The sequence below is a fragment of the Apium graveolens genome, chromosome 1 (assembly GCF_009905375.1).
Source record: "Apium graveolens cultivar Ventura chromosome 1, ASM990537v1, whole genome shotgun sequence".
Taxonomy (NCBI): domain Eukaryota; kingdom Viridiplantae; phylum Streptophyta; class Magnoliopsida; order Apiales; family Apiaceae; genus Apium; species Apium graveolens.
Genome location: NC_133647.1, coordinates 3459402 through 3531490, shown reverse-complemented (window position 1 = coordinate 3531490; position 72089 = coordinate 3459402). Strand labels below are relative to the sequence as shown.

Genomic DNA, 72089 nt, shown 5'->3' with positions numbered 1-72089 from the left:
CTTTTCCATAATTAAATATCATTAATTATGGAATCGGTGTAATACTTGCAAGCTACTCTATTCCATAAATAATCTGAAACAGAATCAGATTAAATATATCAAGACATACACCATATCAATTAATATGAAACAAAATCAAATTAATTTATGCCATAATATTTGAGCCAAATTCTAATGGAAAATAATAATTTCCATTATTAAGAGAATATCATCATATCTCACACATCTTTTAGTCATAATGCTCAAAATATGACTTACCAATATGGGACTTATACCCATATTTTCCAACAACGATATTACTCACACGATACTTAAGTCAGACACTACTCAAGTATACATCAAAATATTAACATGTACTACTAGAAATAGTACATTCAATATCGATACTTAGACATTAGCACGTAATACACCTGAAACCTAATCCACCTACCCGCTCATCAATCACGGTGACCAAGGAGTGGAAAAAGCAATCCAAGAACACCCGAGCTATCTTAAAGTAAAGCTCTCTAGGTTAGCTGTTCATCGATAGACGAAGCTCTCTCTTTATCATCTATATATAATAAGCCGAATCGTCTGAAGCATATTAAAAGAGTTTTTAACATCGATTTTATGCAATTATTACCTAATCAATTGTTTACCCATACAATTATTACTCAATTCAATTGTGATGATAATTGTCTACCGATACAATTATTACCCAATCAAATTATTTCTTCTATTACCAAGCACACGCCACCTATTAGGTTGAAACCCAACAATCCCCCCAACCCAATACAGTTTCATGCACAACCAAATTAACGGTCACCATCAAGCCATCGACGTTGATCCATCAATGCCTCCCCTCGAACAATAACCTCTCCTTCTAGCACAAAAAGATTTCTCTTGTCTTTTCATCCTTTAAGTATCTCTAAATCCCGTTTAGCAACATCCAACATACTATTTTTTATCAAAATAATATATCCAAAATCAACTAATATAACCTATGAAATTAGATTTCAATTTAACTCTGGTTTGTACCTTACTTGAGTTAACTTCCAAACACGACCATTGTGAAGTTTCATTGTTACCTCACCAATGCCAGCAACCTTTACCCTTTTACCATTTGATTAAGTTATCATATTTCCCTTACACTTCTTGTAGGACAAGATCCATTCCCTCCAAGCACATGTATTGTAATATCCCATAATTTTTAAAATTAGATTAATAATAGAATAATAGAATAAAAGGATTATATTTAAATAAAGATTAGGATTTAAAATTGAATTAGACTAATAGGTCTAAAATTTGGATCAGATTCTAATATGGATAACTTTTAGGTTAAGATATAGGGTTTTGTATCGTTATAAATACACCGTATTCGTCTTCCTCATTTTTATTATCAAAATTCGTAGGGCTCTTTTACACAAAAATCAGCAATCTTGTGAAATTCGTAGAAAATTTATCGTAAGTTGGAATTCAGTGATCCTGGACTTTTCGGAAAGATATTTTCGTTCTCTACAACTTTCGTACTTTGCATTTTTCAAGATAACATCGTTTAGAAGGTCAAAAAGGCTATAGTCAGATCTAGTCAGGCTTTGAGGACGTTATCTTGAAAAACGCGAAGCACGAAAGTTGTAGAGAACGAAAATATCTTTCTGAAAAGTCCAGGATCACTGAATACCGACTTACAATGAATTTTCAATGAATTTTACAAGATTGCTAATTTTTGTGTAAAAGAGCCCTACGAATTTTGATAATAAAAATGAGGAAGACGAATACAATGTATGTATATTGATACAACACCCTATATCTTAACCTACAAGTTATCCATATTAGAATTTGATCCAAATTTTTGGCCCATTAGTCTAATTTAATTTTAAATCCTAATCATTATCTAATTATAATCCTTTTATTCTATTATTCTATTATTAATCTAATTTTAAAAATTACGGGATATTACATGTATGATAAGAACATCCCAAGTCAAGTATCGATTCTTCTTTTGATCTCTTCTCTTCTTGAACCAAAAGAACATCTTTATTAGCTTCCACAAGAAAAAAACTACCCCTCCTCGATTTTTCCTCAACTCTCTCAAGTCTTCTATTTCCTTTGGACATATAAATTGTATATGATGTAATTTCTCACAATGAAGACATATGATATTAGGGTTATATTTCTGTTAGGAATCATATGTATTTTTGATGATGAACAAAATATATAGTATAATCATTCATTAAGTAAGTGTAGTGTCAACACCTAACTATAATTGTCAGATGGCCGTTGATTGATGAGTTTATCAACTGATAATTTTTTGCTATATTTTTCATGCAGATCTCAATAGATAGCCATTGTTGAAATTATTCATTCCATGGTCATCACCGACTCAATCGATAAATAGAATATGATGTGGTTAATTGTAAATATGAAATTCCATGTAATTCTGTCTAATTGAATGAGTCATCAATGACTAAGGAGAATAAACTTTCAATGGCTAATGGAATCAACTCATCGACTACTAAGAAGATTACACTATCATGGCTAAAGTAGCAAAACGTAATTGACAGTGACTTGACAGAGCAAATATATCAAATCCGACAGAGCACATGGGTTGATAGAAGATCTCAGTTTGAAAAATTGGAGGTACGACAAGACGTGCATGTGATCTTGGATTCCGAAGAAGAAAAGACATTCCATTTCCATGGATGATAAATTGAAGGAACATTCAAAGAAATATATCAAGATACAATCTAGCCTCATTTGTCAAGTCTCATGGGAAAGAGAATGAAGAAGCAATCTTGTCGGATCTTGAAGAATGTGTTTTTTATTTTCTAGCAAGCATTCTAACTTAGTGATATATAAACCAAGTAGTAGAAGATGTTTCACTCAAGAAATAATTTTATAGAGTTTTCCATAGAGCTTAGTTGAGAGAACTATCTCTGAGAGAAACACTATAAAAAGAAGTTGTAATTCTTATAATTTGCACAGATTATTTCTTCAATATATAACTCAGGTGGCAAGTCAAAACAAACCACCTCAAATTTTTATGTCATGTATTTTTATTTAGTTTAACAATTGTTCAAGATTGAAATAGTTGAAATTTATAATTTGTATTCAATCCCCCCTTCTACAAAATTACCCAGTATTGATTGTTAATATATAAAAATTGGTATCAGAACAAGCCTTCAATGTACAGAGGTTTAAAGATCTTGACGCTATTCAATCAATCATGGGTAAAAAGGATGCTAATGTTAAGATTCCAATTCTAGACCAGAAATTCTATTTTCACTGAAAAGTAAAGATGAGGCTTCACTTGATGTATCAGGATGAGGGTTTTGTCAACTATATTGACAATGATCCTCATCTTCCTATGAAGAAAATCACAGAACTTACAGCAGGTGATGGAATCAGTGGTGCCGACATAATAATTGTGAAGAATCCAGATGACTACTCACCAAAGGATCCGGAAGAAGTCAACAAAGACAAGAGGACTATGAACATATTGTTTAATGGTATAGATTATGACATGGTTGAATGTGTCATGAACTGCTCTGTAGCCAAGGATGTGCGGGATACAATTTAAAATCTTTGTGAAGGATCTGAACAAGTACAATTTTTTCCTCATCTTTCAATTTTTCATCCAAATTATTCAGCTGGTTGCTTAAGCCATTAAAACGATTAAGATGATCTCTTAAATCTCCTTCTTTTTTCATCTTGATCATGAACAAATCTTTCTTGAGAAATAGCTTGTTGGCCATAAATTTTGAGTGATAAGTTTTCGGTAACTTCTCCCATAAATTCTTGGAATTATCATCTTCAAGAATATCATACTTAATTTTCGGTGCAAGGGCCAACCGGATCGTCGATGCTGCTCGTAACTTCATATTTTCCCACTTTGTATCATCAACTTCAGTAGGCTTCTATTCTTCGAGAGTCGTATATAACCCTCATTAAATTAACAGATCTTTCACCGTGCTTTATCACAAGGTAAAATTGTTTCTTCCATTAAACGATTTAATCTCGAATCCCCCAATCTTCACCATCATGAACCTTTGGCTCTGATACCACTTGTTAGGGGAATACACTCAAATATAGAATAAAAAAATACAAAAAACACACAAAATATATGATGCGGAAAACCCACGTCCTAACTTGTATTATTAATCCAAATAATTATCAATAATACAATCAATCTTATCAAACTATAGTCACTCTCATGATACTTAAGCCACAAAATACTTATTACCTAATTCAATTATGTTTTCTATCATTAAGCTCATACTAACTATTGGGTTGAAACCCAATAAAAAGTTTAACTCATATTCATAACTGAATAACCAATTTTGGTTTTTTAATCTTCCGATTTCGAATCGGTTGATATATTTTTATTTTTAACGGTTTTTGGTGGTTACAATTTCAGATTCTTATGTATTTAGTTTTTTGCTTAGCCCTAGTTGTATAGTATACTATAAATTATGTGAGAAATATAATTGATCTAAATATAATTTAACCTTTTATTTAGCGATGATATAAATGGTCTTAATTTAATGATGATATAAATTATCTCTTATTTGGGTGAGACTATGATAAACTTTTTCGTGCTCAAATTTTGATTTTGCTTACATAGCATAATCCTCAGTCAAGAAAATAAAGACTAAGTTATGAAGATGATGACACAAACTAATTCATATTTTTTGAATATTAAAACTAAACTTGTATTTCTTTAACATATAGATTAAATAAAATTGCATTACTTTATTATTTTCTCGTAGCCTTAGTAAATGTTTGACCCATTTGAGATACCCAAACTCATATTCATCTTATGTGACTTTGCGCTGGGAGGGGGATAATTTAGATTTTAGGTGGCTATTACTGCTCTTCTTTGCAATTTGATCGTGGAATGTTGAAAAGAGTTCATAATGGTACTTATAGAGATATAGATCATGTAAGAGGGATATGTGGTGATTCAGACCACTAGATCTCACCCTCTTATTAATTTTTAAAGTTTAATAATAGGGTATTACATCTACATAAGAATTAACTTTAGACTTTTGCATGAAACCTACATACAAATGTTGATTTTGTAACATCATTGCATTTTTATGCAATATTTGTTGTCCGACCCACTATTAAAGCAATATCGAATATCGAAAAAGAAGCAAAATATGGGGCTCATGTGTATATATTTGTCTTAGTGGACACATGAGTGGTTCTATAACGGGGATGCCGAAGTAATAATCACAACTTGTATTGTTTATAAAAAATGAAGAACATAAAAAAAAGTATAATAATTTCAAGGAAAGACAATGAGTTAATGTCTTCGTAATTAGAAACTATGAACGATTATCTTCTTCCTTCAAGAGAATGAGAGATAAAAGGGTTATTTCTCAAAACATTTACGGAACTAATGGTGCTTCTTTTGATCAATTGGTAGAACTTCTTGAACCAACTAACCTTTAAATTGCAACAGACTGCTCCGTGAAAGAACTCTCGTTAATCTCATTATGTTTAGAACTCTCATATTTCCAACTTACCAAGACATTGAGGGGTCATTTGTTAAATCTTAATAATAGTTTCTGGATTATTAAAATTCCTGGATGATAAAAATTTCTGGACGCTGGATGAACAAATATTGTTTGATAAAAAAAATCTGAATGATGATATGTATTTAATTTTTGTTATTTGTTATTTTGATTAAAAATTTGAAAAAAATAGTTTTGCGATATTACACTTAACACTTTTTTTTATAATTATTTTGTTGCAAGAAAGTTAAAAATTATTGAAAAATTTAGTTTTATAATAATATTGATAAGGTTATTTTGGTTGAAGTTACTCGTTGAGAAAAATGAAATATTAAAATATGTACTAATGTATTTTGTTTAAAATTTAATTCTAAACGGATTACTACAGATTACTTAATATTTTAGACAATAAAAATATTATAAATAATAAAAAGAATATAAAGTACCAAATTGATAAAGTAAAAATTAGCCAACGAGATAGGTACACGCAAGCCTGGTCATGTACCATCCAGCTTCCTTTATTCGGTCGAGTCATCCAAACAATTTTTTTTTGTCTAGAATAACTTTTGTGTTGTCCAGATAAAAGTTAATCAAACAAATGATCTTAATAATATGTATCATTCAGTTTGGTATCATTCCTCTATTAACAAATGAGACCTAGGTCCAAGTCTTTTCATTATATTCTTAAACACTTTGTGCCATTCTACATTTTAGGTGAAAAGTAAAACTTAAGATCTTTCCTTCATCATCTTCATCACAAGACCATCCATGTGTACTAAAAAAAAAGTTAAGCAGGTGACCCTATTTTTTGGTTCATCTTGAATACTTTGTGTTCATTAAGTTATGTCATAACCAATATAAAAACAAAGAATATTAACGCATCTTTCTATATTGTGGCTAATATGTTATTACGAAAATAATATTACAAAGGCATTTTTTGTGTATAACCTAAAAAGTTACGATACATCCGAGGGCAGTGGTGAGTGGTGAGAGCCGGATGATAAGATGAAGGGGCCAAAATTTTAAAATCGTTAAGGTTTAATCAAAAAATAAGTAATAATATGAAAGTTGATAGAGAATAAATAAATCCTGATTATGTAATTAAATATTGCATTAATTACACATAATTTGGGCTACAAGGCCCAATAAGAAGATGTATGACATTCAGACCAAAAAGGTTAACACATTGATCAGGCCTGATGGACCAGATCAGGCCTGATGAAACAAAGAAGGCTCAAAACCCTGAATATTAATTAATTTCTTAATTAAATAATATGGGAAAAATTAGCTGTTAAGAAGAGTCCCAATAAGGACATAAATCCTAGTAGATTAGCCTCCAAGGGACCTAAAAGGATAAGGAATCAGTTTCCTACCACTTAGGACTCCAAAGTCCATTCTAATTCTGAGACTTGCCCACCAAGTCTCCTAACCCAAGTCCAATTCAAGGACTCCTAACATCTATATAAGGGGTCTCACCCCCACCAATCAGAACTACGTTTTTTGACTTGATCCTTGGCAATCAGCAAGGTATGTAGGCATCTTGTTAAGGCAGATCGAGTCTCGAAACACAAGAGCAGTCAAATCGAGCCTCGAAGCTCACGTCCCCTAGTAATAAATACAGTAATTATTATACTTTAGTTTTTGATCCATAACATTTGGCGCCGTCTGTGGGAAAGCACAACAACAACCATGGTGAGAACACAGAGAACAATTAGAGCCCTTGAAGGAGGAACACCAGCGGGGACAACCCAAGTGATTTCGTCAACCGTGGAGGTACCTCCTCATTCAACTTATGCAGCCACCCAAGGAGAAGCCCAGATAGGGGAAACTGAACCTCAGCCACAAGGGACGATTCCCTCGGCTACTCAAGGTACGAATCCCCAATTTCAACAACTATATACACATGTGAATTCTCGACCCATTGTGTATGAGTATTCAACTGTTGTGACTACTAACCCCCCATATGGGATGCCCCTTTACCCCGAGATTGGAGGAAGTGGACATGCTGGACGGAGTGAAGCACGAGGGCGATCGCCCCTATATACAAGGTTTGGCTCCTATCCCTGAGGATCAGGAACTGAGAGAGACTCCAAATCTTCAGATGATGAAGTGGCCCCAAGAAGGAGGCGTGCTGGCAAAAAGCCGATGCCTGATGGTAACCAACGTCCCAGGATCACCCGAGGGACGAATCCCCACGAAGTGTAGGAGAGAATCAGGGCTCATGAGGCTGAGATTCAAAGACTGAAGCGCGACTTGGAAGCACACCAGGCTCCCAGGCCCCCATTACCACCTAGGGGAGAAATCCTCCTTCAATCATAGACCTGGATGATCCGACACAAAGAAGGGCTATAGCCCAAAGAGCTGATCCAAGCAATCTTCTTCCCCTTGGAGATCCTGATGATCCTACTCCACCATTCACTGTAGAGATAATGAATGCCCATATCTCAAGAAAGTTTAAGATGCCCACTATCAAAGCTTATGATGGCACGGGAGATCCCGCTAATCATGTTAGGACATTCTCTAATGCACTATTGCTGCAGCCTGTGAATGACGCTATTAAGTGTCAGGACTTTCCTCAAACCCTGTCGGGAATGGCTCAAAGATGGTATAGTCGTTTGCCCCCGAACTCTATTGGGTCCTTCAGAGAGTTAAGTCAGGCTTTTATTAAGCAGTTCATCAGCGGGAGAGTGCATGAGAAAAGTTCAGCATCCCTCATGAGCATTATACAGGGAGCGAAGGAAACCTTGAGAGACTACCTGAATCATTTCACGAAGGAAGCTTTAAAAGTCCCGAACCTTGATGACAAGGTAGCCATGATAGCACTGCAACAAGGAACTAGGGATGAGTTCTTCAAGATGTCCTTGGCCAAGCGCCCCCCTGAAAGCATGTTGCAACTCCAAGATAGAGCTGGGAAGTACATCAAGGTGGAAGAGAGCATGAGGAAGACCGTAGTAAGTAACGAGCCCGCTGGAGGCAAGAAGCGGAAAACCGATCTGGAATATATTGCAAAGGACAAGTATCCTAGAACTGAGCAAAATAATGACTCAATCCGGAAGAAGGGAGGACCTGGACAAAAGTTCATTGAGTATGCTAAGCTGAATGCTCCAAGAAGTCAGATTTTAATGGAAATCGAGAAAGATCGAGATATTCGTTGGCCTAAGCCCTTGAAGGCCGATCCTACCAAGATAGATAAGAGCAAGTATTATAGATTTCACAAGGATGTTGGTCACGACACCGATGAGTGTAGACAACTGAAAGATGAAATTAAATTCCTCATACAAAAAGGAAGATTGAACAAGTACACTGGGGAAAGAGGGGATAGGAATAATAATGAAAGAAAGAACTTTGAAGATCGTCGGAGGGACCAAGACGATCAGGGACGAAATCCCCAGCCTAGAGGACCGGTGATAAATACAATCTTTGGAGGACCACAACCCCGAGGGCCTGTGATAAACATGATTTTTGGAGGACCAACTGCTGCTGGATTATCCAAGAACTCCAGGAAAGCATGTGCTAGAGAAGTTATGCATATTGTTGGAGAAGCCCCGAAGAGGGCCAGGACAGGAGTAACAATGACTTTTGATGATTCTGACCTAGAGGGTGTGAAATTTCCTCATGACGACCCGTTGGTCATAACACCCATAATAGGAAACAGCCCGGTTAAGAGGGTTCTTGTGGATAATGGTGCTTCAGTGGATATCTTGCTCCACAACACCTTTTTAAGGATGGGTTATAATGACTCCCAATTGACCCCAACCGACATACCAATATATAGATTTGCGGGAGTGGAGTGCCCCGTGGAAGGGATAATCAAGTTGCCAACAACCATAGGACATGATCCAAGGCAAGCAACACAGATGTTAGCCTTTGTGGTGGTGAAGGCTAGTTCAACTTATAACGCTATCATGGGAAGAATCGGGATACATGCCTTCAAGGCAGTCCCTTCTTCCTACCATTCAATTATGAAGTTTCCCACCCAAAATGGGATTGGAGAAGAGATGATAGATCAAAAAATGGCTAGAAGTTGCTATGTGGCCTCACTAAAGGCAGATGGAGTTGGGGGGCAGGTTCTGCCTATCGAAGATCTAGATATTCGAGAGAATGATGAGAAAAGAGGGAATCTAGCAGAAGACTTGGTTTCGATTCCTTTAGCTCCTGAGGATCCTGAGAAAGTAACTTTCGTTGGAGCTACACTAAAGGAGCCCCTTAGAGGAAAGTTGGTGAAATTTTTGCAAGAAAATAGTGATGTGTTTGCATGGTCAGTAGCTGATATGCCAGGCATAGACCCGAAAATGATTACTCACAAGCTGAATGTGGATCCGAATCGGAAGACAGTGAAGCAAAGGAAAAGAAGCTTTTCCCCAGAGAGGCAAGAAGCTATAAAATAGGAAGTAGAGAAGCTCTTAGAGGATGGTTTCATTGAGGAGATACAATTTCCAGAATGGTTAGCAAACCCTGTAATGGTGAAGAAGGCAAATGGAAAATGGAGGATGTGTGTGGACTTCACTGATCTGAATGACACATGCTCTAAGGACTGTTTCCCATTTCCAAGGATATATACTTTGATAGATGCCACTGCTGGACATGAGATGCTGAGCTTCATGGATGGATTTAGTGGATACAATCAGATCAAGATGCATAAGGACGGCATACCTAAGGTATTATTCATCACTGACTTTGGTGTTTATTGTTATCTTGTAATGGCATTTGGTCTCAATAATGCAGGAGCCATCTATCAAAGGTTGGTAAATAAAATTTTTAAGAATCTTATCGGCAAGACCATGGAAGTTTATGTTGATGACATGTTAGTCAAGAGTCTAGTAAAAACAGATCATATAACCCATTTGAGGGAAGCCTTCAAGGTCCTGAGGTACCACAAGATGATGTTAAATCCTACGAAGTGTGCTTTCGGAGTAGGGTCTGGAAAGTTTTTGGGATTGATGGTCTCCAAGAGAGGAATCGAGGCCAATCCCGATAAAATAAAAGCAATCCTGGACATGGAGCCACCAAAAACTATCAAAGATGTTCAGAAGCTCACCGGAAGGGTTGCTGCGTTGGGACGATTCATCTCCAAGTATGGAGATAAGTGATTGTCATTCTTCAAGTCTTTAAAGAAGTTTAAGGATTTTGTATGGAGTGAGAAAAGCCATAAGGCATTTGAGGAATTAAATAAATATATGGCCCAGGCCCCGTTGTTGGCCAAGCCAGCTTTGAATGAAGTTTTATACTTGTACTTGGCCGTTTCAGAGAATGCCTTGAGTGCTGTATTGGTTAAGGAGGAACTGAAAATCCAGAAACCCGTATACTATGTCAGAAAAATTCTGCATGGAGCTGAGTTAAATTATTCAACTATTGAGAGGTTTGCTTTTGCTTTGGTAATGGCTTCAAGAAAGTTACATCCTTACTTTCAGGCTCATCAAATTGAGGTGCTAACAAATCAGCCCCTGAGAAATATCATTCATAGTCCCAAGGCTAGTGGAAGGTTGATCAAGTGGGCAATAGAGCTGAAAGAATTCGATATCAAGTATAAGCCACGATCGACAATAAAAGCCCAGCCATCGGCTGACTTCGTGGTGGAATGTACCATATCCAACCAAGAAGTCGGGGGGCAGGAGGATACTATACCTCAACACAAAGAAGTTGATAAGGGGGACAAAGAACATGATGATACAGAGAAAGAATATTGGGTTCTCTATTTTGATGTAGCATCAAAAACAAATTCAAGTGGAGCAGGGTTGGTTTTACAAAGCCCTGATGGGTTCTTGATTGAGTATGCCATGAAGTTAGAATTCCCGACCACAAACAATGAGGCAGAATATGAAGCTCTGATAGCTGGCCTCGGCCTAGCAGGGACACTGAGAGTCAAGAACTTGAAGGTCTGTGGAGACTCGAAGTTGGTCATATCCCAAGTGAAGGGAGAGTTTGAGGCAAGGGATGACACGATGGCTAAGTATGTCCGGCTAGTAAGGGCTGTGATGACCAAGTTCGATGAATGCCATGTTGAGCACATCCCAAGGGAGGAAAATGCTAAGGCAGATGCATTGTCTAAGTTTGCTTCATCTGAGATAGAGTAAAGTTTAGGAAGTGTATACTTTCGCGTTCTGAAGATACGGAGCATTGATGTTAAGCTTATAGCTCCTATAGGTCTGGGGACGTCATGGATAAATCCCATTAAAACTCATATTCAAATCGGTTGGTTGCCTAATGATGCTACTGAAGCACGGAAGTTGGCTGTTCGAGCATTAAGATACTCCCTGATAAATGGGATTTTGTATAAAAGATCTTATGTGGTTCCTTACTTAAGATGTCTCAGGCCCGATGAGGCACGCTTGGCTCTTGAAGAAGTACATGAAGTTATCTGTGGACAACACTTGGGGGGCAGAGCACTAGCTCATAAGATAACTCGTTTAGGCTTCTATTGGCCAGAAATGATGGCTGATGCCAAAGGGTATGTGAAGAAGTGTGACCGCTTTCAGAAGCATGCACCTGTCGTTAGACAACCCCCGAGATGCTGAACTCCATCAACTCACCTATCCCCTTTGCTATGTGGGGAATGGATATACTTGGGCCTTTCCCCACGGCCACGACACAAAGGAAGTTCCTAATTGTAGCCATTGATTATTTTACTAAGTGGATTGAAGCCAAACCCTTGGCCAAAATCACAGCTAAGCAGGTTGCACAATTCTTGTGGGAAAATATCATGTGCCGGTATGGAATTCCCCGCATCCTGGTCACTGACAATGGAACACAGTTCAACAATGAGGAATTCAAGAAGTATTGTGAGGAGAATGAAATTTAATTACGAATCACCTCTGTGGCTCACCCACAAGCCAATGGGCAAGCGGAAGTGGCGAGTCGGATAATCTTGGATGGACTAAAGAAGAGGATCGAGAAGTTGAGGAATAATTGGGTGGATGAAATACTCCCAATACTATGGGCCTATAGGACAACCTGTAGAGTCACGACTGGAGCAACTCCCTTCATGTTAGCATATGGGGCAGAAGCAGTTGTTCCTGTAGAGATATCACATTCCTCCCTCAGGATACAAGCTTTCAATGCCGAGGAAAATGAGGAAGGGTAAAGGTTAGCCCTGGATGTAATCGACGAAGTACGAGATGAGGCACATGTGAAGATAGTGGAATATCAGAAAAAGGCTTCATTCTATTATAACCTAAGGGTTAAGGAAAGGTTTTTTAAGCAAGGTGACTTAGTCCTGAGGAAGGTGGAAGCTTCTGGTGTAGGGAAAAAAGGGAAACTTGCCCCGATTGGGAAGGGCCATACAAGGTCAAAAGTGTTCAGGGTAGAGGAACCTACAAGCTTGAGACTATGGATGGTTTTAAAGTCCCGAGAACTTGGCATGCACAAAACCTGAAGGTATGTGTAAAACAGTTAAAGCGCGATTCTCACTTGTCAGAATGACAAGTAGGTTTAAAAGCACCTTGAAGCTTTGCTTGCTTATGATTTTTATATATTTAATAATAGAAGATATGTTTAGGTTTTATCAGGGTTGAACCCATCTCATGTAAAGTATTGAGCATACCAAGTTACAATAAAAAGTGTTCACCTTGATCTATCCTATTAGATTGATACATTGTGAAGGATAAAACCAAGTTATAAACTTGAGTTTGAAAACTCGGAAAAACTACGATAATGTTTGGACTATACAAGTGACAATAATCAAAGTCAATTACACAAATTCAAAAACGTCTGAAGAAAAGAAAAGTACATAAAGAGTTAGGCCTTAGAAGGCTCAGATTCTTCAGAGCTGCTATCTGTAGTCTCCTCGGACGTCTCCTGAGTTGGCCCCTCGGAAGTCTCTTCAGAAGTCTCCGCCCAGGTCTCCTCAGAACTACCCTCGAATGGCTTAGATGCCTTAGGGGACGCTGGTTTCGGAGGCTCCTCCACCCTTGCCTTCTTAATAAGGGGCTCAGCCTATTCCTCAGAAGAAGATTCCTCCTCTTCAAAGCTGGATTCGGGCTCCCTTCTTTTTTGGCCTTGACCCTGGCTTCCTGATGACGCTCTGATCGGGGACGCTGAAGTGCTCTCCTTAATAAGATCAGCGAGCTTATCTGCAACGCCTCCAAGTGCTAGGACTTGCACAGGGCAAGGGAAGGAAGATTGTTCAAAAACCTCAGGAAACTCGTCCTGGATAGCCTCCACAGCCGCATCCCAGTCATCCTTATAACTGACTGGATGGACGAGGGCATCGTGCTCTACAATTAAGTCCTTGAATTCTTGAGTATCCATCCAACCGTCAAAGGCCTTGTCTTTTGGGGCCTTGAGAATAACAATCTCAGCCCGGGCCATTTCAAGATCGGAAGTTGAGGAGGCAAGTTGGGCTTTAAGAGCCTCTATCTGCTGGTTAGCCTCCTCAAGCTTTTTGTTTGTGTCCTCTAGACCAACTTTCCAAGCCTTGGCTTGGTGAATTGCCCCTTGAAAGTGGACGTTCGCCTACAAGAGACAAAGGAAAAGCGAGAAATGAGAAAAATTACGACAGAAAACTATGGATACCAAAAGAAAAAGACATACCGTCGCCAAGGCCTGAGCTTCAAAAAGCTCGTTAGCTTCCAAGTCCTGTTGAAGGACAAGGTCATGATAGTCTACGGGGGTAATAGACTGAATCGACCACTCCTTGGCTAGTTTTATATTCCCAACGATCGAGTCCTTCCCCCGAATCCCCCAAGCAGGCTGGAAGAAAGCCCCCGGTTTTTGTTTTGTATGCAAGGGTTGGCTGGGGCCTTCCTCGTCTCCTTCCCTTGCCTGGAGAAGGAACTCTGAGAAGCGATCCCCAAGGCACGGGTTCTTGAAGACCTTCCCGGCTCTCTTCATCCTGGTCGTTTCCAGGTGTTTAGGCTTGGTAGCCTCTTCGATCTTCTTAGCAACTGTAACGAATAAGTAAAGTGAATTGCGAAAATAGTAAAGTAAAAAAGTATGAAAAACGAAGGCAACTAGAAAAAAGAAGAAAACGTACCTTTTTTAGGAACGGGAGAAAGCCCACGTTCCACAAGAATAGTCTCCCTGATTAGATCCCAAGAGTGGGATGTCCCATTATCCTGGGTAAGGAGGTTGAAGGCCCTGGTCTCCTCCTCAGATAAAACTATGTCATTCGGGCTCCCATCCACAGCTTGCCCAAATGACGAGCAAAAGAGGGTGCCCCAATCGCCGCCCTCCCAAAAGACGTACATAAACTCCTTCTTCCACCCTAAGTTATTGTCGGGGATGGACTTCCCATTTACTATGTGAGGAATTGTGGGGCGTTGGTTCAAAGAAACCCACCCCAGATTCTTGTCGGGGCTATTCTTGAACTGAAAGATTTTTCTGAACACAGCAACCGAGGTAGGGACGTTGTGCTTGGCGCATTATGACAAGTAGTAAAGAATCAACCTCCAAGAGTTTGGAGGGAGTTGGAAAGGGCTGATGCCCACATCAGCCAGCAAAATAGGGATAAATGGATGAAAGGGGAGTCTGATACCTGCCCTTAAAGTGTCCTTATAGACGCATAAAGTGTCTTTCTTTCATTGACAGGCCCTGTCGGCCGGACCCACAACACCAACTTTCCAAGCCTTGGCTTGGTGAATTGCCCCTTGAAAGTGGACTTCGCCTACAAGAGACAGAGGAAAAGTGAGAAATGAGAAAAATTACGACAGAAAACTATGGATACCAAAAAAAAGACATACCGTCGCCAAGACCTGAGCTCCGAAAAGCTCGTTAGCTTCCAAGTCCTGTTGAAGGACAAGGTCATGATAGTCTACGGGGGTAATAGACTGAATCGACCACTCCTTGGCTAGTTTTGTATTCCCAACGATCGAGTCCTTCCCCCGGATCCCCCAAGCAGGCTGGAAGAAAGCCCTTGGTTTTTGTTTTGTACGCAAGGGTTGGCTGGGGCCTTCCTCGTCTCCTTCCCTTGCCTGGAGAAGGAACTCTGAGAAGCGATCCCCAAGGCGCGGGTCCTTGAAGACCTTCTCGGCTCTCTTCATCCTGGTTGTTTCCAGGTCTTTAGGCTTGGTAGCCTCTTCGATCTTCTCAGCAACTGTAACGAATAAGTAAAGTGAATTGAGAAAATATTAAAGTAAAAAAGTAGGAAAAACGAAGGCAACTAGAAAAAAGAAGAAAACGTACCTTTTTTAGGAACGGGAGAAAGCCCACGTTCCACAAGAACAGTCTCCCTGATTAGATCCCAAGAGTGGGATGTCCCATTACTGGGTAAGGAGGTTAAAGGCCCTGGTCTCCTCCTCAGATAAAACTATGTCATTCGGGCTCCCATCCACAGCTGGCCCAAATGACGAGCGAAAGAGGGTGCCCCAATCGCCGCCCTCCTAAAACACGTACATAAACTCCTTCTTCCACCCCAAGTTATTATCGGGGATGGATTTCCCATTCACTATGTGGGGAACAGTTGGGCGTTGGTTCAAAGAAACCCACCCCGGATTCTTGTCGGGGCTGTTCTTGAACTAAAAGATTTTTCTGAACACAGCAACCGAGGTAGGGACGTTGTGCTTGGCGCATTGCGACAAGTAGCAAAGAATCAACCTCCAAGAGTTTTGAGGGAGTTGGCAAGGGCTGATGCCCATATCAGCTAGCAAAACAGGGATAAATGGATGAAAGGGGAGTCTGATACCTGCCCTTAAAGTGTCCCTATATATGCATAGAGCGTCTTTCTTCCATTGACAGGCCCTGTCGGCCGGACCCGCAAGAACCAGCTTGAAGGGTTCCTTGATCTTGAAACAAGTTTTCAACTTATCCAATTCCTTTGCATCCCTGAAGATACTGATGTGATCATGCGCGTCCAGATGCGTGCATACGGGTACTCATCCCCTCGAGTGTTGATCATGTCAATCAAGGAAGTGTACCTTGACCGAATGGGGAACTCATTAGACTTTTTGGCCACGCTCATCTTGGCCAAACGGGTCATTCTCTTATCAGCCATCTGAAAAAGGGCGTAAAAGAAGACAATTTTAAACACAAACTATGCAAAAACGAGCAAAAGAAAATAAGAGGGAAAGGTATTTACCTAAAGTAATTCTGTAAAAAGGGGCTGGCTTGCTAAAAGAAGGCTTTGGGGCTCAAAAACTCCGACCTACAGTTATTTCTCTGAGATATTTAAGAGAAGAAAAGAGAAAGAGAATTCAGAAATGAGAAAGTGAGAAATGAGTGACCCTAGTCACTCCTTTATATAGGAGGAAAAGGAAAGATGAAAGGGCATTAAAGCCCAAAGCTGAAGGCCCAAAGGAAAAGCCCAAATTCTGGAATGTTCCAGAATATCTTTGGAGTTATTAATATCTTTGGAGTTATTAAGTTCTGGAACCCTCCAGAGTATCTTCAATAATTCTTAAGGCCCATCTCAAATCCAAACATGACTTAGAGAAATAAAGGCCCAATACGAGGCCCAAATGAGGCCCAAATCCAAAAAGGATTTGGAAAAGTGAAGGCCCAAACGAGGCCCAAGTCCAAATAGGATTTGGAAAATAAGCCCAATTAAAGGCCCAATCCAAGTTGATTTAGGAAAAGCCCAATAAAGACTATATATCAGGATTGAGGTCGAATTTGAGGTCTTGAATCCTGTTCCCGAAAAATGCGCGTTAAAAAAACCAGGATGGAGGTCGAAGTTGAAGTCGTGGATCCAGTTCGAATTCTTTCGAACAAAAGCCATAAAATGACCTATCAAAAAGACCAGGATTCAGGTCGAAATCCTGGTCGTGGATCAAGCTCGAAACATTATGAACATTAGTCAAAAAGGGACTAAAACTTTGACCAAGATCCAGGTCGTGGGTTCGACTAGGATCCAGATCGAAACCCTGGTCGTGATTCCTAGTCGAAACATTACGAACAGGAGTCAAAAAGGGACCAAAACTTCGACTAAGATCCAAGTCGTGGGTTCGACTAGGATCCAGGTCAAAACCCTGGTCGTGATTCCTAGTCGAAACATCACGAACATGAATCAAACAAGGACCGAAATTTCGAACAAAATCCAGGTCGAAGGTTCGACTAGGATCATGGTCAAAACCCAGGTTGTGGAACCTAGTCGAATTTCTTCGACCAGGATTAAAAAGCTGGCCCAAAATTCGACTATGATCCAGGTCGAATTTTCGACTAGGATCCTAGTCGAAAAAGGGTTGAAAATTGGAAAACGTTTCTGAAAAATTGCACAAAATTCGGAAAGTTCCAGAAATTAAGAAAAATTCCTGGAAATTAAGGGAAGATTCCTAAAAAATACAAGAAAATTCCTAAAAAGAGGGAAAAATGTAAGAAAATAATAGGGAAGTTTTTAAAAAACCCTGAAGCCGCGTACAAGGCAAATTATTGTAAATGTATAGGTCGCTCCACACTTTACACCAAATGATACCCTGTAAGGGAACGTGTGAACTTAACTTTTGCGAAATCTTTTACGGTTTCCCAAAAGTTGAGGGGAAAATGATAGGGTATAAATAAATCCTGATTACGTAATTAAATATTGCATTAATTACACATGATTTGGGCTACAAGGCCCAATAAGAAGATGTATGTCATTCAGACCAAAAAGGTTAACACATTGATCAGGCCTGATGGACCAGATCAGGCCTGATGAAACAAAAAAGGCCCAAAACCCTGAATATTAATTAATAAGGGAAAAATTAGCTGTTAAGAAGAGTCCCAATAAGGACATAAATCCTAGTAGATTAGCCTCCAAGGGACCTAAAAGGATAAGGAATCAGTTTCCTATCACTTAGGACTCCAAAGTCCATTCTAATTCTAAGACTTTCCCACCAAGTCTCCTAACCCAAGTCCAATTCAAGGACTCCCAACATCTATATAAGGGGTCTCACCCCCACCAATCGGAACTACGGTTTTTGACTTGATCCTTGGCAATCAGCAAGGTACGTAGGCATCTTGTTAAAGCAGATCGAGTCACGAAACACAAGAGCAGTCAAATCGAGCCTCGAAGCTCACGTTCCCTAGTAATAAATACAACAATTATTATACTTTAGTTTTTGATCCATAACAAAAGTTATAATGTAGAGACTCTGAATTTTGAAATTAAAAATTAACACATAAAAGAAAATTAAAAATAAAGTAGAATATAGTACTTACATGAGCATAAATACATAGTTAAGCTGTGGGGACAAAGGCCACAAATGGCCACATATGGGATTTGTCACTTCTCCATAGTATTTTCTAAGGTTGAAATAGATATATAGAAAAAGAATTAAGGACTGTATTCAAAATAAATTTTCTTGGATACGTTTGGACTTATAATTTAAAATCATAGAATATTTATTAGTAATTCTTATAACATTTTAAAAATTGAATTAAGTATTCTCCCTTGAAACACATAAAATAAAACTGCAAAGTAAGTAAAAAAATAGTACTTACATAGGCATAAATGCACACTAAAGATCTTAGGGGGACAAAGGCCACCGATGGCCATAACTGGGATCCGTCATTTCTCTGGAGTATTTTCTTAAGGTCGAACCAGTGATATAGAAAAAACTATTAAGGATTGTATTCAATATGTATTTTATTGAATTTTTTTGGATTCAAATATTAAAATCATCAGATATTTAATTAGTAATTTAAATAACATTATTAAAAATGAACTAAGTATTCAGCTCTCGAAACTTCTCGAACCCTCTGCCGAGCTCTACACTTCCTGCATGAAAAAAATGTCACTGCATGCTGTCTGTAGCTTTCTTCGTAATTCAAACTAAGAGGGTCGATCCCCCCTTTTTTTAAGCAAAATTTTCTAAGGTCCCCCTGTTAGGGATTCAAGCAATAAAACACAACGAAAAATAAAAAAAATTTGAATCCCTACCGCAGGATCTATGTATAATGATTGGATAATTATGGAGAGTAGGATCATGTACCTTGATAAAGCTTTCCGTATGATTGTAATGCAAGTTCTGATCTTGATGAATCACAGCCGACCTCCTTGTGAAGATCTGCTCTCCAAGGTATCCACACGAACGTACAATCGTCCAATGATCACCGGAGCCGGTATTAGCCGATTTGGTCACCTCTTCCTCCCTCTCTTTCTCTCTAGCTTCTCTAAGATGTAGAGCTGCTAGGATTTTTCTCAAAAACGTAATATGACTAGTAACCCTAAAAATATACATCTTAATATATATATAGGGGAGAGAGGATTAAGGCCTAACCCTAAACCTAATGGGCTTATGAAAACAACCCATTCTGATTTCAGGTTTTATTACTATTAAATTCCAATTCTAATATATATATATAATTAATTAAGTCTCACTTAATTTATTTAATAATTAAACTCGAATTAATTATAATAGAATATTTAAATTTATAATTTAAATAACACTTCGTTTTAAACGATCTTTGTGTGTGACCCTTTAGGTTATTATTACATTGATAACAATTTTATTTTTTAATAATAAAATTATAAACAATGAGTGGCATCTAGTAATACATCATTGTTACCCAAGTAATAATAATAATAATAATTGGTGATTCAATTAAACCTTTCGTGAATAATGTACAATGTAATATATTTATAATTATCAATACGAGATTAACTATGACACTATAAACATGTAGTATCTCACAACGGGTTAATCCAGCACCATGTATCTAATACATGTGCCTGTGTTTTGACTTTATTATCACCATACCTGTGATCAATTAGATGTGATCATTAGTCAACAAACACACTAGTCTCAACGTATTTATTACCGTCCCTTAACAATAATACTTGACTAGGGACCTTTATGAATATCAATACTATTCATAATCTCATTTCTAAGTCATGTACTTAGAGATATAGATTTACATATCGTATTCCAAAGAAATTTATTAATCTAACATTTTATCGCAGAAAATAAAGATATAATAAATTACTAAAGAATAATTCATAGAATCATAATTAATAATCCAAATGTCTCATAACATAAACATAATAATGTTGTCTCTAGGGCACACACATTAACAATCTCCCACTTTCACTAGAGCCAATCACCCATGTATCCAATACCAATGGAACTAGTATGACCTTCGTGCTTTTGCTGCGACAAAGCCTTAGTCAGCGGGTCTGCAACATTATCATTAGTATGCACTTTACATATATGTATATCTCCTATTTCATTAATCTCTCGAAGAAGGTGATATCTCCTAAGTATATGCTTTGCCCGAGAATGAAACCTTTGTTCTTTAGCCTGCGCGATGGCTCCAATATTATCACAATAAAGATCAACTGTATCTGTGATCGATGGAACCTCACCGAGTCCCATCATGAATTTTCATATCCAAACAGCCTCCTTGGCTGCTTCACTAGCAACAATATACTCAGCTTCCATTGTAGAATCAACTACCATCTCTTACTTTGAACTCTTCCAGCTTACACCACCTTCATTAAGGCAAAACACAAAACCTAACTAAGATACTGAATCGTCTCTGTCTGTCTGAAAGCTAGCATCAGTGTAACCCTTTACAACCAGCTTCTCATCTCCTCCAGACACCAAAAATGAATCTTTAGTCCTCTTTAAGTACTTAAGAATATTCTTGACAGCTGTCCAGTGACCCTCACCTGGATTAGATTGGTATCTGCTCGTCATACTCAAGTCATACGAAACATCAGGACGAGTACATATCATCGCATACATTATAGATCCAATTGCCGAAGTATATGAAACTTTGCTCATACGGCCCTTATCATCTAATGATTTAGGGTAGTTATCTTTTGAGATCAATATCCCACGATACATTAGGAAATATCCACTTTTTGCCTCTTGCATCCCAAAATGATGCAATACTTTATCAATGTATGTACTATGACTCAGGACGATTAATTTCCCTGATCTATCTCTATAGATCTTGATCCCTAATATACAGGTAGCATCGCCCAAGTCCTTCATCGAGAAACTATTTCCCAACCAAATCTCAACAGCCTGTAGAGAAGGTATGTCATTCCCTATTAGTAATATGTCATCTACATGTAGTACTAGGAATGCAACATGGCTCCCACTAACATTTTTGTAAACACATGGTTCATCTTCGTTTTGAATAAAGCCAGATTCTTTGACTGTTACGTCGAAACGATGATTCCATCTCCTTGAGGCTTGCTTCAATCCATAAATAGATCGAAGCAACTTACAGACCATCTTAGCAAACTTGGGATCGACAAAACCCTCAGGTTGTATCATGTATACATCCTCTTCAATGCTCCCATTTAAGAAAGCGGTTTTGAAATCCATTTGCTAAATCTCCTAGTCATAGTAAGCAGCTATTGCGAGAAAACTCCTGATGGACTTGATCATAGTAACTGGTGAAAAAGTCTCATCATAGTCTATACCATGAATTTATTTGAAACCTTTTGCCACTAGTCGCGCCTTATAGGTCTGTACTTTACCATCCATGTTAGTCTTCTTTTTGAAAACCCACTTGCACCATATAAATTTTACCCCTTCAGGTGGATCAACTAAAGTCCATACTTTATTTTAATACATGGATTCCATCTCGGATTTTATGGCCTCTAGCCATCTCTCGGAGTCTGTACAGTTCATAGCTTCTTGGTAGGTAAGAGGCTCATCATTATCTTTGAGAATTACATTATCATCATGAGTCAAGAGAAATCCATAACATCTCTCTGGCTCATGACAAGCCTTACTAGATCTACGAACAATCTGTGTTTCCGGAGAAGGAACATCTTGATGTACATTCTGCCCACTTTTCAACTCTGGTTCAATGTCATTTTGTACAACTCAATCTTCATCGAGATCTATAGTCCTCCAACTACTTTTCTTGGAAAGTAACTCTCTTTCAAGAAATACAGCGGTTCGAGCAATAAACACTTTGTTCTCGGTAGGATTATAGAAATTATACCCTTTAGTTTGTTCAGGATATCCTACAAAATAATATTTATCCGATTTTGGCCCTAGCTTGTCAGACACCAAGCATTTCACAAACACTTCGCATCCCCGTACTTTCATAAACGACATGCTGTGACATTTCTCAGTCCATATATCATATGGAGTCTTTTGAACCGATTTAGTTGGAACTCGGTTTAGTGTATATGCAGCCATTTCTAGAGCATAACCCCAGAAACTTATTGGAAGATCTGCTAGACTCATCATCGATCGCACTATATCCAACAAGGTACGATTTCTCCTCTCAGAAACTCCATTCCATCGAGGCGTTCCAGGAGGAGTAAGCTGTGATACGATACCACACTCCTTCAAGAAACCTTTAAACTCGAGGCTTAAGTATTCTCCTCCACGATCTGATCGTAGAACTTTTATAATTTCCCCTGTTTGCTTTTCCACTTCAGCCTTGTATTCTTTGAACTTATCAAAAGAATCAGATTTGTTCTTCAAAAGATACACATATCCATATCTACTGAAATCGTCAGTAAATGTAATGAAGTATTAAAAGCCATCTCTTGCCATCGTACGCATTGTGTCACATACATCACTATGTATAATTCCTAATTGTTCGGTGGCCCTTTCACCTTGCCCGGTAAAGGAGTTTTAGCCATTTTGCCAATGAAACAAGATTTGCATTCTTCGTATGATTCAAAATCAAATTTATCCTAGTAACAATCTTGATGTAATTTGGAAATGCGTTTCTTATTTATGTGACCTAAACGACAATGCCAAATGTATGTTTGTTTTGAGTCTTTCATTTTAATACGTTTATTATCATTATTGATGTTATCGACAGGATTACCTAATCAAGAACATAAAAACCCTTAAACAAACGTGCAACACCATAGGTAAAATTATTCAATGAAAAGGAACAACTATTGTTCTGAATCAAAAACGAAAAACCTTTCTTGTCCAAACAAGAAACCGAGATAATGTTTCTGCAAATCGCAGGCACGTAAAAACAGTTATCTAGTTCTAAAACAAGCCCATTAGGTAACGATAAATGATAAGTGCCTACAGCTAAAACAACAACCTTTACTCCATTGCCAACTCATAGGTCGACTTCTCCCTTCATCAGTGTCCTACTTCCCTGTAGTTCCTACACATTTATACAAATGTGAGAATCACATCCAGTATTTAATACCCAAGATGTAGAAGTAGACAAATTGACTTTTATAACATCTTCGTCCAAATAAGCATGACATTTCCTCTTTCAATGACCTGATTTCTTGCAATAGTGACAATAACCAACCTTTGGAACACCACCTTTAGGTTTCAAAGCCTTGGTCGGATTAGGTTTCAGATTGGCATTAGATTTAGATCCCATCTAATATTGATTTAGATTGGTATTGATTCAAATTGGCAATTGGGATATAATATATCCTATTATAATGTTATATATCCATTAAAATACTAAATTGTTAAACTACTAGATATAATACACTTATCCTATTATTTTTATTATAAATTTATAATTACATTATATATAAATAAATATTTTAAAATTATAATATAATGGGATAAATAAATTTTTTAAATATTTACGGGAAGCCGTGTATCACACGAGATTTAAGCTAGTAATAGGTAATAGATACATAGATTACGATCGATAGTTGACCGATATCTTTTGCCTACATATGGGTATTGCTATTAATGATAAATAAGCAAATCAAAATCTGTCATGGTCAAGTTATAATAACTACTTGCAAATTATTATAGTCCACGAACGTGAGGATCTTTTTAAGGTATTTTGTATCTCTGACATGCATTCCATTTTTCAAATAATGTAATAAATCTAGATGCATATTAGATTTGGTAATAATCAGAATTAAATATACCTGATTATGTAAACCGCTACCTAATATCCAGTTATAACAACAAATCAAATACAAATAGCACGACTCTGTCTTAAATTTTACCTGTTCATCAGCCAAAACAACTATCTCTCTGTTGTAACAAACATCCAAATTTTTTATTTTATTTTTACGAGAATTTTTAATCAAATGCATTCAGCAAACCACTGGGGAGGGGCGATAGAGATTGTTGGAGAAAGCCAAGCAGACTCGACTGATGATCACCGGAGCCAGAACGCAGACTGGGACAAGGCGTCCGCGTCTCGAAAAAGCTACGCGCTTGATGAAACACAGAGAAGTTGGCTGTTGGATCCAGAAACAAGGCTTTCCAACAAGAAGAACAAGTACGTTGATTTGGGTTGCATTATTTGTAGTCGGAAGGCGTTGAAGTGGAGTGTGGGAATTGTGGCACTGGCGTTTCTTGTCGTCGGAATGCCGATTATAATTTCCAAGAATTTGCCGGAGAATCATGCTCGGGTACTGCCTCCTGATGATTTTACTCTTGCTCTTCACAAGGCGCTTCTCTTCTTTGACGAGCAAAAATGTGAGTGCACTCATTTTAGGCTTCTATACTTTTTATTCTTTCACTAATTGCAAATTCTTATCTGGTCGTTCTTCGATTCTCGTTTTCATTCTTTCACTAATCAGTTATAGTATCAACATATGTTCCCCGAAATTCTTCCCCAAATTTTTTACTAAATTACGTGGCAAATACATGACATATCTTAATTTACGGGGCATATTAATACACGTGGAGTCTCATATTATATTTAGGAAAATTACTACTCCCTCCGTCCTTTTGATTTGTTATCAAAAGGATTTTGCACAAAAATTAAGAAATATGTATAAATTAGTGAAAAAGAGAAAGAAAAGTGGGTGAATTGGTGGTACCCATTGATTTTTAATGTATAAAAGGGAGATATCGAGGGTAAAAGTAGTGTGAAAAGGGAGGAAAAGTGGGAAAATGGAGGGACTCATTAACTATTTTTGGTAAGTTTTGAAATGTAAATAAATTGATAGTACATCCCAAAAAGGAAAGTGTAAAGAAATGAAAAAGACAGAAGGAGTATTTATTAGATGATAAGTCGGCATTTGGCGAAATTTTTGGGAAAAAATTTGGGAACCTCCCATTTTTTCTATAGTATTATCATTTTTCGTTAAATAAAAAGAAAAAAAATGTTGTTCGAATTTTATATTACGGTAAATATCATTACATTTGATATGATTGAATAAAAAATATATTTAAATTGATGGACAAGAAAATGGGAGGAGGGTGTAATTAGTTTAAAATTTCTTCATCATCATCATCGTACCCAATAATATCGATTATGGCAATCGCTAATTGGGTGTATAACATACACAACCTTACTCTCATTTTAAAAAATGAAAATGATGTTTTCTCAAAATACCCCCGCTTGAATGCGTACAATTATGTGTGTCATAAGTAAAAAATAATAATAATAACACATAAAAATAAGTAAAAAATAAGCGATTTTTGGTAAAAAAAGTTAAAAAAGATCGTCAACTCAATTTGCTCAACAGCCGTTAATTAGGTTGTCACTGTTACAGAACTGTAATTTTATCAATGTCAACCATGATTTGCTCAGTATGAATTAACTATTAGTTAACAAATTACCAACAAAAACAAATATGCTAAAGTCAAACCATGATTTACTTTTCTAATATCTAAGTTCACAACTTACTTATCACAAACAATGTAAAGGATGCAATTGCAATATATGCATATATGTATACTGTATAAGCAAGCATGCGTCTTGTTTGAGTACACTATGAATATAACTGCTTCTAGAGGAAGGCAGCAAGGTATGCATGATTCATGTTAGTAGTTGACGTGGTTCAATCAAAATATTCATATACGTTTAGTCCAGAGATTATAGAATATGTACCAAGATTATAAAACTCCGAAATCGTTCTACTCAGCTGTTTCTTTTTGCTTGATTTTCCCAACACTCGTTTTCAGCATCTGAGTACCAATCCGAGTGATTTCCGTCTTTGCTATAATCTGAATTCACTGACCTCCTATTTTCAATTACTCACCCGAATACTCGTCTGACTCAACCGATTTTGAGAACACAACATGTACCACTATGTTCCCATATTCTTCTTTTTGTACCATTCTAAATCTTTTGCAAATGTTTACTCTGAGACTACTAATAAATTATTAGTTTGGAAAAGTTATTACCTAATTATCAAAAAGAAAAAGACAATTAATTACAGTTTGACAATTCATTGTTAATTTGTTTTAATCTAGTTATTTGAAACTTCATTTTATTTTTGTTGCACGGAATGAAAAAACTCATAATATACTATTACCATTACAGTAGTTTCTTCTCAGTAACAATAGTGATATTTTTGGGAACTGGCAGCTGGGAGATTCCCCAAGAACAATTACGGTATATACTGGAGAGGAAATTCAGGTCTACAAGACGGAAATACAACCGACAGAGGGCTTGTAGGAGGATACTACGATGCTGGTGACAATATAAAGTTTCATTTTCCAATGTCCTTTGCCATGACGATGTTAAGCTGGAGTGTCATAGAATACGAAGGCAAGTACAAGACTATTGACGAGTATGATCATGTTAGAGACCTTATCAAATGGGGTACCGATTACTTGCTTCTCACCTTCAACTCTTCTGCCGCTTCTGTTCCCTACATTTATAGCCAGGTATGCATGATTTCACGAGTCTGGTTTCTCTTTCGTTTCTGATTTAATACAATAATTCCTGTGCAAGCTTGTTTAATTAGAGTGTCTTCAATAAGATACCTTGGAAGTTGCATTAAAAGAGGGATGCGTCAAGAATCTTAATATTTGATTTTCGATCTGATAATTAAAAGGTGGGAGGATCAATGAACGGATCAACAGTCCCGGACGATCATACCTGTTGGACTAGGCCAGAAGACATGGACTATCCTCGTCCAGTCCAAACTACATACCAAGGTCCAGAACTAGCTGGGGAAATGGCTGCAGCACTCGCAGCAGCATCCATAGTTTTCCGCGACAACAATGTTTACTCTGAAAAGCTTGTCAAAGGGGCTGGTAAAGTCTTTGAATTTGCCCGAGACAAAAACAAACGGAGAAGATATAGCCTGCAAAACCCATACATTGAACATTACTATAATTCGAGTGGATATTTTGATGAGTACATGTGGGGTGCAGCCTGGCTTTACTATGCCACCGGGAACCGGAGTTATATATCACTTGCAACTAACAAAGGACTGCCTTCTAATGCCCATGCCTTCTCTATGAATCGGGATTTGAGTGTCTTAAGTTGGGATAACAAGTTACCTGCGGCTATGATGCTGCTAACTAGGCTGCGAATTTTTCTGAATCCTGGTTATCCTTACGAGGATATGCTCAGTAGCTATCACAACATTACCGGTCTTACAATGTGCTCATATCTCCAACGCTACAATGTCTACAATTGGACTCGAGGTAACTTTTAGATTTATAAGTTAACTATTAGTGCAAGCTAGAGACTCACAAACATAAAATATGTGAGCTCTAACTCAAAGCAAGTTATGACTTAATTAAACTAGACATTAATAGAAGAATAAATTATTAAATTAGCTCTTGTAAAAAATGCAGGGGGCCTAATTCAATTGAATCGTGGACGCGGCCAGCCACTTCAGTACGTGGCTAATGCAGCTTTCTTAGCTTCACTTTTTGCCGATTATCTAAACGCCACCGGTGTTCCAGGTTGGAATTGTGGCCCTAACTTCATCTTAGCTGAAGATCTGCGCAGTTTTGCCTCCTCTCAGGTTACATATTATGCTAACTTAATCGAATATTAATATTTTGTAATACAACTAGTGAATCTAAAAGATCTCCCCACTGTGCATCAACAGATAAACTACATTCTTGGAGCCAATCCCATGAATATGAGCTACGTAGTCGGGTACGGAGACCACTATCCTAAACATGTTCATCATCGTGGAGCATCTATACCTCGCGACAACAAGAAATATACATGTAAAAGTGGATGGAAGTGGTATCAAAGTCGTAATCCAAATCCGAATACAATAATTGGAGCAATGGTAGGAGGGCCAAATAAGTTTGATGAATATGAAGATATTCGCTCCGATTACAGCCACAGTGAACCAACTATTGCTGGAAATGCAGGATTGGTTGCTGCACTCGTGTCCCTCACAACAAGTGGGGGCCAAGGAATTGAGAAGAATATCATGTTTTCTGCTGTTCCTCCTTTGTATCCACCTAGTCCACCACCCCCATCACCTTGGAAGCCTTAAAGTAAATGATGCTATATTTGTTCATATACACTTGGTCTTAACAATAGGCAATTCTATATCATGTTCAATATCATATCACATAAACTTTAAGGACGGAAAAGTACACCTCAATAGACATCAGGGGCCAATAGTTATGTATGGATTACACTACAAGAAAAAGTTGAATAGACATCATACATTAGACATCGGTTGATGTTGCCACTGATGTTAAAAGAAGCAATAACATCATCCCGTGTTTTTCTGATGTCTATGTTATTTGAAGACATCGGTTATCTAGTAACTGATGTCTAAAATTACCAAAAAAAATCAGGGCGCGCTCCTTCAATTTTATTCTCCCTTAGCGAAATATTTTCAGATTCCCCCTCCTTTACCAATTCTCCCCCCCCAATTTTCAGAAACAAAATTAAAACTTTCACTCTCTCTCGTCCCACCCTCACCCCCCCTCTCTCCCTCTCTCTATCCCTCCCCCTCCCAAATCTTAAATCTTTCACTGAAGGTTCAGAAGTTCCCCTCAGATGTTGAACTTGGTTTAATTTGTCCGAAGTTCTATTATCGATGACCCGATTCGTTCGAGTGGAAGCTTATTCAATTTATTCGAAGATATAAAGCTCTAATTGGTACATAAGTAAGCCACAAAACTCGAATTCTTAGTTTTATTTAGTTTTAATTTGGGGATATTTCAATTCTAAACCCTAATTGCAGTTCATGCTTGAGCAAGGATCTATTTGTTCCTAATGCTACTTGGTACATGATTCCAGAAAAGAATACAATTTTAAAACCCATAACTTGATTTATATACTTCTGCTTTGCTCTAGTGCCTTGTGGCCGGGTTATTATTGTATCTCAAAATGATTGCTCAAACTCAAGAAGAACTCTTGGTTGCCCACCTTGAGCAACAAATCATCGATGTACTCTCTCTCTCTCTCCCTATCTCCCTTTATCCCTCTCTGTCTCTCGATGTGCTACCATTTTTATAGTTTCTTCGGTCTTCCTACTTGTATTGCTGGTTCCAGATTTCCTGTTCTTGTCATTTGTACGTTTGCTTGCTCTGAACTTCAAAGTGTACTTACAGTCCATCTTCTAAGAAATAAAGAAATATGTTAGTGTATCTATTGTGGTTAAAATATACCCCATGTTTCTTCTTTTCTTTACTTTAACTTTTCTTGTTTTACTTAAACCTAAAACATTCTTTTGGGAGGTCTGAGGGAGTATTAGGTATGTAAACAGTAGGATGTATCACACGACACACGCACAATATCGACTATATGAACTTTCATTGGATGAATATGTAATTTTTTGAGTAACCAGCGTAAACTCATAATAATGTCTTTGTTTATCTTTCTGCATAACAGAATTATCTGATATTCCAAGTGAAAAAATTGATGAACCGAAGAAGTTTTTTAAAGTGGAAGTGGTCCCTTATTCGATGACCCTCAAATATTCCTACTGGAGTGCAGGTGAGTAATATTAATTCAAAATGTTATGTGAGTTTCTTTAAGGAACATGATTGATGGATGATCGGTACTTTTCTGTAAATTTAAATATGTATATTCATAATAATTTTCGTTGGATTACTGTCATATACTATATTTTTTATGGGTTAAAAAAAGCATTTCCTCTCCCCTGTTATGGCTAGGGATAGGCTGCATATGCTGGTCGAATATAGTGTAAGCTTTTCTTCTTTAAAGTTGTTAGGGACTTGTAGGACATTACAAATTCTATTCTAGCTTGACTTAAAAGCTTCAGTTAAAACTTCTAGTTGTTCTATGTTATCATTTTCCTTTTTTTTAAGTCTTACCTTTCTACCTAAAATTGTTAAAGAAAGCTTTGTTGATTTGTGTCGAGTATCTTCACGAGTCTGAGGTTGAACCTCCTCCTGCCATTATGTGTTTTACTTGGTCAAGACTAATCCACTAAAAAGCTAGAGCTTCAATGAGAAGCACCCTAGTTGATGTTAATATAAAAAGTAAAGCCTCTGATTTGAAAGCAACACATGCAATAAGACGGATACATACATATATTTATTGATGTTTTGACTCGCACGTCAGAATAAAATGTATGAACTGTATGATCAATGAATATGGTTGTTTCCTTCCATCATGTAAAGCATGTATACTTTGCCTTAAATATTTTGTTGCTTTTTATTACATTAGTAAACGAAACTCCACCCCTCAACTACTTTCACTCTTGTTAAACCTTATCTTCTTGCAACAATCGTGTACACTGTTTTACATTTTTACTACTACATTCATAATAGATCACGTGTTGAAGCATATTCTTCCTCCTGGGTTAACAACACAGACATCATTCGAAACGATAGTTAAGTATTATAAGTATTTATGTATTATTTAGTTTTTTTCTTTACCCGGTTGTATACCTCCTGATAAAGTTTAATGAAAAGAGTTTTCCTATATCTTTGCTAGACCCTTTATCTTTAACTTATGATTAATTAAATATATGCAGTATTTTTGCAGGGCATGTCCTTTACTGGAAAATGCCGCCTGAATCTTTCAATAGTCTAAATGATCTGTCAATGTATATCTTCCTTATTTATTCTTAAGTATTAATCTATGTCTCTGACCATCTATTGTAAGAAGGTTGTTGAAACTCCAAACTGAAGAACTTGACTTCATTTGTGAAACGCCTTATAGTTTAATAGTTATGTTTCTTTTTTTTAAATGGGAAATTAGGTTAGCGGTTCCTGACTAAGAACTACATATCACAAACTGGAAATAAATACCTAGAAAAAGACATTTAATTATAGGTTGTGTGCACATGCTTGCATGTCTATCAGTTAGATGGTGTCATGTTTTAGAAAATACTACTTATGGACATCCCTCATTTGCATCGTTTTATATTTTATTTCTTTTTAATCCTCATAAAAATTATCCCACAATCTAGACGGTTGTTAATAAAGTTGGAAGTATTACCAATGAGTTCTGTGTATCATTGGAATTTTATACAGGGCCAGGTATCAAGAAGCTTAATTTTTTAAAATTATAAATACCTTGTGTGTATAGAAACAGTCAATTACGGGAATTTAAATACCTCACATGAGGCCTAAGCTTTGCATACCTTGGTTATAAGCCAAGAGGTAACCTGACTTTAATTTGAATTTATATTTTTCTAGAGCTAACAAATATGTAATATGACTGCAGATGTATAACAACATTTACTTCGGATCTGATGTTTCTCAGAGTAAGTTTAAATCATCATCGAACCAAGGGTTTGAAAACATCATCTGTTAGTTTGGATCACGCGTAAGTGCAGTAGTTCTTCAACAGAATTATGAATGACAAATCTTTGATCGCTTAGATATGCACACTGTTGTTTCCACTATGGAATATTTCTGACAAGTATAATACAGTTTGAGGTTCAGTGACAACTTCAATTTATCTATTCTAAGTTTGGAGTTGGAAGCTTAATCAACATATTTTTGTGCAGAATGTGGTTTTCACAAGCCTTTCAAAGCTGATACTTGGACACTCTTTGTGTTAAGGACTAGAGTTATTTAATATGATAAATATTAACATGAATGCCTTACATTTTCTCTGTCAATTGCATTTTTAATGGCTCGTTTTTTATTGTAAATATGTACTGCAAAATATATGGTCTCTGGACCGTCAAAGCAAGCAACTGTAATTTTCTATTTTTGTTAGAAAACTTTCTCTTTGTTATTTTCCTATGTTTTCAAGCTGCAGTTAGAATGGAGGCAAAGTTAGAAGCTAAGTATGCATTTCCAGTTGCAGGGCTTTCTCTTGTGACTCCTGGAACTAATTAGAGAGCTAATGCAAGTTGATGGTCTTACAAATGACGAGGTGAAGAGTCATTTTCAAGTAAGTTTAAGCTCTCCATTAGATAATCTTCTATAATCCCTTAATTTTTGTGAAATGCTAAAATGGTTTCCGTTTATTTCAGAAATACCGACTTTATGACCGTCGATCCCCAACAAGCAAATCAGCAGATTCGACACTTACTCTAGGATCAGCTTTACGAATCTCTGGATATGCTGAATCATCAACCCAAACCCGTTCCAAGTCTACTTCTCCTGAAGGTTCACTACGGCTGACTGATACCACCAGAAGGACTTCTACTATAATTGGTGATAACATGGAAGATGAAGAAGATGAACGATCCAAAAGCTATAGCTGGAAAAATTGAGTTCATGCCTCTTACAAAAGTTGTTGTATAAAATATACCCATCTACCAAACTTTGCTGATAAAATTATACACGGATAGATGGACTACAAAAATAATACAGTTGATAATATAGTAGGTGTTTAGGAAGACCATGAAATTTGTAGACTTAGTTTTTGTTACCGCCTGTCTTGACTTTTAGTTGTTTTGAGGTTTTCCGGTATAAAGAACTTCTGTTGAAGTGTAACTTTGCTGAGCATGAGAGACAGGATGACTTTATTTGTAAACTTGTTATCTATCACTTTTAATGAATAAATTCTGATGTCAAAAAAATAATTGTACATCACTTTGAATGAATAAATACTGATGTCTAAAAAATAATTGTACATCACTTTTAATGAAGAAAAATTGATGTCAAAAAATTTAGTTTACATCGTTTTTGCTAAAAAAACTGATGTCAAAGACTGACATGTTCAAGTCTAAAAGAAACATAGACATCACTTTATTTGAGATAAAACTGATGTCTAAATGTAGACATAGACATCACCTTTCACTAAAGAAATCGATGTTTAATATCTGATTTTACATCACTTAAATAAAAATATTCGATGTCTATGTGGAAAAAAACATAGCTCATTATATGTTTAATCTGGTGTAATAGGTGTAATTTATTTATTAAATTATTTATTTCTAACATTTTTTGTAAAAAAACAATGCATGGACATCAATTTTTCCCCCAGAAATGATGTCTAAACCAGTAAAGACATCGGGTTATGGCCGATGTCTAGAATAGACATCACCGACATCAATATCGGTTGCCAAACAGCATAGACATCGGCCAAAAACCGATGTCTATGGACTTTTTTCTTGTAGTGTTATTTTATGAAATTTATAGTTTTTGTATAAGATTTGGTTGATTTAGGTTATTAGAGTTTCAACAGCTCTATTACGGATAACTCTGTCATTCCCCTTTGTTCAATATCAGCCTATCTTTGATGGAATGCTGTGCATTGGATTACTTTATTATTATTAGATATGCTAATTCAGTGTTCCTGCCATAGTCATATAGTGCATCATCCAATACTGGATTCTTGATAACATAGATGCACAAATATATCCGAGAATATCATTATAAGGATTTAATGTAAACACAGTTGTTTTAGAATTGATTTCAACAACACGATATTTGCTCTTTGTACCTATTTCTATAGTGAGATTACTGTTTTCACATCTTAGCTCAAATCCTTCAAGACTACAATATTTTCTTCCCAGCAAAGTATTGAAGTAACTATTTCACTACATACCTTATATTTGTTTAAATCATCATGAGCATTATTTCCTGGGATGATGACTGATAACATTAAGATTGAGATAATGATACTGATGGAAATTAATAATGACTAATTAACACTTTGCATCCCAAAACTTTGGCTGAATCTCACTTTGGTACTATTACTTTTAACCTTAACAGTTTGCATCCTAAACTTAAAAAACGGTGACTTTTTCATCCCTTTGGTAGTTTTGCTAATAAGTTAGAGACTAATTTGCACTTTGCATCCCAAAACTTTGGCTGAATCTCACCTCAGGTTTAATATTTTAAACTAAAACAGTTTGCACCCCATAGTTTAGAAACGATGTCAATAAGCATTCCTTGAATGTTTCTGACGTTAAGTCAGACGTTAACGTTATTGTCAGAGGGGTATTTCTGATAATGTATATTTTCAAAAAATTTAGACTAATTTGCACTTTGCATCCCAAAACTTTGGCTGAAACTCACTTAAGGTTTAATATTTTAAACTAAAACAGTTTGCACCCCAAATTTTAGAAACGCCGTCAATAAGCATCCCTTTAACGTTTCTGACTTTAAGTCAGACGTTAACGTTATTGTCAGAGGGGTATTTCTGATAATGTATATTTTCAAAAAATTTATGCAAACGCTGCATCCCATATTTTATCTTGAATCTCATTTTAGGTCTATAACTTTAAACTATAACAGTTTGCATCCCACAATTATTTTAAACAAATAAATAAATTTATCTAAAATAATTCAATTTTCTTTTTCCAAATTTATATAATTTAAAATGAAATATAATAAGTCGAAGTATAATATTCTCTCTATCCCACCAAATTCTTTACATTGGAATATGAGGGCTCGACACACATTTTAAAACTCTTATGAAATATAGTTGCCTCATTTTTCTTAAATCATTTCTTCCAAATAAAAATTAATGTTAATTTTTTTATACAAAAAAGAAAATTTTAAAAATCAATTATGGTTCTATATTTTGTAATAGCCTCAATTATGAGACGTATGGAGTATTAAATTAAGAAAAAATAGTAAATAATCATTAGCTAAATAAAATAAGCGTAACGAGAATAATTAAAGATAGTCTGATCCTAATATTTGAAAATTAATTTAAACAGACAAGATTATATAATATTATATGATATCTACTTGTACAATACCTAAAATATATACTTAAATTCATAAATAACTTATGCTTTTATAATTTGTAAAGACTAATTTGCACTTTGCATCCCAAAACTTTGGCTGAATCTCAGTTCAGGTTTAATATTTTAATCTAAAACAGTTTACACCCCAAAGTTTAGAAACGCCGTCAATAAGCATCCCTTTGACGTTTCTGACGTTAAGTCAGACGTTAACGTTATTGTCAGAGGGGTATTTATGTTAATGTATATTTTCAAAAAATTATGCAAACGTAAATTAAAGTCTACATCCCATATTTTATCTTGAATCTCATTTTAGGTCTATAACTTTAAACTATAACAGTTTGCATCCCACAATTATTTTAAACAAAAAAATAAATTTATCTAAAATAATTCAATTTTCTTTTTCCAAGTTTATATAATTTAAAATGAAATATAATAAGTCGAAGTATAATATTCTCTCTATCCCACCCAATTCTTTACATTGGAATATGAAGGCTCGACACGCATTTTAAAACTCTTGGACCTGCTCCTACACTTGTTTTTCTTCATTTTTAAAACTCGGGAGTAAGGGGTTAGTTCTCTATATCATGTGATACACATTGTAGGTTAAATATGGTTTATGAAAATCAATTTTATTACATTATAAATATGAGAAATGTGCCTTTTAGGTTTTAATCCTTAAACCAAATCGGTTTACATTGGGGTTATTAAATTATAGTAATTGTTTTCATCTGGGGTTTATGGGTACAAACTTAATTATTTTAATGGTCAAAAGGTCATTAAGCCATATTTAAAAGGCCATCTTGGTAAAGGTATATTTTTATACCTTTCGACATGGTGTGACTCGGATTATGGCCGTTGTATTTTAGCTCATCGTTTTCAGGTGGTTTGTCAGCCGCACACTGTATCCCGATCATTAGTAGAGGGCGAATACCGTTCTATGGCTACAATGAGTTGTGAATTAAAATGGCTTAAATCTCTCTAGCTTTGGTGTATCTCACTCTCATCCTATGAAATTATTTCACGATCATCAAGCTGCTCCCGACATTGCTGCGCTAATCATTGTATTCCATGAACATACAAAATACATCGAGATGACTGTTACTTCATTCGCGATGAAATCATCAACAATTATTTAGTTCCATCTTATGTCTCTAATCGATTGTGTATAGTTGGCAGATTTTTTCACTAAAGCTCCTCGACATTATCAATTCAATTATTCCCTTGGCAAGTTAGGCACGTGTTAGGAACTATTATGGTTGGGATATGTTTGTAAGAAAAGGTGCGAAAGCAATCCGAATAACTTGTGAGAATGTAAGAGTCATGGCGTGAATAAAATAAAATGATATGAATGAGACGTTCACGAGTCCAGTTGTATAACTGTCTTCTTAAAGTTATTACGACCCTCACCGTATGTGCAAGTCGTTAGTCTCCCAGGATAAAACGAGAAGACGACGGTGTTGTACGAATAGCGCCTTCGGCTAACTAGAACGGAGTAAGAAACTATCACCGGAACAGAGATTTGCACCACAAAACTTTGGCTGAATCTCAGTTCAGGTTTAATATTTTAATCTAAAACAGTTTGCACCCCAAAGTTTAGAAACGCCGTCAATAAGCATCCCTTTGACGTTTCTGACGTTAAGTCAGACGTTAACGTTATTGTCAGAGGGGTATTTATGTTAATGTATATTTTCAAAAAATTATGCAAACGTAAATTAAAGTCTACATCCCATATTTTATCTTGAATCTCATTTTAGGTCTATAACTTTAAACTATAACAGTTTGCATCCCACAATTATTTTAAACAAAAAAATAAATTTATCTAAAATAATTCAATTTTCTTTTTCCAAATTTATATAATTTAAAATGAAATATAATAAGTCGAAGTATAATATTCTCTCTATCCCACCCAATTCTTTACATTGGAATATGAAGGCTCGACACGCATTTTAAAACTCTTATGAAATATAGTTGCCTCATTTTTTTTAAAATCTTTTCTTCCAAATAAAAAATTAATGTTAAATTTTTTATACAAAAAAGAAAATTTTAAAAATCAGTTATGGTTCTATAATTTGTAGTAGCCTCAATTATGAGACGTATGGAGTATTAAATTAAGAAAAAATAGTAAATAATTATTAGCTAAATAAAATAAGCGTAACGAGAATAATTAAAGATAGTCTGATCCTAATACTTGAAAATTAATTTAAACGGACAAGATTATATAATATTATATGACATCTACTTATACAGTACCTAAAATATATACTTAAATTCATAAATAACTTATGCTTTTATAATTTGTAAATTTTATAAATAAAGTAATATCGTATTATAAAATTCTTAATCATCTTTCTCTCTATTTTTTTTTTCTGATTTCAGTTATATTATAATTGTGAAAACAACACTGAATTAATTATTATTTTATGAGTTTCGTGTAAGTCATAAAATTTTATAAATTGACTTTTAGAACTTAATATACAACAAAATATAGTAAAGATTGCGCCTTAAAAAATTATATAAACTAGACCAAATTAACTAGTGGTCCAGTTTTAAAATCCTAACGTGTACATAAATAATAATATAACTCGATTTATTTTTTTATATTTTGAAATTACCATTATTTTTTGATAACTGAATTACAAAACTCTAGGATGCAAAGTAAGATTTGAGGAAAATTCGAGGATGCAAACTGAAATATAAAAATATTACCAAAAATGCCCTTTTGACAATTAACGTTAACGTCTAACTTAACAGCAAAACTACCAAAGGGATGCAAAAAGTCACCGTTTTTTAAGTTTAGGATGCAAACTGTTAAGGTTAAAAGTAATAGTACCAAAGTGAGATTCAGCCAAAGTTTTGGGATGTAAAGTGCTAATTAGTCATTCGTAAATTTTATAAATAAAGTAATATCGTATTATAAAATTCTTAATCATCTTTCTCTCTATTTTCTTTCTGATTTCAGTTATATTATAATTGTGAAAACAACACTGAATTAATTATTATTTTATGAGTTTTGTGTAAGTCATAAAATTTTATAAATTGACTTTTAGACCTTAATATACAACAAATATAATAAAGATTCCGCCTTAAACAATTATATAAACTAGACCAAATTAACTAATGGTACGGTTTTAAAATTCTAATGTGAACATAAAAAATAATATAACTCGATTTATGTTTTGATAATTTGAAATTACCATTATTTTTTGATAACTGAATTACAAAACTCTAGGATGCAAAGTAAGATTTGAGGAAAATTCTAGGATGCAAACTGAAATATAAAAATATTACCAAAAATACCCTTATGACAATTAACGTTAGCACAGATGTGTAATTCTTGCAAAACAACTTGAAAACCATAAAAACTTCCAACATTATGTGGAGTGCTTGTTAAACAACTAGGGTAAGTTTGTACTAGAATTTACCATAGGCAAGCAGGTCTTTGTTATCCAGAAAATTTTTCATGTCTTGCTCTTCCAAACTAACTATAGCCTTGATACCATCCCCACTTGAAGTATCCATCAGAATAATGCAATCAGCCAGCAGCGTGTCCACAATTGTGGCTTTAACAGGCCTTCCCCATCCAAAATCCATTTCATACAATGGCAAATTACAGATGCTGCTGATGGCAAATATGCGTCGACTTCTTCTGAACTCAGTTGCTATTGCTGTATTTTCATCCACATTTTTGTTTTCTCTAAGTTGCTTCCTCCCATTTCTTATTCGCTCCACCAATAAATTTAACTCTGTCTCACTCTCCGTGCTTGTTGGAATGTTGTTATAATCAATAAAATTTCCAACTCTTGTCTGTGGCAGTGGTGGATCGATCATAGGCCGTATGTTTACCATTTGGCACAAAAAAGACTTAGCGTACTCTCCAGAATTTGATGTAGCTGCTGCAGATACCAGACACCTGTAAATGAGTGCAGTCACGAGCTCATTTCTTGTGTAATCTGGTTCTTTTAGACCCTGCAGTTTGTCTTTGATTTCAACGCTTGCCTTCAGTTTCGCTATGTTGCAGTTTTGAAACACGATCTCCTTGGTGATCCAATACTTTTCAGGATCTGGATAATCAAACGTGATATTATGATTGTCAATTGACCGGGGTTGCAGCTCATGCACAATATGAGGACGAAGATGTAATATTTTCTGGTGTTCACCAGAGTGACGTGACAAACCTGCCCAGTAGGAAATGAATGAGAAAAAAGTGATAGCATCGCCAATACAGTGTGAAAGGCTCACAGCAATGGCTATTCCTCCGCAAGTGAAATGGTTCAGTTGAACAAGCACTAAACTAGATTGCTCTTCGGCATTTAATTTATCCCATATTGCTTTAGGTGGAAAGAGATGGCCTAGACCTTCTTCGTGTTCCTTGGCAGGAGCTCTTTCCAGAACATGGGATAACTTGCAATCTATGTGTGCCTCAACAAATTGAGCACCTTCGTCGTTACAGTCAACATAAGATCCACAAGACCTTAGCCTTCCAGCACAAGGGTAGTATTTGGACAGCATCTCGGACAGAGAGTTCTTCAGAAGATTCGCAATTGTTGATTTCTGATCGGAAGAGCTAGTGATGTTGGCGAAGAAAAATATTGCTGGAATATAACTATTAGGCATCATTCGATCGTGTAAAGAAAGATTGTACTGTTTTAAGTTTCCTGGAGTTGGAGAAGATGGTTTGATGATGCTGGTTTCTGATCTTGAGATGACATGCAGCTGCCTTCTAAATAGTATCAGTCCCCTCATCATTTTTGTTGCAAATGCTAACTTAGAACTTGATCATTTCTGATCTTAATTACGCTTGTTTAAATTAACACGCTTGTATGCTGAAATCTTAGTCAACTCATTTAAGTAGTATCGGCATGTGCACTACTTAATTTTAATTTTTAAAATATTATTTCTATGAGAAGGTAGCATATATTTTATTTCTAGAGATGGGATTTTTTTTTAAGAAAATCAAAGACTTTTTTGTAAATTTTAAGGGAAATATTAACAGTCTCCTCTTGAAATTGATTTTTATGAATAATATCATCCAACATTTTTACTTTTAAATGATACTATTAATTGTATATATAGCATCGTTCATGTAATCACTCTCTCAAGCAAATGTTAATGGACAACATTCTATAATTGAGTTTTTTTTATTGAGAGAATTGCATTTTGCACCCTTATATTTGGCCAAAAATCAATTTTATATCTTTATTTCATAAATTGCAGTTTGCATCCCCTACTTTAAAATCCGCTTCAAGTTGCACCCTTTTTGCCAAATTTTATCAATTTTTTTGCCCAAATTATTGTCTTCAACAACATATATAATCTATTATTCAAGAAAAAAGATGAGATATATTGTCGGAGACAGCAATTTGGGCTAAAAAAATTAGGCAAAAAGATGCTTGTTGAAGCGGATTTCAAAATAGAGGGATGCAAACTGCAATTTATGAAAATAGGTATACAAAATTGATTTTTGACCAAATATAAGGGGTGCAAAATGCAATTCTCTCTTTTTAATTTGATACCACCAGTATCATTTCCTTTTATTAAAATTATATAATTTTTCATAATTTTCGCATCTTTCCAATATATTTGCCCAACTAATTAGTTAATCCTCCCACTATTAGTACAACATATAAGAGTTTAAAGTCATCAATTAGTTTGCGGTCCAATTTTCTAATCATAATATACTCTAATTACCCAATTCAATTCACTTACTTGAAAAAATGATTATTCTTGTTTAGAATTTATGTAAAATAAATAGTAAATATTATTAGTATTTGGAATTTTATACCAAGAATCGATAATTTTCCAATTTTTAAATACAAACCTAATATTTGGTACAAGTACATGTTATAGAGTTGACAACACTCAGATTTTCCTTGGAGGCTGTTTGGGTGACCCTTTAAAGTTATTTTTAAATTTAAATTGAAAAATATTTATTCATATAATGTCAAAAATGCTTTAAAGTTATTTTTAAATTTGAATTGGAAAATATTTATTCTTATAATATCAAAAAATAATTTAAATTTAAATACAGATTAAAGTCGGACCTTAATAAGAAGTACAGTAAACAATTATACACTAATAAAGATAAAAAGTTATAGGGGGAAAGGTCCGTCCATGGCCATAATTGTTCCCCGCCACATCCATAGGAGGTTATTCTATAAAGGTTGGACTAGATATTAAGGAAAAGGTTGTAATGGGCATATTCATAATGGATTTTATTAGATTTTTATGGATTTTAACAATCCTTTGGTATTTTATTTGGCATTAATAATATATAAGAATTAAGTTTCGTATATGCGAAGAAAATACGTAGGAAATGTATTTTCGGAGATTTCATTCTTTCGCTCCTTGACTTTACCATAAATGTTGTGAGAAAGATTGTATATATTTACAATGAAATAACGCGTAATCTCTTTTAAATATTTAATGATGTTATATAAATTTATTGGATAATATTTTTGAAAAGATGTAATTTTGATACTTATTAATATATTTATGTTTTGCATATTTTTCCAATATTCCATAAAGAAAAAATGGTAAGGGTCAATACATGTAACCATATTCGCGGTTAAACTACACAATCAAGCCCGTCAAATGAGATTTCTTGAATACGTGTATTTCTTACAAATTAAGATTATCTTATGAAATTGAACAGATTTGAATAGAGCTGCAAACGAATAAAGACGAACGAGCCGAGTTTTTTCTGAATCGAGTCAAACTATTTTTTTTTAAAATGAGCCGAGTCGAGCCAAAGTTAATAAACGAAGGGAAAATCATTCAAGATCGGTACGTTAATAAACGAGCCATACCCGAGCCGGACATGAGTTTGCACTCGAACAATCAAGCTGATCTAAACTCAAGTCGAGAACGAACTAAGTCGAGTTGTCCACAATAGTTCGAATATATTTCTTACTCGACCAACAAGAAAGTATAATTTATAATTTTATGAGTTACATCAAAATCAAATACCGGTCTTTATCTTGTAATGATATATACCCACATTCTACACTTTTTTCCTTAATCTATATAATATTTTTTTTCAAATAAAAAACAAATCCAATTTCATCAACAATTATTTAGACATTTATAATTTTAGAAATCGTACATTATTTTTTAAATTATCGTTGTTGGAATTTTAATATGTTTTGAGGTTTTACTTAAAGCTGGTTTTTGTAAACTACAAGTTATTTAATGTTGTTTAAGAAAATGTGAAGAACTGGAGACATATATATCATGATAACAATGTTTGATAGATTCATTATGAAAAACCAATTGTTTAATTTAGAAAAATAAACAAAATTCATAAAATGACTAAACTGTTAATAAATGACGAAAAAAATATACTAAAAAAGATGTTTAAGTGATTAATAATAATTTATTATTTATAATATATGTGAATTTTATCCGAGCTAAATCCAGTAAGCAGAGTTCGAGCCGAGTCTGGGCTAAACAAGTCGAATTCGACCCGAATAGACAAAACGCTCCGCTTGGCTCATTTACTCATTCCAGCTCCTTTTCTTGTTCAAGATCGGCTCATTTAAGAAAAACGAACCGAACCGAGTTCACTTAAAAGAGACGATTCTGAGTGTTGTACACGAACAACTCTGTTCATTTGCAACCCTAGATTTCAGATACAATATCATAAAACCCTGTTGTAGCAAGTGGTAGAATGTTCCATGAGCTCAGTAGAGTTGTAGCTGAATTTAGAAAGAACATATCTGCTACTTATAGCAAAAAAAACAATTCTGTTAGAACTAGTATATGTTCTTTTTAAATTCCGGTACAACTCTACTGCGCTCATAGAAGGTTCCACCACTTGCATCAATCACGATAATATAAAATTTTGGTAGAACACTTATTTCTGTAATTGTCCTTTTATTTGTAGGAGGCTTCTTCTGTAATACCATCCACGTATCTGAATGGCCCTTCTTTCGGTCAACATAATAGAACTTCTTAAACCAAATAAGCATTAAATTGCATCAAACTTCTTGAAAGAACGGTACTATGAAAGAACCAAATGTTGTCTTATTCTATTTAATGGAGAAGACAATATTTCTTGATTCCCGACTACCAAGACATAAAGACCAAGTCTTTCTATGAAATACTAACACATATTGCGTTGTTCTTCATTTTAGATAAAAGTAAAAAATGGGATCGTTCTTTGATCATCTATATTACTAGTATGACTTAAACAAAAACAGTACATGAACCTCATATATATTTGGTTCTTCTGGATATCTTTTGTTGTTCGAGACCCACCCATAACAAATATGATAACACAAGTTATTAATGTAATTTTTCTATATTAGGGATAACATATCATCATTATATCGTAATTAAAAATTAGAATATAAAGAGTCTGTAAGAACAATAATAAGATGTGGTTTTGTTTACGAACAATGAAATAGAACATTCAACGACAGTGACATACACAAAATGATCAAACGAGGGGGACCAAAAATAAAAATGATCAATATAAATTTTAGCAAAGAATAATTAACAACATGGAAACAATAATTCCACGACTGTATGTTTTGAAACAAAGTTGTCAATTTAACACTTAAAACACTTACAACAAAACTGCATACATATATGCGCAATAAAGATATAAGGGAAGGCGTCCGTCCATGGCCATAGTCGGTGTCCGCCACATCACAAGGTTATTCTGTGAAGGCTGGACCAGATATATAGGAAAAAGTTGTAATGAGCATATTCATAATGGATTTTATTAGATTTTTATGGATTTTAACTATCCTTTGGTATTTTATTTGGAATTAATATATAAAAATCCAGCTTCCTTTATAAAAAGAAAATGTATCTTTGGAGATTTCATTCTTTCGCTCTTTACCTTGACTTTACCTTAAATGTCGTGAGAATGACTGTATATATTTACGATGAAATAACGCATAATCGCTTTTATATATAATGATGTGATATAAATCTATTGAATAATTATCTTGGAAAGATGTAATTTCGATATTTGTTACACTACACCAAAAATAGCCTTCTGTAACATAAAAAAGTGACGATAGGCCCTTAAAATGTTACCTTAGGCCAAAAACAACCTAAGGTAACATAAAATTTATGTTAGTTTTTTTGCTAATACCTTGGGCTACCTAAGCTAACATATAATCCCTCTACTGTAACATGGTAACTTAAAATATATGTTACTTTAGATTTGCACAACGTTTTTAAAAACGTGGGCCCTACACTGTGGTGACGTGGCATGTTGATGTGGCATTGGGGCCCAAAGTGGTGACGTGGCATGTGGGTCCCACTACAGTGACGTAGCATGGTGACATGGCATTTGTGGGGTCCACAGTAGTGACGTGGCTTGCAGCCTTCATACTGACGTGGCATGTGGATCCCACTTTTTGCTTGTATCAGTTATGTACCTAGGGTAACACTTTTGGTAGCTATTGTAACATATATACCTTGGCTATTGAAACATTTTAACAAGCTATTATAACACTTTAATAAGCTACTGTAACATTTTACATGAAACAAAATGAAAAACTACTATTCAAAAGTATAACATTTCATTACAATAAGTGGATATAGTTCGAAATAATCCAAACATATACGCTAAATAACATAAGGATCCAAACATAAGGATTCATTCTAAGTATCAGGTACTCTAGGAAAACACCAGTGACTGCAATCTTGTGAATGCACTGCAACAATTTGCTCCTCTTGAGTCTTGTACTCCATTTCACTCATGAAATTCAAAATCCTGGTACAATATTAACAAAGTCAAAGTGTTAATGTAGAAACAATAAGCAAAGTGGAAATACAAATGCCATATGATAAATATAGTAATTCATGGTTCAACTTCCTAACAGAGATAGACAAAAAACAAAGTTCAAGTACTAAAATCCACAAATTGGCAAAAAATCTGAATATATACCAATATATATATACATATATATATATATAGGCTCATGATCAAATAAAAACCAACCTTAAAATAAAAACTAGAAACCTCCTATTTTACACTACCTACCCCACCCATTTATACATCTGCCCACTAATTATGCTTCACCCGACCCCCTGTACCCGATCTTTCCCCAATCTCAACTCCTCTACATGTTTAAAATTTTTATATTTCATTAAGATATTTTATCTCCCTTGAGTAATGTTCAAACCATACCCACAAACAATCACTTAATCTACTTTTCACCTATCTTCTTCTCCAACCTCCTCACCGCCAAAATAGATACATATATACATACAACATTCATATATTTACATAAAATTACCGCCTACGAGTAGTATATTCAGTGAATTACACTATTCTATTATAGATCCTGATGAGTTTAAAAGATTAAGATATACATCACCCCTATGAGCAGTAAATTAAAAGAATCGTGTCACCTTACTTTGATGTAAGTTAGTGATTATAATAACGGAATTGGTGATTTTCGTTACATAAAATAGTGATTTCTGCAATAGTTATAATGGTTGGCGCATGAAGAACATAGCTCAATAATATATTGACAAGATATTGGGTGGTGATCGAAGATGGTTGTACTGGTGAGCTGTGAGATGTTTGGTAGTACAATGGTGTTGGTGGTCATCGAATTTAGATCAGAAGCGTGGGTGGCGGATATACGATAATATATGATGTTCTAAATTTTGATTAAAAGTAGTGATCTAGAGATCGTGAGATAAGGATTAAAAAGAAATGAGAATACGACGATAATTTGGTTGAGAACCGGTAAAAATTTTCACAAAGACATAATAGTTTAGTTTAAATACACCGATGTGGGTGAAGAAGAAGGTAATAGATAAAGCAGTGCTTGTTTTATATTGGGCCAAAAATTGGGCCTATCTTTTAACCGGTCAGATGTAACTAGGTTTCTAATTTTTATTTTAAGGGTGTTTCTATTTGAACAACCCCCCTATATATATCAATTTAGAAAAAAAATCACTAAGAAAATAAATCCTTCCCTACATTTTGAAATTTAACTAAAGTTAGTTTTTAGTCGCAAGTTCTTATTTAAACAAACGAACCAATTAAGCACAATAGATTTTTTAAGTGAGCCTGCCACACAGACCCCGTGTCACTAGCAAAGAGATAAGAGGGACATACTTGGTACAAAAAGAAAGAACTGGAAGAACACAAACTATATAATTTTTGGGATGATTTAAACAATGTTACTCCATATGGTTGTAAACTCATAACTATCTAGTTGACACTGTTAGTGTTTGTGCCCTAGAGACAACACTATTATGTTTATATTATGAAACATATGGATTGTTAATTATGATTTTTTGGATTATTCTTTAGTAATTTATTGTATCTTTATTTTCTGTGATAAAATGTTAGATTAATAAATATCCTTGGAATATAATATGTAAATCTATATCTCTAAGTACGTGACTTAGAAATGAGATTATGAGAATAGTATTATTATTCCTAAAGATCCCTAGTCAAGTATTATCGTTAAAGGACGATAATAAATATGTTAAGATTAGTGTGTTTGTTGACTGATGATCACATCTCATTGATCATAGGTATGGTGATACTAAAATTAAAACACAGGCACATGTATTAAATACATGGTGCTGGATTGACCCGTTGTGAGATACTACATGTTTAATGCGTCATGAGTTAATCTCACAGTGATAATGATGTATTGGTCCTTAGACCTGAAATCATTATATTTCTATATGAGAATTAATATACTTTGATACTATTGAAAGTTATCCTTGACCGGGTAATCATAAAGTAGTCATTGGGTATATTATGCATCGTATGAGAAATATGAATGATCGAGATGGGATTTAGCCCTCCTTTATTAAAGGAGTAATATTATTGGCATCTTGATTGAGTAAGACTATAATATGCATGGTCGTGCTCAAATAGTGATTTATTTAATAGTTTACTCATTGATCAAGGAAATAAGGATTAAACGCTTGCAGAGGATGACACAATGCATGCCTCGAGTTTGATCTATAATATAAGGCTAAAGGGATTATATTATATTGTATGTTATTCACGAAAGATTTAATTGAATCACCAATTATTATTATTACTTGGGAGCAATGATGTATTACTAGATGCCAATTATTGGAAAATAAAATTATTGCCAACGTAATAATAACCTAAAGGGTCAAACACAAAGAATGTTTAAACGGAGTATTATTTAAATATGTTATTATTATTAGTTCGAATTTAATTATTAAATTAATTAAATGAGACTTGATTAATTGTATATATATTTGAATTTGAATTTAATAATAAAATAAACCCAAAATCGGAATGGGTCTTTTAGAAGCCCATTAGGTTTAGGGTTAGGCCTTAATCCTTTCTCTCCCCTATATATGCATTATGATGTATATTTTAGGGTTTGAGGTTGAATCACGTTTTTGGAAAAACCCCTAGCAACTTTACATCCTAGAGAGGCTAGAGAGAGAGAGAGAGAGAGGAAAATGCAATCAAATCGGCTAGTACCGGCTCCGGTGATCGTTGGACGATCGGACGTTCGTGTGGATACCTTTGGAGAGCAGATCTTCGCAAGGAGGGCTGCTGTGGTTCATCAAGATCAGAACGTTTATCATATTCAGAAGGAAAGCTTTATTAAGGTACATGATCCTATTCTCCATAATCATTTGTTAATTATACATAGATCCCGAGGTAGGGATTCAAAATTTTTGATTTTTTATGCATCTATATGCTCGAATCCCTAACAATGGTATCAGAGCTATGTGTATAATGGGATGATTTGGTTACGTGTTTGACAGTTTTTAAAGCATGAATCAGATTTTCCATGTATGTATGTGATACGGTTTATGCGTGAGATTTTATATGCATGCTGTTATGTTGATTTATGATCGAACTGTTGAATAGAGCTTTTTGGATATTCATGTAATGTATATGTTTATGATGATACTAGCACATTATATTATGCCATGACTGATTAGTATGTGACTTGTATGTTATGCATGATATCTGGTTTACGATAGTGATCTAAACTGTTGGACATATGGTGTATTGACATGATATGTTCTACGGGGAATGATTAGTGTGTATAGGATACATAATTCTGTAACTGGATATTATGCAGTAGGGGAGAGACTGGTTCAGATATGATCTGTAGCTCTGAAATTGAGATTTCTGTACTAGACTGGTCTTCCGTTGATGCAAAGAACTGATTATCTGTTGATGGATTTATTAGTTGATAGATTTATCCGTTGATGGATTTATCCGTTAATAGACTTATACGTTGATGGATTTATCCGTTGATGCAATTATCCGTTGATGGATTTGTGCATTATCCGTTGAAACTGCATATGATGCAATAGTGGCAGAGGGTGGTTAAGATATGATCTTTAGTTCTGAAATTAAGATTTCTGTACTAGACTAGTCTTCCGAAATTAAAAATTTCTCTTTCGACCCCAGCCGGGGTCTGCCGCCCCCAGACTCCGCCCGGGGGCTGCCGTCCCCAAAACCCCTCCCGGGGGCTGGTGCCCTGGAACCCCCGCTATATTTTGTTTTTTTCAAGTTCTTTATTTGTTTACTTGAGCATGGTGCTGGTTATGGCCTTAAGACCTTTAGATTAAATTTATGATTTTTGGTTTTATAAATACGACTTGCATGTCGTTTTCATTATTCTTGTAATCATTTAACCTCGAATGTAACTCAAGTTTTCTTATGTAAGTACATTGGTGTATGTTGTTTATTGTAATGTACTTCAAGAATGTATGATCCAAGAGGAGAAGAAACTATCAAGACAAGAAGAATGAAGACTTGTAATTGTAATTGTATTTATATTATTTACCGTAGATTGACCTTAATCCTTTCATTAGCTTGAAAGGATCACATAAGATAAATGCCATAACCAACCACATTTACATACCGTACTTTACATATTGATGTATGAATGTATGTATAGAATAGTTGATGATGCATGTTTTAATTAGATTAATCATACATGAATGTATATATTAGATACGTCACCCATGCCATGCCTGCTAAACAAGATAAAATCTTTAACGACTCAAGATTTTAAAATTTACAAATGATTATGAGATTCTCGTGTTTATGAAACACGGAATGAAATGAATCTTCTTTATTTCCGACATGGGGCGATTTTGTCAGCAGCGGGTTCATTGAACTTGTAAGGCTGTGGGTTTTAAGAGAGACCAGTGTGACTCCTCCACTACCTGGAAATTAAACCATTGGTGAATGTTGATTTGAAGTATTTTATTCAAGGAAAAATTGGGAATCTCTTTATGATGGGATCATGATCGTTATAATACTAATAAAACCCAAATATTTATATTAAGTTGTTTAGATGCCTTCCAATATGTCCAACGCGTTAACCCCTAGATCGATAAGGAGTGCTTTCGCCAGAGCGAAGAACTCCCATCTATCGTGGGACAACATGTTGAAGTATATGATACTTTTTAGACCTTTGGGTTTGACTTAACTATGTTACAACAATAGGATTGTGAACTTAGAGGCATAGAGTTTAGTGAGATTTATTGGATAAATATGAATAAATGTTGTTACACTAAACTATCAAAGAGTTATATAATTGATATAATTGACAAATGTTGTATACCTTATTGAATCATGTTTTAGGAGTAAAGCCAAAGCTGAACTAAAACGTTGTGAAATTTGGATCTTGGCTCACTAGAAAGTATATAGAAGATATTCTTTCCGAATTAATAGTTAGGGATATTAATTTGATAAAAATAGTGGGAGAAATATATTTTGAATATATATAAATAATCACTTGAACATAATTTAATAATCATCTATAGACTAATTTACCTTATGCACTTAAACATGGTAAATATAAAATTGTAAACAATTAAAACAACTTCTATGTGCGATAAGTCCTTGAGAAGGACTAGCTAACAGGAACAAACTTTCTTGACTGACAGAGGAACTTGAGGATTGTCCTCAAACAAGAGCGCAAGATCTATGTAATTGATATCCCTCGCCCTGCACCTCTCCCTGAAGGAGCCGTGCTCAACATAATGTTTATCAGAAATATATCGATGATGTCACAGATGTTCAATGTCTCATGTTAGCGACCATGAGTGCTGAACTTCAGAAACACCATGAGAATATGGATTCTTGTGATATGATTGAGCACCTTAAACGTATGTATGAAGGACAGGCTCGTCAGGAGAGGTTTGATACTTTCAAATCGTTGCATGTATGTAAGCAGGGAAAACGTGACCCGGTTGGACCGCATGTTCTAAGAATGATAGGGTATATGGAGTACCTTGCCAAGTTGGGTGCCCCAATTGCTATGGAGCACCAGATTGATCTTATTTTGCAATCTTTAAACATCAGCTATTCTCAATTTATGATGAATTACAATATGAATGAGATAGATAAGAACCCCACCGAATTGTTGGCTATGTTGAAAACTGCTGAGACCAACGTTCAAAAGGCATCCCCCGCTCCCATATTGATGGTGAATAAGGGGAAGGCTAAAGGAAATGATAAATGGAAATGCAAGAGGAAGATGGGATCTGAATCTAATGCCAATCCGAAACCTGTTCCGACCAAGGATTTGAAGCCTAAAGATGGTGTTCCAAAGGTTGGTGATTGTCACTATTGCAATAAACCAGGTCATTGGAAGAGGAACTGACATGCTTATTTGGAGGATCTGAAGAAGAAGAAGGTTGCTATTGCTGCTTCTGATTCAGGTATTTATATTATAGAAGTCAACTTGTCTATTTCTACATCTTGGGTATTAGATACTGGATGTGGTTCTCACATTTGTATAAATATGCAGGAACTGCAGGGAAGTAGGAAATTGATGAAGGGAGAAGTCGACCTACGAGCTGGAAATGGAGCAAAGGTTGCTGCTTTAGCTGTAGGGACTTATTGTTTATCGTTGCCCACTGGGCTTGTTTTAGAACTAGATAACTGTTTTTACGTGCCTGCGATTTGCAGAAATATTATTTCGGTTTCTTGTTTGGAAAAGAAAGGTTTCTTGTTTGGATAAGAAATCCAGCATTAATTGCACAGTCTCCAATCTTGTCACTAGGGAAAAAATTTCAGCAAAATCAATTCCATGTTCTTGAACATACCCTTTTGCAACAAGTCTCGCCTTGTACTTAACAATGTTTCCTTCGGCAGCCTTCTTTAATTTGTAGATCCACTTCAGACCTATCGCTTTCTTTCCAGGAGGCAGTTCAGTCATTTTTCAGGTGGTGTTTATTTCAATCGACTGTATTTCCTTCTCCATAGCTATTTTCCAATTTCGATCCTTTACAGCATGTGAGTAATTCATTGGCTCCTCAATGCCCATAAGATACAATTCCTCATCTAATTATACCTCTTCAATTTTATTGTATATATCATCCAATATCTTGATTCTCCTTGGTTCAGTACTGTTATCATAGTCATCTATATTTAGATTTCTAATATGTGACCGTGAACTTTGAGTTGGTGTCTACAACGAAGAAGAGTTGCCAACCTCTCTTCGCGTAGACGAGGAGTAACCACCATGTTGAGAACTATTGTCACTTTGATTTGAGCTATTGTTGATACTTCGAGAAGTACTTGTGTTACTTCGAGGAGTACTGATATCACTTGGGGTGTCTTCACCACCTCCCGTTTGATACTCTCTTTCACCATTATCTAAACCCTCTTCCATGTTCATGCCTTCTACTGTAAACATATCATTCTATTTTTCATTTTCACTTAGATCCCAGGGCCATGACTCATTTTCTTCAAAGGTGACATCGCTACTAACATGTATTCTATTGGTGAGTGGATCATACAGTCTGTAGGATTTAGTTCCAGGATCTTTTCCCAAGTTTACCACCTGCTTGCTACGATCGTCCAACTTTTGTGTGTGTTGGTTGGGAATTTTAATGTGCCCGATACAGCCAAAAACTTTGACGTGCCCTATGTGTGGTTTCTTTCCGTTCCAAGCTTCACAGGGAGTCATTTTTGTAAGTACCCGAGTTGGTAAATGATTAAGTAGATAAACTGAATGTCTCACAGCTTCTACCCACATGATTGAGGGTAACTTGGTTTCTTTCAAGCAAAACCTGGCCATTTCTACCACTGTGCGATTTCGACGTTCCACTACACCGTTTTGCTGTGGATTATATGGTGTTGTATAATGCCTTTCTATTCCATTTTCCTTGCAGTATCTCTCGAAATCATTTGACACAAATTCTCCTCCTCTGTCAGTTCTGAAAGTCCTTACTTTTCTTTCAGGTACCCTCTCAACCAAAAAGCAGAATTCTTTAAAAGCATCCAAAACATCATTATTTGCCTTCAAGAAGTAAACCCACATATATCTACTAAAATCGTCCACAAGTAAAAGAAAGTACCTCTTTCCTGAGGCTGTTTCTGGTAGGATTGGGCCACAAATATCTCCATGTATCAACTCTAAAGCTTTGGTTGCACTGTAATTTGACTTTGCCGGGAACTATTTTCTTGTTTGCTTAGACATAAGGCAACCTCTGCACACCTCCTTTGTCATTTCAATTCTTGGTATCCCATTTACCATTTTGTCTTTACACATAAGAGACAGAGGGTGATAATTTACATGACCCAAACGTTTGTGCCACAATCTTGACATCTCATCTTGTTTAGACAACATGCACATTTTTTTGCAGAGTTAATCACAATCTTATAAAGTCTATTGGGAGATCGTTTTACCTTCATGAGAAGCCTGTCTTCAACATCATAAACCCACACTAGCTCTCCCTTTATTGCAATTCTGTTTCCTTGCTCAGCCAATTGTCCCAAACTGATGATGTTATTCCTAAGAGTTGGAATATATTACACACCTTTTAGAGCACGTGTTTATCCATTTTTGTATTCGAATGCTACAGTCCCCTGTCCTTCAATTCGAACTGTAGATCCATCTCCAAAACTCACCGAGCCACGTACTTGGTTCATCCAGTTCCATGAATTTTGACTTGAAACCAGTCATATGACTACTGGCTCCATTGTCCAAGTACCATACGTTGGACTCATTCTGAACCTTTGAGAATTTTGATGGAGTAATTCGTTTCTCATTTAGATGTGTGCGCTCTTTGTTATCATCATCTTCACATTTTGCAAGTAGTAGAGCTGGCTCATTATCCTCGAGTCTTGCCATGTTCATTTCTTCTTTCACTTCTTTGTTTCGTCTTGGTCTTTTACATTCTGCAACAAAGTGTCCAAATGCTGAAATTGTAACATCTCAGATTACTCTTATCTCGCCCTCCTCGAGGTCTAGTGTTTGGAAAAGACCCTACAGAATTTCTTCTGCTTGATCGCTTTTGCCATTCTTCACGAGTTAGTAGTAGCTTACTGTCAATTGCTTCACGTTTCTGCCATTCCTCTTCTATTAACATCAATTGTCCATCATTTAATTCACTCTTATTACTTCTACCTAGTCTTTCTTCGTGGATCTTCAACGAGCTCACTATCTCTTCTAATGTTATCTTTTCCAAGTCACCAAATTGTTCCAATGTCGAAACAATTTGTAGAAACCTGGTCGGTACTGCACGAAGCATTTTCTTGTCCATATAAGACTCTGTTATAGGTTCACCTAATGCTCGTATGTTTATCACAAGTCCGTTTAACTTTAAATAAAATTCATCTATTTGTTCATTGTCTTTCATCACCAGGGATTCGAACTCAGTTCTCAGTGTCTGAACCTTTGCTTTCTTAGCACGATCTGCGCCTTGGCACATCGTCTTCAGGGCTGTCCATGCTTCCTTGGTAGTCCCTTTCTCTGCGATCGAGAGAATCATCTCCTCAGGTAGACCTTGGTACAACATAGCCAAAGCTATCTTGTCCACCTTATCATCAACAACCGTCTTCGGATCTATCTGTTCCACAACTATCCAAACTCCTTGTGCCTGTAGATACACCTTCATCTTCAAGGCCCAAGTGGTGTAGTTGCCCTTGGTTAACATGTGATAGCTTAAGCCTATTGATCCACCTCCTTTGATCTTGTTGATGTCCATTGCAACGCTTCTCGCCGTTCACAGAATGTTTCCCAAGCTTGCTTCTCGCCGTTCACAAAATGTTTCCCAAGCTCTGATACCAAAATGTTGTTAATACATATATCAACTATATGGTTTGTAGGAGAGAAACAATATAACTATGATTTGAAAGCGTTAATATTTTATTTAATGAAAACAAGAGATATAAAAAACCCTACAACTGTAATGCTAAAAATCAGGGTTTTTTACATATCTGCTATCCTTACAAAAACTCAAAGTCAAAACAATCTCAATATGTTTCTATAATCAAGCTATCCCAACTATTACTATAACAGACATAAAAGAGATAACTTCTACATTATTCAAAACATAAATAAAGCCCAGCAGAAATCAAAGCCAACTCAAGATTAACCCAACAAAAACATTAACGTATTACAAAAGGTAATATCAATAACCCCATGTAATATCATCCCTCAAAATGTTTGTCAATTGCCATGGCTTTTAGACCATTTGCAGAAGTGAGTGAACATCAATGCCAATACTCCAGACTTGACAGTAGTCGATGATGGAATTCCATATTTCCCCTTCCCAAACAATCCTTTTAAAAATACCCAATAACATAACACCGCCCATACAACACAAAGCAGCTCACCTATTCCGACTTCGCTGCTCTGGGGATTGGTCGCTAGCAAACGCGACATTCCAATCACGAGAGCTATCATGTTAACCAACAAAATAGTTGCACCCGGTAGAAAGATTAAGGACTCGCTAAAAGTGAATTTTCCAGGATCTTTCCTCTGTATATCTTCGTCGTCTGTAGGGGTTGCGTTCTTTGCTGCAACTTCAAATGCGCTTTGAGATAATCCTATGTGCTTTAGAAAAACAGTAAAGGTTGCAAACAGCCATGTCGACGTGCAAGTTATCCTCGCCATTCGTTGGTTTTTCCACCATGCACGAGTAGATAAACCAATTTTAAGGTACTCGGACAATGTGCATATATTAAATACCAAGAAAACCTGGATAGGAATGAGAATAGCCAGTTCAGATACCTGCGTGATCACATCACAAATTGATTAATTATTTTTCTGAGTTTTTTCACAGAAGCTACATGCATAATTGGAATAGAAGAACCGTTCTTGATGAATTAGAAACAGGTGTTGCCTGTGGTATAATTTTACCTTGGGCAAGAAGCGTGAGCCGGTGATAATACAATATGCAGGCAGAAGAGAGTAGACTAACTCAAAAATTGACCTCAAACTCCATGTCAGAAGCCACATGTAGACAAGGCATTGCCTGAATGAAAGGTTTCCGTTAATGGTATCTGAAATTGGGCTCATAGAACTGAGGAAAATTTCAAGTGGTCCAGCAGCCCATCTCTTCGATTGAATCATCGTGCCAGGTACCCTTGATGCAGGACATCTTAGGAAAGATGCTGGTTCGGTTGTACAATACATAGACTTCCATCCTTTTCTATGGATTCCAAGTCCGGTTAGAATATCCTCTGACTGAGAACCATATTTCCATCCAACCTGATTATTGGATAGAAAAACAGAAGGGTAGTACTTACAGTAAACGTCGAAAAGAAAATTAAAGCTATTCTTACATGTCACAGAATTTGTATGAATCGTCCTTAAATTTGATTTCTTTGTTTGATACTATCAAATGCAATGTTTCATGTATATGTAAGTCCTTAACAGAGTAGTGGTCATGGTAAAATCAAGATAGAATTTTCTGCGAAGAAAGCTAAAAGTACCTCTGTGCCCCAGCAGGTGCCACTTTCATAGTCACAACCTGCAACATCATGTGTAACTTTAATTATGCTCGGAAGTGGGCATTCAAAGGACATGGAGGCGGATATGGATGCTGATAAAATATGTGCAGCTGATTCCTTCAACAAACTTGATTGTCCAAACTTTCTTTCCAAGTCCAAATCACTTAGTTCCCCTTGAAAATGAAAAATGTATGAAAGAGCAAGGGCGCAAGACCATATAATGATATGATTTCAACAACTTAAACCTATTTCACCTACCAGTGGTAATTCTTTGATCTGGTGATGAATCGTAAATAACTTTTCTTCTAAACAAACAATTTGATCCAATGTACGGTGGTCCTTGAATTCCTGCTGTTCCATGCCCGAAAAACTACACATTTTATACATAACAATTTATACTCTGCCAACATATTTCCAAATTTATTGTAAAGACTATAAACAGAAAAACCTCGAAAACCAGATAGTGCTTACTTTGAAAATGACATCATATTGGTCTCTGAAAGGGTCATCTTTTATGCGGTCATGGAATCCTGGTGCGAATTGAACATATGCGCAGTCTCTTTCATTGTCAACTCCAAGAAACAAGCACATAGCATGGAGAATAACTTGTGGATTGTTCACGTACATATCACAGTCTACGTTCAGTATAAATGGTGCATTTGTCATCAATCCTGATACTCTTGTCTGTGCAGCAAGAAGGTGTGTTATGTCGAAATATACTATTGTAACAAATATTTTGATGTAGAATAACACAAAAATTTAGAGTAATATGTGTTAAAGAGTATATGATCCTGTTCGGGTCTTTCTCAACCACATTAAGGTTTTAGTCCGTCTTGTTACTTAACAATATGTGCAAGTTGAAGTTTTTAATATGTTCCCCTGAGTTTTCGTTTTTTGTGTACCAGAACATTTAGAGCGCCAGCTTTAAAATGATGTGGCTTGTTTGGATGCTTCTCTCTTGAGATGTACACCAGATTAGGGACACCTTCCGCCGTTATAATCTGCATAATGTTTTATATGTAAGAGTAACAAATTACGTTTGTTTTAGTCATATCGAATTGATATATAGGCAGTAATTACCTTTACTATGTCGCGATGATTGCTTTGGTCCATCTCCGGGAAGTCATTACAAGAAGCAAACGACTCATCTTCAATCCTCTGACGAAACATTTCATAAATATCCTACAAATAGTGCAGACAAATAATTCATATTCAGAGTATACACAATCAAACTGCACCTCTAGCACAATTCAGCTTCTGTTGTAATAGTGAGACTTAAAGGATAAGAGAATCATTTAGATGGCTAAAACTACTTCATATATGTTTGTGATATTACCTTGACCAATTTCCATTCGTACTGAAACACCAAGGACTCTTCATGAGATGGTATTGAGGTGGTAGCAAAATACCGAAAAGGAGCTCTAATCTTGATATCATATTTCTTACAAAAAGGAAGCCAAACCCTGGCAAATTTTGAAGTTTCCACAAGAGCATGATAAGTTAAAGGTGAGGCCCCATCGTCGGATAAATAGCATGCTAATTTCTCAACTGGATAATTGACTGCCAACAATGATAAAACAGTGTTCATAGTTATTATAGGTGGTTCGAGTTCAGCATCTGCAGTTGTTACAAAAATGTCCACCGCTGGTAGCTCGGTTTTCCTGCAGCCAATTACTAAAAAGCATTAAGAAAAAATGTAAACAATGAAGATTCAAAGTGGATAATAATATTGTACTGTACTATACTAACTGTTCTAAGAGCCGATCTGGATATTGCACGTATTTGATCGGATTCCATTTGATATTGAGAACGAGAATCCATACGAAAGTAAAGAAGGACTCGCAGAGCAAGGCCAGTAGCGCAGGAATTCCGTGTTGTTTAAGCGAGAAAAAGTGACAAGTGAGAAGCGAGAAAAGGAACAGGAGGAGCAGAAGCTCTAGTGCTAAAGATTTGTTGTTTCTAAGGCTTACTCTTTCATACAGAGGGCTCTGTTTTGCCATTGTTCAACTATTACTTTCAAGAAAATAAATTTGTTGAAATCCAGAGAATGAGTTTCTAGTTTGTAAGTCCTATCAAGATTTTATACCCTACAAGAAAACACGTTATAACCGACATCCTAAAACCTTAATTTCAAAAATGTGGCAGTATTCAAATAATTTTTTGAAGAGTTACTAAAATTTGAGGATATTTCAGCAAAGAAATGTTAAAGTACCCAAAACCGTTCCCCAATTATTAGTTTTCATTATTTTATTGGTTATATCATAGGAATTGTCATGATCCCCTCATGTATAAGTATTGGTTATATCATAGAAATTGTCATGAGCCCCTCGTGTATAAGTACGAGTACACAAATAAAAACACGCCTAGTGTCATTTCGGAAAGATTTTGGAATTATTTTCGGGGTATGTAGCATTACTCATTTCACAAAGAAATTGTGGATTATTGTAACATATATGTAATATATCTTTCTTTAAATGTTAAAGGAGGTGAATCGTAAAATCATGATTTTCTTTTTTTGTATCCGTCAGACTGTTATATGAAATTTTTTGACTTCTGTAGGATAACGAAAGAGATGAGATCCTCCAGTATATTGACATAATTATGACGTCAATATTTGGCTGGGATTTGGAACATACTAACCGTTGTCACATCAAAAAAATTACAGTGGTTTCTTTGTTGCCAAAGAGCAATTTTGAACTCTTTTGTTCTGTTACTGACCCAAGACCACATTGTATAACTATGGCATATTTAAATTTTCTCCGGTGTCATGTGGCTCGCCAAAGTTGTACTTTCTCCGTCCCATTGAATTTTTTATATTGGGGGGCAGAAAATCGACACACATTTTAAGACTTCCGTAAAACATGATTTTTTAAATAATTTTAAATATCTTTTTCTTTTAAATAAAAATATAATATTTAAACTTTAATACAGAAAAAGATAAATTTAAAAATAAATTATAGAACTATACATTATAGTAGCCTTAAAATGCGTGTCAAGCATGACGAAAAAGTACGTAAAGAATCCAGTGGAATGGAGGGAGTACTAACACGATAAAATAAATTAATCTATTTTCTACTTCTATCCGGAGTGTTTAAAAACACCCGATTATACCTCGCAAAATTGGTCCGGATCCGGAACAAAAATTCATGAAATCGATATCTGATTCGATATCAGAATTTTTAATGATTTAAAAATAAATTTGAACATTTCCAAAATTATCACAACCGAAAATTCAATCGAAAATGATCTGAATATTAGATCCGATAATAACTAATAACCAATAAAAATCAAATAATATATTATCCAATCCGATTTTGATCTGAAAAATGCGATCCGATATAAATCCGAATCAGAAAAATTGTAGAATTGAGTTAAGCTTAGTTACTACTCACTCTGTCCCGCTCATTTTTTTTACAGTTTTTTTTGGTACGTCTCTCTCATTTCTTTACGTTCAAAAAGTCTCATAAAATAGTAAATTGTTATAACATAAAAACTAAACACATTCACTTTTTTTTTCACTATACCCATTTTATACATTAAATACTTGATAGTGGTACTTAGTATGAAAATTTAGGATTGTTAACGAATAGAAATGTTCACGAACAAACTCGAGCCCGGCTCGTCTCGTTTATGTTCGCGAACAAGCTCGTGTTCGGCTTGTTAGTTAACGAGTTCGAACTCGAACTCAATTTTTGTTCGATAAGGAAGCACGGCTCATCTCAGTTCGTCAGAAAAAAATAAAGAATGACTATATTCGATTAAAACTAGTCTCGGCTCGGTTCATGAACAACCTTATGAAAAACTGCACAAGTGTCTTTCCTGTTTGGTTTTCTCGGGGTGTTTGAATTTTTTAGTAAGATATCGCAATGAAACAATAAAACTTACTGTATTTAGAACAATTGAAATAGTTAAATTTAGTATTGGCAAAATAATTCAAAAAAATACAAGAATTGAAAACCAAAATTTACCAGTAATTATTTACTTATTTCATACTAACTTACTTATAAGCATTTTTAAGTACATATATTCATTTATAATACACAAATATGACCTTATTATATCCTATATATAATTAGAGTAAGGAGGTTTTGATGGTACAGTTTAGTCATCATACGGTGGTATATAATTGGAGTAAGGAGGTTTTAATGGTACGGTCTAGTCGTCATAGGTGGGTTGCACGTGCTAAAATGTAGGTGTTTGTTTCAATTATTTTATTATACTAATATAATAGTAAGGGAATTTTGATAGTACGGTTTAGTCGCTAAGGGTGGGTTGCACGTGCTAAGTATAATATATTTATTTCATTTATTTTATTATAATATTATAATAACTAATAATTTGTATAACAAACACAATATAAAACTAATTAAAAAATTAAACTATAAATATATATTCTTAAAAAAACGATATAAAATTAATTAAGAAATTGAGCTATAAATATGTATTCTTAAATGATACAAAATAATAATAAAAGTATTATATATATATCATTATATTACAAATTTGTACTATTACCCATATTTCTCATGGATCTATCCATACCCGTTTTACACTATTTTTACATATTAAACATGCACTATCCATATTTCACATGGATTTTGGATACATCCACTTCTGTTCTGCGTTGATCCATTTAAATAATTATATTGCAGCTATGGTGTTTTAATCTGAACTATCCATATTAGGAGCGACCCCATTTCAAATGGGTGAGCATAACATCATTACGTGATTGTGGGAACATTGTGTTAACTTCCCCATTATCAGTGATTGTAGCAACCAGTGGTTACTAGTAAAATCAAATCTATTATTCACATTGCATCACTCGATTTTGAATTTCAAATATCAAATTTAACATTTTCACGACAATCATGCCTTATCTGTAACGCCCCCAAATCCGGGGTCAGGGGATTTAGTCGTCACTATAAAAACTCAATCCAAATTAACCTGTTTAATCAATAAACAAATGCCAGCGGAAGATGTTTAACATCTATGACCTCAAACTAATTCCAAGATCTTTTAAGGTTACAGTTCTAGAAACAAGAAATTCAAATTGCATAAATAAATTTTCACTTTCTTTTAAAACTCTTTTCAACAAGTTCAAATTCGATACTAACCCGCTAGTATAACTTCGAAAAGAAGTATACTAGGCCCAACTATACAATACACAACTATAATATAATATAATATAATATAATATAAATAACTTTATATAATAGAACTTGCACTAGTTCGCAAACCCTGGACCAACCACCTTCCAAAAACTTCTTCTTTGCTTCCTTGAATTACGCAGCTAAACAGTGCAAGCTAATCCTCACTGGAGGTTAAATTTGAAAACAGGCAAGTGTGAACGAAAGAAATGCTCAGCAAGATCATTGTAACATATATATGGACATTTTGATATTAAATTGACATCTGAAATAGCGCAGAACATTTTAAAATCATAATTGCTAAAACAGAAATTTATTAAAGAATCGGATAATTGTTTCTCTCTCTGTTCAAAACTCTTTTTGATATTTTTGAGCGAAGTGCTTCAGCAATACTTTGAATCTTGACGAGGATAAAACTCGTAAAACCGTGTTTACGGAAATATCGTAAACAACAATAACAAGAATCAATGATTATGGAATGAATCATGAACTTTATTCAAAACCGAACTCTTGATATTAATACTCATATTGTTGTCATATCAAATTAGATATCAATATGAACTTTGATACTCACAACATCCCATACTGAAGTCAATATTAATCATCTATACTAATATCACCTTTGATATTTAACAACAACCTAAATATCCATATCAAGTAGAAACTGAATCAAAACCGCATTTCACCTTTTATTCAAAACCAAAACACTTGATAAACCATTCCTTATAAGATTATCAAAAGCAATATAATAATTTAGATTGGAATTCTCGAACGACGGTGTGTTGCCGCCGATGATCAGCCGCGGAGCAACACCGGTATGCCGAAACATATCCAACTAAACAAATGGGGCACCCAAGTCACATATCGGTCTAAAGGTATTATATCCTGTATAATACCTAAATCTCCGCCGGACCGCCGCCACGACCACTTACACAATTTGTGATCATCCAATCTTAAAACGTTTTATTGAGAGGGGTCATAATACTCGACACCCTCATAAATTTTAATCGCTCATTTACTTGGGCAGAAAACCCAAAATAATGTCATCTTTCTCAAAATCTAAAACATTTATAAATCTGATAGTTGGATAAGTAAAACACTTGACTATTCTGAACATATAATAGCAGATAAGTACTTGCATAAACATAATCATTTATTTCAGCGATATGTAAAATAGTTATCTATTCAGAACTGAGAATAGGGAAATCAATACTTGTATAAGAAGATTTAAAAATAATATCACTTGAATAATAAGTGATGATAGGGATACTTGCCTTTCGGTTTTTAGCAGTTAGTCACACTCGTAGAAACGTAATTATCTCAGTCTAGAATCTCAAGACATCACCGTCATTCTTTTAAACACTTTACTGACATGCTGCTCCTGCGATTGCTAGAAGCCGGATACCCAATACCATTTCATCACACTCTTTACCCAATGCCTTGTCCTGATCAACTCGAATGATCCGCATCTATAATTAAAAGATACAGCTTTAATTGTCTAAACGATAATTACTCGACGAACTGCGCGTCAAAATCCTATCGTCTACCCATACGATAGCCCACACATAAAGAAAACAGTCAAACAAGGACTCTTGACCCACATTTGCACGTAATTCACATAGCACGTAAACACGTAACTCACATATCACATAATTCATATCACATATGACTTGGTTCGTCAAAAGGTTCGACTCAGTACGTTTAAAACTGAAATCGGGTCAAAATACGATTTATCGATCAATAATTGACTCAGAATGACTTGTAAAATAAGCGACCTTTCGAAACAAAAGGATTTGGGTCTCGAAAGTATTTTTAAATTAAAGTGGAATATTTTTCTGAGTCTAGACGCGTTCGTTTCGTATTAAACGTACGAACGGTTTATTTATTATGAATAAAATAAGAATAAGTAGGAATAATTCAATTAATAATAATATTAATTGATTTTAAATACCTAAATTTAAATTTAAAAAAACTTAAAATAACTTTTAGTAATTATCTGAATTAATTATCAATAATTATATTTTATTCAACTATTTATAGATAAAATTAATTGATTAAATAAATTAATCAATTAAATAAATCCATAAATAATTAATTAAAATAAATTATAGACAATTATATCAAATTTGGATTTTTAAAAATATTAAAAAAAAATAATTTTTTTGGAATTAAAAATAATTTAGTTAATTATTTAAGAAATTAACTAAATAATTTTTTGGGATTTAAAATGAATTTTGACATATAATAAAAAAAAATGCAAAAACAAGTTTTTGGAATTAGTTTGGATTTCACAAGATCAAACAGTTGTTGGACATGGGAGGTTCGCCCAATAAGCTGAAGAAGACGACCGGAAGTTGAAGAACTCGCTGGAATCCGGTCATCGTTCCAGAATCCGGCCCAAGTCAAGCGAAACAATACCAGCCTGCATCCGCATGTTTTCAATCAGTTTTTAATTCAAAAACATTCCATAATCATAACTAAAATAAGAACGGTGACAATCGACGATTATATCGTCGATTCCGATAAAAAACCGACGAACCGAAACCAAATTCCGGCCATCAACGACTTTGATCAAAACTTAACCAAATACATCCTTTTATAGCTCGAATTAAAGCTTAGATTGTCTAAAAACTACTCAAGCTATCATAAACAACACCCACAACCTCTGTAATTCATAAAATCGAAAAATAGAAATGGTGAAAACTAAGAACGCGAACTTCATGAAATCTTAACCAAAATTAACAAAACTATACACCAAATCAATCCCTAGAACTCCAGGAATGATAATCTAACTTCAAATCAAGCAAACAATTCCTTAAAATTAAAAACCGAATTTAAGATAAAGAACAAGAAAAAAATCGAATTTATATATCAATTAATCTCAGTTGTTGATTCGTATATCAATAGGAAGGGCTCGATTAGAGCTTCAGATTGCTTATTCGAGCATCAAAAACGGATATCAGAATCACCCAAAATCATTGATCAAAGCTATGCTCAAGAATTTCACCCCCAAACTTTGTTCTTGAAATTTTCTATTTTCTGAAATTTTTATGAAAATAAATCAACAAAATAAGAATTAAGCAACTACTTATATTTACAGAAAATATATCCCCCAAAATTAATTAATGGTGTTCTTATCCCCTAATTAGAGTAATTAGGCCCCAAAATAATAATTACGGGAAATAAGTTTAAAAGCGATAAAATATAAAATTTGGATTACAATTCCCCGGAAATTGTGAATAATTCAAAATACAAAAATAACGGGTATTTGAAATACGAATGATTTTATAAAAATAAAAACACGAATTTTGTGGGCTTTAATGTCCCGGTGGGGTCCCAGTCCATTTGTTTTTGAGAAACCGAAACGATTTCTAAAGTAACAGAAAATCCCGAAAACACATAGAATACATTCAAACGTACATAAAACGAGATAAAACGAATACCTCGATAAAGATGCAAATAAACACGCGTCTAAATTACGGGTTGATTCATATAAATGCATCTTAAACACGTAATAAGTACCCTATTGGATCATATCGGATCCGAAAATAGATTACTTAGCCGCTAAGTAACTAATAAAACGATTCAATTTGGTATCAATTTTGGATAATCATCAAAACCGGGCTTCTTATAAAACACCCTACGAGAAAATAACATAGAATATCCCGTCTCTTGAGAATACTAGTTTTACAGATCTATTAAAATGACTAGCGTATCAAAAATTTTACGCCGAGACTCGTACGGGTCAAACCGTACTCCGGATCGAAAAAGTCAAAACACGGAAAATGTTCAGAATAATCAAATTAGGTTAGGAAGGAGTTTTCGGAAGAATTTTGGGTTACAGAAACGTAAAAATGGTTGAGGTTGGGCAATTCCCGGCTTTAAAAAATAGTTTTGTAATTGTTTCAGAAAATAGTTTATAAATCCATAAATCATTATAAATTCATATAACGGTCCAAAAATTACCAAAAAATATCATAGTATTCTATATTTTATTCTGGACATATAAAAATTAGAATACTCAAAGAATATCATATATAAACATCCAAACATCACTTCCAATTATCATATAAATCATTAAGATTCACATAAAATCACATAAACAATTCAAAATAATTATAATAATAATATTTTAAAATATGGGATATTACATTATCCCCCAAGTACTGAATATATTTTTCAAATTTTATTTTGTTTCACTGCAACCACTACAAGAAAAATGTCCATATACATCGGTTTTTGGCCGATGTCTATGCTGTTTGGCAACCGATGTTGATGTCGGTGATGTCTATTCTAGACATCGGCCATAACCTGATGTCTTTACTTGCTTAGACATCGTTTCTGAAAAAAAAACTGATATCCACGCATTGTTTTTTTACAAAATATGTTAGAAATAAACAATTTAATAAATAAATTACACCTATTAAAACATATTAAACATATAATGAGCTATGTTTTTTTCCACATAGACATCGAATATTTTCATTTAGGTGATGTAAAATCAGATATTAAACATCGATTTCTTTAGTGAAAGGTGATGTCTACATTGACACATAGACATCAGTTTTATCCCAAACAAAGTGACGTCTTTATTCAATTTAGACTTGAATATGTCAGTCTTTGATATCAGTTGTTTATCTAAAAGCAATGTACATTAACTATTTTTATATTAGTTTTTCTTCTTTAAAAGTGATGTCTATATTGGCACATAGACGTCAATTTTATCCCAAACAAAGTGATGTTTATGTTCAATTTAGACTTGAACATGTCAGTCTTTGACATCAATTTTTATTTAAAAGCGATGTACGTTAACTTTTTTGACATCAGTTTTTCTTCATTAAAAGTGATGTACAATTGCTTTTATAACTAACATATATCAAATATACTAAACTTGTACTCAGGTAAACTAAATAAATAACAGGATTTGAATACATGCTTAAATACATAGTATGGTCCTTTATCACCATCAAAATAAACTACATCCTACATTGAATATTTTATTACTCAAATGAATACCCCAAAAAAATCAGCTTTCATACTAAAAGAAATAAATAAGTAAACAAGCGCCATAACAACTTAGCTCCAAACAGAAGTGAAGGAACATGAGTTTTATGTTTTGACTTAGAACACCCTGCGATCTTCTTTCAAAGATTAATAGCTTGTACACGTATACAAATATTAGTGCTTTGACGTCATGACTCTGGTGTTGTATACAGGTGGATCAGACGGTATCTGCACTTTCTTCTGTGTTGGCCTCTTTGAGATCCGATTGAAAGAAAATATGGTGTTTGGAGGAGGTGGACGACTTTCGCTAGAGCTTTTAATCACCCCTTCTGCAATTTCAAAATGGTTCAAGATCTTCATAAGTTTTATTTGACAAAAAAAGTGAATATATTAACTCTTAACTTATCCAAAGTAATAACAACAATAATTTTCAAATTTTCAAATTTGTAGTCTCTCCTTGAATTCGCTTCTTGCTCAATTGGCTTAGCTTCCTAATCTCTTCACTTTATTGAGGGTAAATATCTAACAATAGTTTTACAAAAGATATGAAAGTAATTCACAATATTATCATAATCGGTGTCAATATATCTACTACAAATGTGTCACATCTACTCATATAGTATTTGTTATATTTGAACTCTCAAACCAATATATGTATTAGCATACATGCCTGCAGGATTCTCAAGATTTATATCACATTTACTAAGGTATCGGCATTGTTTTTTTTTGTTCTAATGATTAAGTCAGTTGCTATAATATGCATATAAATACCATCATGCAAGTACTAAATAAGCAACAATAGTGAACCCATTCAATATGCAGTGTAAGCCTATGGAAAAGAGGAAGTGCAGAGACAATATTTACCTCTGAACTATCCTTGTCAATCCTTTTGGATTGAGAAGCCACATAATCGATAACCTGGAAAACCTTTGTTTGCCCCAGCTCAGTACAATTATGGTAATAGTAAATAGCCAAATCCCACGTCCTTAATCTTAGCTCCTGTAAATTAAAAATTGACAATCGAAAAACAGAAAATATTTAATGCAGTTTTACATCCAAAATAACATTTTGCTAATATAAGTATGACCTCTAGTTCCTAATTTCCATTAAGGTGCACAACGTATTCAGCTCCATCCAAAGTTGTATCTACTTCTCTCGAGTGTCTCTCACTGGCTGGGCATTAGTTTAAAACTGATAAAGGTTTTGAAAAGTTTGCATACCATGAAACAAATATGTCACCAATCGTCTTAAAAACTGACATGAGTGCAACAATTATGCTGAGACATTAAAACTTACTGTATGACAGAGAATGAATGTAAATAACCAAACTTTGGCTAACATGTGATGCCACCTTTGAAGCTCTTTATGGACGCAAATGTCGATCTCCCGTATATTAGGATGAAGTAGGTTAACGCAAAATACTTGGGCCTGAATTGATGCAACAGACAAAGGAAGTTGTTGAAGTTATTCAGAAGAGATTAATAGCAGCACAAGACCGTCAAAGGAAGTACGCAGACCAATCAAGGAAAGATATGGAATTCGAAGACGGAAATCCGATATTGCTAAAAGTATCGCCGTGGAAGGGATTGACAAGATTTGGGAAGTAAGGAAAACTGAGCCCTAGATATGTCGAACCTTTTGAGATTCTAAAGCGTGTTGGAAAAGTAGCTTACGAGTTGGCGTTACCCCCGCACATGGAGCACATTCACAATCTTTTTCATGTATCGATGCTTAAGAAGTATAATCCAGACTCCAGGCATGTAATCGAATACGAGCCGATAGAACTTAAAGCAGATTTGTCATATGTAGAGAGTCCGATAGAGATTCTAGAAGAAAGGGAGAAAGTATTATGAAATAAAGTAGTACAGTTAGTAAGAGTATTGTGGAGAAACCCAAAGGTTGAAGAATTAACTTGAGAGTTAGAAAGTGATATGAGAGAAAAGTACCCTCATTTGTTTTCTTAGGAGATTCTGAGGACAGAATCCTTTTAAGGGGGGAAGGATGTAATATTTGGGATATATCGTGTAATTATTTTTGATAATAAATAAATATTATGCATGTTCAGTATTTATTCTGTGAATTATGTGTTAAGTGGTATACGTGTTTGGATGTTTAAAATTGATATAATTTGAGTATTTTCATTTTATATGTCCAAAATAAAATATAAATAATTGTCGTATCTTCCTATTTATTTTTATGTTGATTTGTGATTTTATAGGAAATTTATGGCTTTAATACATTCATTTTCCTATTATTTATAAACTATTTTATATAATCGGGAACCAGCTGACTTCACCCGTTTTAACGTTTTTATAACCCGAAACTCTTCCGAGAACTCCTTCCTAACCTAATTGCAATATTCCGAGCATTTTCCATATTTTGACTTTTTCGATCCGGCGTACGATTTGTCCTGTGCGGGTCCCGGCGCAATATTTTTGATACAAAATTCATTTCGGTAAATCAATAAAACTCTTATTTTCGATAAATGGGATCTTTTTATTAAACTATTGTAATTATCACGTCGTAATACGTGTAACCAGGCGCTGAGACCAAGACCGCAGTATAAATTGTACAGATTTGGATAATTATCCCAAAAACCGGTACAGTTTGGATATGTTTTTATAAATAAATGTACCATTTTATATCCGGAATGATCCAACGGGATACTATTTTTCCGTAAATATAAATAGCCCTTACCGTAATTATTTCCATACCGAAAATCATTTGCAAACCAGTAAAATCTTTATAAAACAGAGAAAATACTATATTTATATTTCGTTCTTCGTAATCCAACTCAAATTCGGAGGTGTTATCGATATCGGATTTTGGCGTGCATATACTTAAAATGAAGCTATTGATTTGTACTTTCAGATTCATCCATCAGAATCACTGTAGAATCAAAGGTTAATTTCCTATAAACTGATTTATATTCGAATTTCTTGGAATAAAAATTTGGGTTTTGAGTTCGAGTAACTGTTTATATGATTTGATGATTTCATGTTATAGCTCTTCTTTTCCTGATGATTTTGGTATAGCTCACCAGAGTTGTTTTCCGGTCGCCGGATTCTGGGTTCATGAAGAACCCGTTTTTGTTCTTGGCGACCCGAAATCCAACCCGGTTTGACCCGGTTTTCATCCAAATTTTTGTAAACCCAATTCCCAATTCTTGTTTTTACCGTTTAGTCCCCCATGGTTTTAAAACTTTGCAAAAAAACTTGATTTCTATTTCAGAAACTTTTAAAAATCGGATTTCTTTTATAAATTCATTTCCAAAATTGATTTTTATTTTCTAAAATTCCAAAAATCATTTATTTTAATTTCAATTTTTTTTAATTAAAAAATAAATCTAAATTACTTAATTAATTTTAATTAATAATTAACTGATTAATTGATCAAGTAATTTAAATATTAATTAATTAATTAGTTTAATTATTTATTAATTGATTATTTAATTGGATTTAATTATTTTAAAATGATTTAAAAATCCTGAAAAATAGTTTCGAGTTTTAAAATATTAATTAATATAAAATTATTTTAGAGTCAGATTTGAGTAATCAGACTTTGTTTATCAGCCGAAATTGATCCAATAACCCGTTTTGACTCCGAAAATGTTTTAAAAATCATATTAAATACCTAAAAGAGTGTTTATGACCCGAGACCTCTTTATAAATGGAATTTCATTAGTTGTTTGATGTGCTATGTGTTATACATGACTTGTTTGTTGGACTATTGATCTATATGTTTGGTGTTTACTTGTTTCTAGCATAACTTTCAATTCGTTAGTCGGATTTGGGTAAAACGAAGGGTAGATAGAAGAGGCAAGGCGTAGGAAAGGGAAACAGGTAGTCGAGGAGTAGGAGATTGTGATTGGAAATTAGTGAAGTATAGCAAGCTAGTACCAGGCAAGTGTTCTGAACTTTCTCGAGATATATTGTACATAATTGAGAGTCCTGTTTTATATAACAAGTGCTTTGAAGAACTGAACTCTAAACCTTGATTCCACTTATTGATCTTTGAGCCGTAAACCTTATTCTTTCTAAACCATTGATGTTGATTACCCGAATACAAACCACCGAGATACGATACTACTCCATAAATACATACAAACTCAATACCAAACACTGAACCAAGATTGCTTATATACGCAAACCATTATACCTTATACATTGAAAGATCAAATCCTTATAACCTTGAAACTTTGATTCTTTTGTTATCCAGTTCTTTCACCACTTGATAGCCATATTCCTTTTGTGAAGATTGCAACCATCTCATTATTGGACATTCAATATTGCTTATGATTCTGATTATTGCTTTACATTATTTATACTGTTATTATGATAGAATTGGATTGTTTTATAAAAATTGTGGACCAGATTCGTGGTCAGACCAGATTCGTGGTCAAGTTAGGGCTGTGTGCCTTGGATCCAGTAATTAGAGCAGAGCTATGTGCCTTGCTCGGGGTTAGTGCATGAATGATCAGCAGCCTAACTTTTTTTTTAAATGAAAATTTAATAGCCAATTATGAATCATTATCCATTTTTTTCTTTACACCTCAAAATATTTCACTTGATTATTTTTTATTCTCAGTATTGTCAATGTGACTTACTGAGCTAGTTAGCTTATTTGTGCAATTTTATTTATGTTCTTTTCTAATTAAGAAGAAACCTGTTGGTAGCGAGGATCCCCAATCCAGTACGGGAGCTAGGGGTCCAGGTTGATCGAGTTAAGCTAGCTGACAGCTTTGGAGATAGTTTAAGTTTGTAAAGTTTGTAATGATGTTTAATATTCAGTTGTAAGTTTGAATGGTGGGGATTTGGGCGTTTATAATATAAGTGTGTGTGTGTGGCTTGTGTACATATTTTAACCTGTTGTAAGTTGTGTGTGTGTGGTCCCCAAACTTCTGACCTGGGTTTGGAGGGCGCCATAATTATTATATGTAGCACAAAAGCTGCATTCTCCTAATGATCATTTTTATTAGTTTTCATGTACTTGGCTCCGTAATATGGCCATCCATCATCACTCTGTTGGCTTCAAGCATCAAAATCCGGTTAGAGTACATGATACTTTGCCTAGGTCTCGGAAAGAACTTAGGCCTCTTATATCAATAAATTTTAAATGTGTACTATTACCCTTATTTCTCATGTATCTATCCATACCCGTTTTAGAAATATTCTATATATTAAACATGGACTATCTATATTTGACATGGATTTTGGATATATCCACTTCTGTTCTTGGTTGATCCATTTAAACATTTATATTGCAGTTATGGTGTTTTAATCTGGACTATCCATATTAGGAGCGACCACATTTCAAATGGGTGAACATAACAGCATTACGTGATTATAGGAACATTTTTTTAACTTCCCCATTATCTGTGATTCTATTATTCACATTACATCACTCGATTTTGAATTTCAAATATCAATTTTAACATTTTCACTAAAATCATGCCTTATCCCCGAGGTACTGAATATATTTTTCAAATTTATTTTGTTTCACTGCAACACTTTGCTCTATGATATATACTGTTTCTCTTTTGTTTTTTAACTCGATATAACAATTTTTGATGGGCAAATCCAATAAGTCATCGTCACTGATTTTCTTTAGCTTATACTTCCTGTGTATATGGAAATTTATTTTCATTTTTTATTTGATAGAGTTGTGTTTTATGGATATGATCGAAAATTTAGTTCCTTGATTTTGCCTCTTCAGCGCTCTTTCATCACACTAGGTATGAATTCTCGAACCAATTTTTCATTTTCAGATATGTTTTTGTGTATGGGTGATCTGCTTTGTCTAAAATATGGGAAATTGGTGCTTTTTACATCTTCTTTCTAAATTTTTTTATGTGCAGATTAACTGTTTGATCTAATGCTCGGAAGATGTATGTATTAGGGAAGTCAAGAGAATACATCTTTGTGTTCAAGTTTTGGGACTAAAACGAATTACTAATTCTTAGTTTTAAGAAATCTATTTTTAAATTTTTTCTTACTACTATTAAAAAACTATTATGTTTCTCCGCTCTATATTATTTTGATAATTTAGTAACCTAAAGTTCCAGATATGATGGCGATTGGCGAATACATTCTGCATATCATCACAAACTTGATAGTAATAGTCATCACCGTACGGGTCATTATTATATGTAGCACAAAAGTTGCATTCTCCTA

The 72089-nt window shown here is 34.8% G+C and overlaps 4 protein-coding genes across 9 annotated transcripts; 1 reads left to right on the top strand and 3 right to left on the bottom strand.

Annotated features, from left to right (window-relative positions):
* Positions 1–24253: 24253 nt before the first annotated feature.
* Positions 24254–32932, top strand: LOC141659675 (endoglucanase 12). Of its 6 annotated transcripts, none has more exons than XM_074466615.1 (9): positions 24254–24751; positions 26595–26896; positions 27067–27664; positions 27818–27990; positions 28078–29104; positions 29832–29936; positions 31638–31677; positions 32223–32315; positions 32398–32930. In XM_074466615.1, the coding sequence occupies exons 1-5, from the start codon at positions 24358–24360 to the stop codon at positions 28477–28479; spliced, it is 1869 nt and encodes a 622-aa protein (XP_074322716.1). In that variant the 5' UTR covers positions 24254–24357; the 3' UTR covers positions 28480–29104; positions 29832–29936; positions 31638–31677; positions 32223–32315; positions 32398–32930. The 6 variants fall into 6 exon arrangements, with proteins under 6 accessions (XP_074322716.1, XP_074322715.1, XP_074322709.1 ...); XM_074466614.1 differs by having other exon boundaries at positions 31638–31739; positions 32229–32315; XM_074466608.1 differs by having other exon boundaries at positions 31638–31739.
* A 5549-nt stretch (positions 32933–38481) lies between these two features.
* LOC141666391 (acyltransferase-like) lies at positions 38482–39816 on the bottom strand. Its single transcript, XM_074475927.1, has one exon. The coding sequence runs from the start codon at positions 39814–39816 to the stop codon at positions 38482–38484; it is 1335 nt and encodes a 444-aa protein (XP_074332028.1).
* An 11909-nt stretch (positions 39817–51725) lies between these two features.
* LOC141659023 (uncharacterized) lies at positions 51726–54015 on the bottom strand. The gene is made up of 3 exons (XM_074468093.1): positions 53253–54015; positions 52937–53206; positions 51726–52402 (listed from the first exon to the last, which is right to left on the bottom strand). Exons 1-3 carry the CDS (start codon positions 54013–54015, stop codon positions 51726–51728), a joined length of 1710 nt encoding a protein of 569 aa, XP_074324194.1.
* Positions 54016–54186: 171 nt separating this feature from the next.
* Positions 54187–57792, bottom strand: LOC141718939 (cellulose synthase-like protein H1). Its single transcript, XM_074521311.1, has 9 exons — positions 57515–57792; positions 57102–57426; positions 56846–56947; positions 56668–56766; positions 56237–56449; positions 56024–56135; positions 55748–55938; positions 55173–55523; positions 54187–55043 (listed from the first exon to the last, which is right to left on the bottom strand). Exons 1-9 carry the CDS (start codon positions 57763–57765, stop codon positions 54480–54482), a joined length of 2208 nt encoding a protein of 735 aa, XP_074377412.1. The 5' UTR covers positions 57766–57792; the 3' UTR covers positions 54187–54479.
* Positions 57793–72089: the final 14297 nt, after the last annotated feature.

Coding starts and splice junctions, on each gene's coding strand:
- LOC141718939 (XM_074521311.1), bottom strand. CDS start 57,765: ATGGCAAAACAGAGCCCTCTGTATGAAAGAGTAAGCCTTAGAAACAAC. Junction 56,136..56,236: donor AATATGATGTCATTTTCAAA/GTAAGCACTATC, acceptor TAAAATGTGTAG/TTTTTCGGGCATGGAACAGC. Junction 55,524..55,747: donor GCACCTGCTGGGGCACAGAG/GTACTTTTAGCT, acceptor TCCAATAATCAG/GTTGGATGGAAATATGGTTC.
- LOC141666391 (XM_074475927.1), bottom strand. CDS start 39,816: ATGATGAGGGGACTGATACTATTTAGAAGGCAGCTGCATGTCATCTCA.
- LOC141659023 (XM_074468093.1), bottom strand. CDS start 54,015: ATGGACATCAACAAGATCAAAGGAGGTGGATCAATAGGCTTAAGCTAT. Junction 53,207..53,252: donor TCGAGGAGGGCGAGATAAGA/GTAATCTGAGAT, acceptor ACTTTGTTGCAG/AATGTAAAAGACCAAGACGA. Junction 52,403..52,936: donor TGAACCAAGTACGTGGCTCG/GTGAGTTTTGGA, acceptor CAATCCTACCAG/AAACAGCCTCAGGAAAGAGG.
- LOC141659675 (XM_074466602.1), top strand. CDS start 24,358: ATGCATTCAGCAAACCACTGGGGAGGGGCGATAGAGATTGTTGGAGAA. Junction 24,752..26,594: donor CTTCTTTGACGAGCAAAAAT/GTGAGTGCACTC, acceptor GGGAACTGGCAG/CTGGGAGATTCCCCAAGAAC. Junction 26,897..27,066: donor TTCCCTACATTTATAGCCAG/GTATGCATGATT, acceptor GATAATTAAAAG/GTGGGAGGATCAATGAACGG.